A 72,089-nucleotide genomic window follows, 5' to 3' on the forward strand; every position below is an offset into this window, starting at 1 on the left:
TATGGTGAGTTGAGGCCCTGTACACCATAATCCAGGTCAAGGGTCTCAAAGCTTTTTTTCCATCCTTGGAGCTCCTGTTTGTCTGTGACTGTCCCAAAGGCTAAGAAAACCCAGAGTCAATCAGAACTCAAAGGGAAGAAGTGGAGCTCTGTCTCCAGGAAGGGAGAAAATATTAGGAAGAGCAGTGGATACATTCGTTTCATTTTTCTGGAGTGTCATCTAGGAATGAGGTAGTATCCTTGCAAAGATTTATACACATGCCTCTTCCCCTCTGCTGAACAGAGGAGTTTACAAAGAGATACATTTCTTCTTTCTTATTTTTCCTTTTGTAGTTGTCTTTTCTTGAAAATAGATCCTTTCCTTGGGGTCTTAAAACTTGCTGACTGTTACAAAATAGTCAATGCCTCAACTGTTCCTACAAGGTAATGTGTCCCAAAATTAAACAGGCTAACTGCCAAGATCTGCTTTGGTTTGAAATGCTTCGTTGCTTAGATGGCTGAGTCCCTGTGATGGACATCTGTTACGAAGTCAATCTTTGCATACACCCAGAAAGCATATGAGTTAATATGGCTCCCAAAACATTGCTTTGTGGGTTTTCCATTTTTTAAAGAATTTATTTTTATTTTATGTGTATTGGTGCACTGACTCTCCCCATGATATATGTTTGAGGCCAGAGGATCCCCTGGAACTGCAGTTGCAGACATGTGAGCTGCCATGTGGTTGCAAGGAATTGAACCTAGGTACATTGAAGACTAGACAATGCCCTTGACTGCCAAGTCATCTCTCTGTCCCAGTTTTTCTTCTTTACCTATATAATCCTTGGTCTAAGAAGAGCAGGGTCTTACCGAGAAAACTCTCTGTATGGCTCTAGCCAGTATCATTTTAATAAAAGCCTATAATTTACAAAAACTAAAACTTGAGCTACACTGGTGAATATTTGAATGACCCAAGACCTCTCAACACTTGGCGTCCCAGTGAGATCTGGTCATTCATACAGTAGTTACGAGTTTTTTTCTGACTGGCCATGGTTACCTGGAGACTCTCAGCTGGGGCGGCTGATAATTTGGAAAAGACTAGTCATTGGGGGTTTCATGGTCATGTATCCAATGGCCAAATTTCACAGAGGAGTCTTTGCTGGCTTATACATCCAGAGAGGCCCAGTGCTTGTGATGCCACTAGTGAGTTCCTAACTGGGCGCCCAGGAATCTGAGAGGCCACATTTTTGTAAGAGCCACCGGAAAGTTTTCAACTATAAAAATTGTAAAAGGAGGCATCACAAAACCTCTGGAGGTCAAGGCAATTATCCTGTCTGTGCTAGAATGCAGTCCAGATAACTCGTAGGAAAGCTGGAAGCAGCGTTATTTCCAGACTCAAATGAAGAGTCTGGGGACTCTTGGTTGGGTCTCAAAGACCAATTTTGGAAAAGGGGTTTGGTCTTTAAGTTGTATTATCTAGTCTGTCATTATTTCAGTTTTACTTTGCTTTTTTGTGTGTTACTTCTTCTTTCTGAAAAAATTGAAGTGATGGGTCAAAAGTTTTCACTCCAGAGACCTCTCTGACCCTGAAAACACCTCACTTAAGGAGTTCTAGAGAAATACTCAGGAGTCTGGAAACAGATCTGTGTTAGAAAACCAGTTGCCTTTTTGTTTCTTTGATTGGCCTTCTTTCCATGTGTCTATCCAGCTGCAGGGTTTTTCAGCCTTTCTATTATTTACAGGTCACAACATGTAGATTTTAGTTAACCAGGCATTTGTGTGAACTGCCCTAATTTCTGACCTGGAAGTTCCTGTTCCAGGATTCCCCATCCTCGATCAGGAAGTAACAGCCAAATTCTGCCCTAATGCCTACCTTTGATTTCAGAAGCAATAAGTGAAATTAAAGGGTAAGAAAGAGTTTGGCCCACATTCTTGTTAGTTCCACCAGAAGAGGAGGAAATGATGCCATGTGATACACCTGGAATACAGGCCACAAAGATAAACCAACCAACGGAGACACTCCCTGGCCCTTCTCACATCCCCCAGTTACTTATGAAGTCACCCTATTCCCCCAGGTGAGGAGATTTTCCTCTAGAGACAATACTGTGCCCTTTCACACCTGGAGCAGATTCCCCTATTATCCCTAGTGTCCTGTCACTCATATCTGTCTCTGGTTCCCAGTTTCCTTCCATATTTCTGTTAGAAACCTCATCCTCACCCACACTACCCCTGGGGAATCATGATTCACTGTCCCTACCCCTGTAGGTTGCAGCAGGATATGTTTCTTTTGCTTCTCCCCAACATGCTTTCCATTGGTCACCTGCTCCATTAATACCCTCTTGAGAGAAGCCTTCTTGTGAGGAGCAATCAGAGAGAGAGGGAAGAAATGAGATAATGTCACCAGTCATTTATGATACATGTTCCTTTTTCTACTAGAGTTCTGTAAAACTGGATATCCCCAAAATCTCCATTTCCCAGTAAAGCCCCCAAAGCTTAATTTCTCTCCAAGAAATGATTTACAGACACAACAAAACTTGGGCATACTCTATGTAGCTACTTCAGACTCTTCACAGATGAGAAGAAACAAACTCAATAGCAAGCCAAGAAATAACTCATTGGAAATTATGGGAAATCAAAAACCAACCCTGTGGTTATCAAAGAAGTTTAACCTATCAAACAGTTGGGTTGGGACCTGAGTTCCATTGAAGGTAGATAGTCTCTCAACCACTTGGGGTGGGTATGTCTCTGGGTAGCACACAGACAGCCCACAAATATATCTAAGGTAAGCCAGAAAACTCAGGGTTCAGATGAGTCTCATATGATTTTTTGGACTTTGCAGACTTACACCCCAATTGAGCTAGAGGCCACAGGAATCCAGAGGGCCATTAATATGGCTTTTGTTTCTCAGTCAGCACCATATAGAAATTAGGGAGTAAATTCAGAAAATAAAAAGTTTGAAAGAAGGAATTGTCACAGTTGAGACTGGGTACACAATAAGAAACATACTTCAGAGAACAGACATACTAGAAAACTAAGATTATGGTGGCAGCCTGCCAAGCAGGAGCATCCTGGCTTTAAGGAGTTTCAAGGGAAGGTCAAATAATGAGAAAAGCAGACATGAAAAAGGAAAAATTTTGAGGAAAAAGTAATGTGCCTATTGAAGGAGATAGGACATGGATAGACAAATGCCCAAGATGTAACTGATGTACAGCCTGCTGGGAAATGCTCCATTAGAAAAATGAATACCAGAACTGAGAACACAGGTGTGCATCTGTGTTCCAGCTATGGAGACACTGATGGGGTCTGAGTGCAGCCAATCCCAGTATTACAAAGGCAGTATAGTGCTCTGGTGAACATTCTGGATGACACGGGAACAACCTGCTCAGTTCTAAAATGGACAGGCAAGCCATTAAGTGAAGATGGACCACCAAAACTCTGGAGATTTGCAAAAAGAGCAACACACCATTTCCTGGTAATGTCTCAATGTCCACACGCTCTCTTGAAAGTTATCTACTCCACAAACTATTGGCAGAAACACACATTGAAAAGAATGAAGTTATATTAGATCTAAATAGCCTAAATTAACATAAAATTCTGCTCACCATGCTGCAAGGGGAAGAGTTTATCCTACTAAACTATCCTTTGGATTAAGGATCTGAATTATTAAAAGTCTTACAATAAAAATTTCTGAGCTGAAACAAACCCACCAGGACTAGCATTCCACCAAACCCTGACAAAGTGGATCTGAAAAGCAATGCTGCTACTCTCAAGTTAAAACAAATCCCTGACTTGGGAAACAAAACATGGAATCCAAGTCCATATTAACAGTGTTTGATGCTTGCACATGGTCCCTTGCTGCTTCCCTTGGAATACTCCATTGCTGCTTCCCTTGGAATACTCCATTGATGCCTGCCCCCAAACTAGGAACAGGCGATTATAGACCAGTCCAAGACCCTGAGGAGATGAACGATGGCCCAGAACATTCATCCAACAGATCCTAATGCACATACACTGTTGAGTTCATTCCCGTTTTAACTCCTCCCCTCTAAAGACAGGTCTACACTCCAATAGATCTGAAAGATGACATCGTCAATATTATTGTGGCTGTATCAAGCCAATTGATAGTGGCCTTGAATGGATAGATATGGAAAAAGAGACCAATAGCCAATTGAAATGAACTGGTTAGTCCCTGGTTTTAAAAATTATCAAATTTGCTTGATGAAGCCCACCACAGAGACTTCAAGCATTCAGGTCCAACACTGAAAATGTCACTCTCCTGCAATCCATGGATGACTTCCTGCTGACAGCAGAATCTGAGGAAGACTGTGCCTGCACCACAGAACAGCTATTGGAAATACTGCAACTACCCAGATATCAGGTCTGCCAAAAGTGTTCAGATCTCCACCCCTAATACAACATACCTGGGGATGAATTGCAGGAAGGGAAGAGATTGCTTTTCCATCACAGAATCCATGCAGTCACTCAGATCCCAAGCCCTGAGACACAAAGACAACTCTGAGTTCCTTAGGCGGTAGTATATTGCTGTCTCAGTATACTCAGTTTTACTGAGTTGGACAAGGCATTACATGTCCCACTTGGGGCAATGAATAAACCTTGGGCTGTTCTCCAACAAAGGAATAGGCCTTTGAGAGATAAAGCAGCCTCTATTTTGGGCTTCAACATCAGTTGTACCTGACAATGCCTAGCGATTCCACCTATTTGTAGATGAGAGGAAAGGCATGGCCAGGGTCCTAACAAAATAACCTCCTGACTATGTACTGTAATTTGCCTGGCAGTCTGATTTTTTGTGAGTTCAAGACCAGCGTGGTCCACAAGATCTATTTCCAGGACAGCTTCCAAAGCCACAGAGAAACCCTGTCTCAGAAAAGAAAAAAAAAGAAATTGAATCTAGTAGCAGCAGGATGACCAGTATGTATGAGGGCTATAGATACCGTAGTGCTCCTAAGAAAGGAAATGAACAAGCTGACTCTGGGGGAAGATCTCTTGATCATGGCCCCATATGAGGTGATGGCTCCCTTTAGGCAGACTCCAGACAGATGGATGACTGTCTCCTAAAACCCATTTTAAGAACTTGAATCAAGACCAGCCAAGAATAAAATCTCTTCACAAACCTGCTGTGAATCCATGCACACGATGGCCAGAATAGATCATTACTAATCTGATTGCTTCCAGGTCATAACCACTCTTCAGGAATAGTGGCCTGACCTAACAGATGTACCATGTAATCAATCAGTCTTGGTAACATTTTCATGTTTTCTGGTGGCAGCAGCTTCACCTAGGGAAGAACAAGGCATCTTGGGGCAGGTGAAATGACTATGGATCACACAGTTTGCACAGAGCCCTTCCCCAAAACTTCATCTCAGAAAAGAGAATATGGTGCATTCACTGAGTCTCTCAAGTTAGGAAGAAGAAAGACTATTATAAATATATGTGCTGACCGTAGGTATGCCTGTGCCACTGTACATGTGCTTGGGCCATCTACATGCAGACAGGCATCATAGGAGCAGAGGAAAATGGTATCAGAAATGAGATAGTGATACTGGACCCATTAGCTACAATTTCAATCACTAGACTGGACCCATTAGCTACAATTTCAATCACTAGACTGGTTTGTGTCATACACTGTCCTGGTTAACATGAAGGAAATTCATAGAGGCAATTGCGAATAATATGGCTGACAAGACAGAGAGACTGCATTTAAAGCAGTAAAATGACTGTTTTCCTTCCCAAACTCATCATGTCTAATAAGGCATATCACTCAGAAGACTGTGTCTTCTGTATCCAGCAAACGGATGAAAGGAAAGTTGCACAGCACTGGGAGACACTTGGCTCATCTACTCCATGAAGGGACTCACATGGGGAAAACCAGGTTAATGAACTCAATGAGGAAAAGATTATTTTTCACAAAATGGACCACATGATACAATAAATTGTTTCCAGATGTCAAGACTGTCAACAGAAACAATAACAAAATGCTTCCGGATGTATGGTGCAAGCTCCAAGGATTAAGGAACAAGGTCCAGGATCAGGTAGATTGAGGGAGGTAGATTTTACAGAAGTCAGGCCAGGACAATAAGGATACAGTGATTTGTTCTTTTTATAGACACATATTTTAGATGGGTAGAATGCTTTCCCACCAACACTTCTTAGAATATAGCTATGAATCTTTTAGGAGTGACAGTGCCTAGGTATGGACCACCATTGTCCACAGTGTCAGATTAACAACCAGCCTTTATAACTAAGGCCAGTGAAAGTATTTCTGATGTTCTGGGGATTCATTGAACATTGCATTGTGAATGTCACCCCCATAGTTCAGGACAGTAAAGAAAATAAATTGGACCCTAAAGAGACCTGAACAAAATTAACCTTAGAGGCTGGTGAAGGATGGGTGGAGCTCCTCCCATTGCCCTCCTTAGGCCTCCCTGTACTCCTTATGTAACAGGACTGACTCCATTTGAAATCCTTTTTTGGAAGGCCTCCTCCTATTCTCCCACACAGAGGAGTGGAATTTGCTATTGAAATTACTAATCATCAATTGCTTCAGTCTATGCAAGCATTGTAGCAGACTCATGTGGTTGTGACCTCCTCAGTTACCTCTACCCTCCAGAGACTAGTAACCTAATCAACCTTCCTTCTAGACAGGAGATAAGGTATAGGTCAAGAAATATGGAAGTGCTGAATTAGTAGCTTGCTGGAAGGGAGCCTATCTGGGCATGCTGATGACCCACACTGCTGTCAAAAGAGATGCTTCCATACCGAAATCCAACACTCCTGAATGAAGGTCAGCATAGGGGAATAAGAAGGCCCAGTTGCAGGGGAAGCCAATAATCCAGATCCAGGGAGATGGGCCAGTACCAGCAACAGCAAAGGTCCACTAAACGGAAGACTGACTGAGGTTTTATCCTGGTGATGTTAATATATTGTATGTGATTACGTCTGATTATACTGCCTCATTTAATGTTTTGGGATCCATGGTGTAAAAGCCTTCTACCCCTTCAGAAGCCTATACCCCATATAGTAAATTTAGGATTAAGAACATCTGGAGCCACTCTTGTTGCAACCAGCATAGCATGGCTGACTCTAACTGCGGGAATATAGGAAGAGAGATGATCCTAGATTTACTTGCATTGGAAAAGTCTATTGCAAAGTTAGAGGAACAGGTGAATTCCTTAGCTGAGGTAGTCTTACAACACGATAGGACACTTGACTTGAGGTATACAGAATATGAGGTTACTGTATGACCCTGAGAGTACTTGCTGCTTTTATACATACCGTTAAGGGATCCTTAGAGCCTATTTGCCTATGCAAGAAAAACACCTCATAGATGGGGAAAGACTCTGCATGGAGGCAGTCCAGGGTTTCTGCTATCATGCACTCATTTCTCTTGGCTGGATCTGTATTGTTTACTACTGCAGAATCTCTACCCCTACTGTTCCTTTTGATTACAGTTGGCTCTGCACCACAACTTTAATGACATAACTCAGTATATATAAATTCATGCTTAGTAGCCAGTAAGCTGAGGGTTATTTGATACTTTAAGAAAGGTGCCTGCTGCAGAGTCAAAGATTTGACAAAATATCAGAGTAAAACTGTAATTTGATTTTGGAGAAAACTGTATCATGACAAATCCATCATGATATGAAATAGTGTAAGTTTAAAATGCACTGTATCCAGCTAATCTCATGGGCATTATCTCTACACCTGGCCTGCCTAATATAACTGAAGGATACTTTCCTTAAACTAGAGTGAGGCAAAACCATCTAACACTGTAACAGGGCCCCAGACTTTAGCAGGTCCCCAGACCTTAGCACAAGTGACTCCATGATGGCAGTACCATTCAGGCTGTACTACTCAGTACACATTTACCACTCACCATCTGCTAGAACAAAACACATAGTCCTAGTCCATCAATGTCAATAGATATGGGAAAGACTCTAAATGGACTAACTTGCTATTTGGATTCTGTATCCCACATCCAGTAAAATGTTCTTGATTCTCAACCCAGGATATGCTGTTTGTACCTAAAAACTCATCCAGAGAACGACTGGTGACTTAACTGGGCTCCTGAAAACCCAGTGTGATTGCCAACCAGGTAATAAAGACTTCCTATAGGCTTGAACCTGTGTCTGAGTATTCTTCTCAGGTAGATGCCTCACAACAATACAGAGTCTTTATTAGATCAATTTTTAATATTTTAAATTATAATGGTGTGGGGAGTGTATCCATATATGTATGCATGCATGTGTCACAGCATGTGTTTGTAGAGTCAAGAGGAAAAATTTTAGGAGCTGAGTCTCTCAGTCTGCTATGGACACTGGGGGTAGAACTCAGGTTCACAGTCTTACCTGACAAGCACTTTCAACCTAGCAATCCTGATTGCCACAGGCATTTTCTCTAATGAAGCATAGAATGTTGTATTCACTGGATTAAATCCAGTACATTGACTATAAAACTAAAAAATTTGGAGAAACAAGAGACAGATAAGACAGATCTGAAATATTAACATGGTGGCACTTGTGATTCTGTCTTTCACCTTTCTCTGTAATTCCCAGGCTTGTACCATTTGTAGAAAGATTTTCTGACATAGATACTGCTATTATATTTAAATATATTCATAGTAAAATAGTTGTCAGTGCTAGAGAGATGGTTCAGTGGTTAAGAGCTCTTGCTGCTATTTTTGAAACCCCAGGTTTAATTATCAGAACTGACCTTGGGGTTCACAAATTCTAGGGCACCTGAGCCCTCTTCAGCTCTTATTTGCAGCATGCATGCTTGTGGTGCACAGAAATAATACAAACACACCTATGCATGTAGAAGAAAACTTATATGTTAAAGTAGACAGTTGACTCTGCATATTTCATTATGAATTCCATTATATAAAGAGACAAGAACAAACACAAAACATCAAGGGTCAAGCATGGGGGTGCAACTAAGGACTGTTTCTAAAGAGACAACAAACCACAATCACCATAAACTACTGTTTCTTTCAGTTTCTCCTTTTTTTTCTTTTTTTTGAGACAGGCTCGCTGTGTAGTTTCCATAGCTATTCTAGGTTGTCAAGTTGACTACATCTGGAATGGACTGAACCCATGGTTATGGGTACACCTGAAGGTGATTTTTCTTCATTAGGTGGCTTGAGGTGTGAAGTTTCCCCTAATTCTGGGCTACCAATTCTGGTGGCAGCCAATACAAAGGGCAGGAGTGAAGGAAGCTTTTGCTCTTTCCCCCTTTTGCTCTTTGCCTGCTTATTCTCATTCTCACAATTTGCTTCCTGGGCACACACAAATACAGCAAATGAAGACTAAGTTCACAGACTGTGTGTCTAGAAAAGATGGGAAACAATGCAGGCTCAAATAATTTTCTGCCAAAATAAAACAGGGAGTCAAGGTTGCTGCTGTTTTCTAAATTATGGGCAGAAGATATCCTCCTTTGCTAAGACATGCTTTTTCCCCATTATCCTCTGGGTACTCAAAAATTCCACCTCTCATTTTGACTATTGAATTGCAGATGACATTTCTGGTATGGCCTAACTTGTGCTGTTTTCCTTTGTGTGCTAATACAATGGTTTAAAATAATGGATGGGATTTAATAATTTCATCATTATGGGCTCATGGAATATCATATCCCAACCACATTTTGCAGAAGTCTCGTGGTAAGCCATAGTAGGATCCTAAGAACAGAAAACCATTGTCCTACTAAGAGACTCACAGGTGGAGGAGTCTAGAAGGTATAGATATGAGATGAAGGAAGGCAGATCTGTTTAAACTGTGAAGTGTGAAATATCAAACAGATGGTGCTGATTACATGCCTGAACCTCTGACAGAGCAGCTTCCATTATTATGAAATGAGGTTTAAAGGCTTGTATAATTTAGCTTTAATTAATTTTCTTTATTATCAGAATCAAGGTTTTGGTGGGAGAGCAGTGCTCAAACATCCACTTGAACATTTTCAAATAACATTTCTATTTCTTGAATGGTTCATTTTATTTATAATAGACAGCGGGTGCTGGGCTCCCAGATTATAAGGCTGGAGGATGTAATACAATCCTTATGTTCAGAAAAAAATCAAGCATCAGGAGTTCCATGTGGTTTAGCCTCATAACTACCCAATAAATATTGCTGATTTGAATTGAATTGATGAAGCTGAGGAGATCAGCATCTGTCTTCCTTGCACTTGGGAGGCTCAGGCAGAATGATTGCTGAAAATCTAAGGACACTGTGGATCATATAGTATTCACCTAACTAGCCTTGGATGCATAGTAACTCCCTGTCTCACACCCAACAACAAAACAACAACAAGAACAAATACCAACTCCCTAGCCCAAGGCAGTCAATAGATTTTGGGCTATAGAATAGTTGAAAATGCATACAGACAAGTCAGAAAAACCTATATAATAAACACATTAAATCAATCAGTTCTCAACAAAACCAAGAAGATCCAAGATGTAGACAGAATAGTGAAGCAGGCTCTGACATCTTCTTCCTCAACAGTGACTACTCTGTAAGTTGAGTCCTTAAACTTTTGTATGAGCATTGTCATAATGACACTGGTTACAGCAAATGTCACTGCTAGTTAGTATGTTGCAGACTCGGTGCTAAGTGCTTTGGACACATGTTGTATTTAATCCTGATCATAAATCTATGAGAATTAGTGTTTGAGTGCTGCAAATGAAAAGGTGAAAATAAAAATTTACTGAAGGAACAAATACTTGCTCAGAGACGCATAAAATGAAAAAAGTCTTGACAAGACCTTCATTGTCATCAGAGTAATGAAATCTATGAGTATAATGTCTTATTGTCCTTTACTTGCTAGATAACATTCACAGGAAGAGATCTATCTGGAGAATTTCTTCCCATTCAATAGTCAGACTTTAAGGCTGATTTGCTCCTACAACTGACTTTTATGGCATCCTTCCTGACATGACCTCCTAGAAGATTATTAGAAATTCAGATTCTCAGACTTTAATCCAAAGACATCAGCCATGCATTAGGACAATATCTCCAGGTGGCTCATGTGCACATTAGTATGAAGTAGTGTGTCTGAATTACAAACAGATTCTAAAGCAGTGGTTTTCAACCTCCCAGTGCTGTGACCCATACATACAGTTCCTCATTTTGTGGTGACCCCAACCATAAAATTAAGTTGTTGCTAACTTCATAATTGTTTTTCCTACTGCCATGTAATGTAAATATCTGCTATGTAGGATACCTTATATGTGAGCTCTTGTGAAATAGTAATTCACTGACCCACAAGTGTCGAGACTGACATATTGAGAATTGATAATCTAAACTGATTCCTATGTTGGTGACAAATAGTAAGATTAAACATTTCAAAATTTCCTAAGACTTGGTCCCAAAATGCAATTCACTAAAATCAAAAGTGCAAACACTTTGACAAGTCATGATCTTGGGGAGACCAGACAGTAGAGCATGGATGTTCAGAGCAGTCTGTGTCCTGATGCACTGCCCTGATCCATGAATATAAACTAGCATGTTGATAGGATTTTACTCACCTCATATTAGTCCTCTCTGGTGGGGATAAATTTACCCTTTCATTCAATGCTACTCACAGAATGGTCCCCATCAGATATGAAATTCATTGATGTAAATTTGTACCCCAAAATGAACTTGACATTTACTACTTTAAAAAGGTGTTTCAGAGTCTGGGGAGATGGATCAGTTGATCAAGTGCCTACTACAAAAGAATGGAGATCAGAAAATGGATTGCTAGCAAAAGAGGAAAATTCTCAGTGTGATAGTGTGTGTCTGTCATCTGACTGCTGAGGAGGCAGAGTCAGGGAAATCCCTGGAGCTTTCTGGCCAACCCATCTAGCCCAGCTAGTAAATTCCTGGATCAGAGAGAGAGAGAGAGAGAGAGAGAGAGAGAGAGAGAGAGAGAGAGAGAGCTGAGGAACCGAGGAACACAGCTTATGTCAACCTATTTTCTCCACACATAGAGGTGCATACATCCTCCAAACATACACACAAACCCAGTGCAATTATTTTCCACAGAGTCAAAGTAATTCTTCAGTAAGTGAGGCTTTGTGGCTGTCAGGCTCATGGTGAATACTCCTATTTGCTCCACAATTAAATGGTAAATATGGTACATGTAGTTCTACTTTTGGAAACGAGCAATCCAGAAAGATCAGGCACTTGTCTTATAACATACCTATGAAGAATGAAAATATGTAAATGAGATGATAGTAGACAAGAGCATAGGGCAAGAAAACAGCCAACACAAGGTGGAGAAAAATCACACAGAATTACTGTGAGAATCAAAATTCATGTGGCCAATGAAAACTGGGTCACCATTACTTTCTAGTATTTGATTCTCAGCCATTCAGAATAATGAAATTGGGGAATAAATTTGACTTACATATATGGGAAAGGTAATTACAGTGGGCAACAGGTTGAGAGACAAGATTCATTGATTTCCAACCGGCATTAGAAGCACTCTTCTTGCTGTATGTGAACCTGATTCCTAGTTAAGAGCTTACAGGTATGTAGGGAATAGGCAGTGGGAAGAGGATTGAATCTGGATGTAGGAAGATGTGCTCTGGAATTAGTCCTTGTTAGACTTTGGTATACTGAACATTATGTCTCCAGATTCTCATTTGTAACATGAAGACAGTGGGATTCACCTTGTGTGGTTCTTGTGAGAATGTGTGCAAAATGTTCACCTTAGAGAGTAATGCTCAAATGTAGTGACATTAAGTCATGAACAGTCCACATATTATATTGACTGCTGATTGGACACTGTAATAGTTAATGTTGTCCTTGCTAGAATCCAGAATAATCCAGGAGATAAGGCTCTGGGCATGCCTACAAGGAATTCTCTAGGTTAGATTAATGGCAATAAAAAAACCCACCTTAACCATGTGTGCCTCTATTCCATAGTCTTGGGTCCAGGACTGAGCAATATGGCAAACAAACCCAAACATGAGCACTCATCTCTCCCTGCTTCTCTACAGTAGATAAAATACCCTAGTCTCCTGCTGCCATGCCTTCTTTCCTGAGAGAAAGCCCCTCCATTGAAAGTTAGATTAAACGCTGAAGATAGAAGTTTCAGAACTGCCTTTACCTCTCATTCCCAAATAAATACGCAGTGACTTATATTAATTGTAAAGTGCTTCTCAGATGGCTCAGGATTATTATTGGCTAGCTCTCTCTCTCATAAGCATTAACCAATATCTATGGTCTTGGCCTTGCTGGTTATCCCCAGTCCTCTTTGTTCCTGGGCAGCCACATGGCCTCTCTTGTGACTCCTAAGCAAACCCTCTTTGACTTCCTCTTCCTTGAATTCTCCTAGTCTGGCATCCCCACCTGTGCTTTTTGTCTGGCTACATCCTTCCTGTTCCTTGGTCAAAACAGCATTATTCATCAACCAATAAGATAAACTTATATTCACAGCATACAGAAGGACATCCTCCATCAAAACACTTTATATCTTCTGTTGGTTTTGTCCTCCTATCTTAACAAAACAGCAAGATAAATTTGCAGTACAGATACCATGGTGAAATCAGAGATAGGTAAGAAATTCTCTATGAATTTTAAAATGTTTTCTGTTAATGTAGATTAAAACTGGGTGTGGTGGAGGAGTCAAAAATATTGCCATGAAATTCAGGACAGCTGGTCCACATAGCAAGCCTCTCAAAACAAGAACCATAGCAGACCAGCTATTAGAAAATACAATAGTGATGCCATGCACTTGGTGTGCTCAAAACGTTGGCATCTGGCTTTGTTAGTGATGTAGGCAGTGGCTTCCTAGGGAACCTAGGGTGGTCCCTATCTCCTGTCAGGAAGCAATTACCCTTTTTTAAAAAAATCTCTAGGAATCTTAAATCTTGGCCTGTGGTGAGTTAAAAGAGAACGGTTTCATTAGGCTCTTCCTTTTGAATGTTTGATCTTCTCTCTATCTTTGTCTATGTTTTCATCTTGTCTGGATTTTAAGCTCTCACCTACTCTTCTAGCCCCATGGCTGCCCATTGCTAGCTATCAGGATGGTAAAGATTAGAAAACTAAGGATTAGGGATGAACAATGATTCTTTCTTTCTTTCTTCTTCCCTCCTTCTTACCTTGTTTCTGTCTCTCCTTTTCTAAAGAAACAGTAGGGCTAAGACTCACCACTCAGCCCTCTGTGTCTGGGGCTCAGCTCTAGGATCAGACAATTGATTCATTTCTAGTGGTTCAGTCTCTTCTGCTACATTTCTTTGCTCAGGTACAAAAAAAGGGAATAAATTCCAACAGGTACATGGGTGATATGAATACCAGTTAAATTTGAAGCAGTCTCATTAATGTGACTCTGATTGTCAACCAGGTGGTCTCTCTGCCTCTGCTCTCACTCTACACAGACTGACCTATCCTTCTGCCTTGCCATTTTCATGAAAATGCACAAATCTAAGGACGGCACATCTCTACTTCAAAGGCTCCCTTCTGTTCAAGGACTGTGTCCAGTAGCTCAGCATTGAACAGGAGGTGTCTCCCACTTGGCTTTGACATTCCTGTCCAGCTTCTGATTGCACATTTTGGAGCTCACTGTGTACTGCTTCCTTAGTCAAATGTACCTGAAGTCAGAGCAGCACAGACCTGAGCCCCAGACCCAGAGTGCTCAGTGGTGAGTCCTACCCCACTGCCTCTTTAGAGTCAGAAAATCACAGCCTAATCTGCTGTGCAGAAAAACGGAATCAAATACTTTGGGCTAGAGCTCAGCTGGAGAGTGCTTATCTGGAAGGCGCTAAGCCCTGGGTCTAGTCTCCAGCAGTACAGGAAACTAATTGTGGGGCATCTGCCTATAATTTCAGCATTCAGGGAGTAGAACCAGGCATCAGGTGTTCAGTGTCATCCTCATCTACATAGCATATTGGAAGTCATCTTGGGCTACATTGTCCCAAATAAAATAAAATAATGAACATAATTCAAGACCAACCAGGTCGGCTTGAGATAGTGTCCAAATAGCAGAGCCTTCCTCTTACCTAGTATTTTGGTATAAAACAGAACATTGCCAACACTTAAATTGAAACTGCAATTTGAAAAACACCCATCCACTGGATAGATATGAGTTCTTTCTAACTCAGATCACCAACTGCTTACTACTCAATCCTTAATCTCAGTAATGGGGCTTAGGGTTCAGGGATTCCTTCATCTATAATGCCACTGATAAATTCTCTATCAATGTAACCTAGCCACCAATTGTTGTAGTACTATTCTATGATTTCTTACTGTCCTAGCTGACTGATGCACATAGATCAATTTCCTTCCCTCCATATCCACATAGCCCTATATTTGGATGAACAAATTTTCCCTACAGCTTAACCACACTGCCTGTAGTTACTTACATATATAATATATGGTGAGATTCTTTAGGACAGACGCCTAAAGCTGATTCCTTCCCTCTCAGCATGTATTTGGTCAGCACTAAAACTTGTTCATCTCTGAATACAGGAGTGAGTGCTCAAAGTATAAAAGTCTCTATGAACTTAGAATCTCAACATGGAGGCGTTTCACATTAGATAGGGCATCATCTTATCATTTTTATAAACCATGTCCAGATCTTTTGAGAAATATTTGAGAGGAGCCAGGGATGATCTTATTGGTTACACAGAACTGGAAGAAAGCTAGCACCATCCTAACTTTGACGGATTCCTATCATTATCCCTGCCAGATACCCAATGATAATTTTGTATGAGCTGGGTCTAGGATGGAGACAGTGATGGAGTTCAAGGAGTTTTCCTCCCTGGCACAACTATACTTCTTCATTGTCCTTGGATTTTTAACAGGGTGGTCTTTCATTATTACATGTTCAGGTTTCCTCCTTGGATACAACACCTTGGTTTCTTATTTATTTATTCATTCATCCATTCACTCATTCCCTTATCTATTTATTTGTTTGTTCTTTCACTTGTTAAAATCTGTCTATTTATTTATATTTTTTGGTTTTAGAGATTGAGTTTCTCTGTGTAGCTTTTAGAACCTATCTTGGAAATTGTGGTGTAGACCAGGGTGGTATTGAACCCACAGAGATTGACCTGCCTCTGCCTCCTTATGCACAACCACCAACACAGAGCAGCTTACAACTTGGAATCTATCAGGGTTACACTCACCTCTGGAATGCAACCACTGGGAATGAGCCCAACTAAGCCCATATGGTAGGCCACGGTGTTCAGCCCCAGGGAACAAGGAACTGGAAGTACCATTCAGGGCATCACAAGGGGCATCCATCTCCAGGACGAGCCCACATTGGTTACCAGGACAATGGTAGAGAGGGGTTCATCCCAGGAGCACTGGGACATGCACATTCATACTGTTTCTAAAAATGTTCAAGATTTTCGGTTTCTACTTGGCTGTCCTAATGGGGATGAAATCACCTTGTTTTCAGTTTTTCTGTAATAATTGATATCTTGGGAAATAAAATTATAATTCAATAAAGAGTGTGGAAAAATCAAACCATCATATCAATATAGAAGAAATATATAAGATGAAGTGTGAGTTATTCAAAGAGATAAAAAAAACAGTTTAGTCAGACACAGAAACACACCAAGCCACCATTGAAAGCCATGTGTTAACTTAGAGTAGCGTCTGGCCATCTCACACATACAGGTTAGCATCTCAAACACAGAATCAAGAGAGCACTTGGTGAGGAGGAAGCAAGAGGATGGAAAGTTGAAGGTCGGGCTTACAACATATGAGATCTTGGGTTTTTGTTTTTGTTTTGTTTTGTTTTGTTTTTAAGAAATCCTTTAAGAAGGGGCAGGGAAAGAAGGAAGAAAAGAAGGAAGGAATGAAGGAATAAAGGAAGCAAGGAATAAATGAAGTGAAAAAGAAGAAATTTGAATTTGAAAGAAGAAATGCATAAACTTTCTGGGCCATTAGAAAGTAAAAGTTTTAGATAAGCATATGAAATTCCAACAATTAATATCCACTTGTCATCATCACTATTGAATGAGCAGTGAAGAGATTGAGTTGGCTAACAGGAACTTTGCGGATTACCTGAGGATCCTACTGAGGCATATAATTAATTCTCTGAAAATGGACCTGAGAGTCACCAAAGTGAAAACCTGGTGCAAAAAGGTGTGTTTTATGTGGTGACATTAGTGAGACATGTTGATTTACATAACACACATTAACTGTTCAGAATGGACAGCTGTTCTCTGCAGCATCTCCTAGGAAGGGAACCCCAGCCTAAGCCCCACTTTTCTCTCCATGGAACATGTACAGGAAAGACCAGGAAAATCTGTTTTTCCTTGTGCAATCTGCTACCTAAAATACATAAATTACATTACAGTACCATTGGAATGTAAGGGAATACCAATTTAAATTGAGATGTCTCTATGTCATGTGATGAGATTTAAGCTGGTAGTTAAAAATTGCTCTTATTCCTAGCATCAGCTTGGGATCTGCCTTATTGTTCCCATATAACCATGAAAGGAAAAAGATAACTGCTTCAATTAGGAGATAAAATTTACAGTTGGTAGGGATTTTTTTTTAACCTACCAACCATTACATCGTGTAGGTATGCCTCATGACAGATATATGATTATATATGATATATGATTCCATAATCAACTATAATATCCTCAAGACCAGGATCAGGTTCATTTCCTGCGATGATTGATGGTGTTTTCAGGTTACTAACAATGTAGATGGAAGCAGAAAACTTACTCACTGAAAATTTATTCAACGAACAATTCACAGTTGATCCAAAAAAAAAAAAGAATAAAATCCTCAGGTTATTAAACCATTTGTAACTGGGTTTCCCCCCTCCATTCCAAGATCATTTCAACGGACTGCAGTGTGCAGAGAGCAACTTACAATGTGGGCTTTCACTAAGAGAAACAACATTGAGAATATGCACACATCCTAGCTTTCTGTTTCCCTAAAAATAATTGCATTCAATACAATGAGTCCATTTAGTGAACTAACTTTCCAGACTAAAGTACATTGAGGAAGAGGTCTGGAGATGGTTTTGAGCAAAGCATGATTTCTGAAGAACAGTGACATTAGGGAAAATTAGAGACTGGGAATCCCATGCTCCAACCATCTGTAGGTTTGCTCCCTCCTGGACTGATTAGGAGGAGCCACGCTGCTTCAACCTCATGCTTGTTTCAGAGCTGTTTTTATCAGACACTGGTGTTTTTCGCTTTCCTTTTCCTGTCGTTCTCCTCTTCCTCCTGCTTTCTTTCCCTCCCTGTTTTTCTTGTAGACAGGCTGGCCAGAACTTCCTGTATTCACATTGACTTTCAACTCCTGATCCTCTAACCTTCACCTCCCAAGTATTGAGATTACAGTGTGCAGCATTATGTTTGACTACCTACCTATCTTATGTTGTTCATGCTACTACTTGTTAAATAAAAGGACAAACTGTGTTTCTTCTCTGTTGCTTTTGACTGACGATTATGTGAAAACACTGTTATTTCTGGATCCATAGATACTTTGTAATGTATTGATAACCTACTTGTGTTACCTTGTTGACATCCTATGGAAAGGTATGTGTTACAGGGTTTAAGATCATGTGTTGGTGTTAGGTCTCTGGCCTTGTTACTAATGATTCTTGTGACATTGAATGTTCAATTTCTTCAGCTATAAGACATGGTTAATAATAACACTATCTTGTCTTTGTGAGGCTGCCATGGGATGATTTGTGGTGAACATTAGCACAAGCTTGGAACAAAATAAATGCTCTATAAATGTTAGTCATTTTCATTGAATAATTATTTCATTTGTGCCACCGACTTCTTGTTATGTTCAGATTTAGATGTGTCTTTTCAAATGCAAATATCCAATCTTGACTTCCTACCTGAGTGGATTTTATAGAGGGTGGATATTGAATCAGGCTGACACAGTACCTGGATCTTAGAATGGAATGTGTTTCCTGGTGGAGTTTGAAATATAAAATGTACGGCCATGAAGTTCAGTTTCCAAACTCCTTTTACATTTCCTTTATTTATGTATTTATTTATTTACTATTTATTCATCTATCTGTGTTTGTATGTGTGGTCTGGCATTGAGTTTATGTGTACCACAAGTGTTCAGATGCCAGAGACCAGAAGATGGAGTCAGAAAACCAGAAACTGGAGTCAAGGCCATCCAGGGTGGATTCTCAGAACTGATAATGAACTTGTGCAAGGGCAATAAACACTCTTATTTTTTAAAGAAAAGAGAGACTTTTTATTTTCTTTTGTGTTTATTGATGTTCTGTCTCATGTCTGTCTGTGCACCACATGCTTGGAGTGCCTGTTCTTACATAAATGTCACTGGATCTTTTGGAAGATAAGCTGCAGGTAGGACCATGCTGATGAAGGAAACTAAATCAGGTGCTCTACAAGAACAATGAGTGCCCTTAACCACTGAGACATCTCTCTACCCACCTATCCTGTTCATATGGTAGACTTAATTCTGAATCATAATTTCTTCATTCAAGTGCAAGGTACTAATACTGAAGGTGATTTTTCTGACACAGGGTGGCCATGTTTGCTTATAATGTTGGTTTCCATTCAATAATGTTAATAATTTCAATATAATACAATGCATAAATATAACATATAATATATAAAATGTAATGTTTACTACCTATTAAATTTGAGATGTTTGTAGTTTTGCTGTCTTGAATAACAATAACATACCAAATGCTGTGTCTGTTAATTGATGATGCTTATAATCTTACTAATGGAGAATGAGAATACCACACACATTATGAAAAATACTCATAATTGACAGTATATTATTTAAAGCACAGGCTATCCTGGTATAATAAGGGGAAGGAAAGCCTGCTATGTGTTGGTGCATAACTTTAAATCATCACTGAGGATCCACTGAGGATCCAGAAGCAGACAGATTCTATGAGTTTGAGGTCAGCCTAGTCTACAAAGTATTTTCAAGGATAGTCATGGGTACATAGAAAAACCTTGTATCAAAAACATGAACAAAAGCTCTCCTCAAAACCAAGAAAAAAAATCCCCAAACCTAAATGACAGTAGTAGTGGTGATAGTGATAATCACAAAGTGAGATCTAAAATATAAATGTTTATATTATCATTACCATTTTCAATGCCATTTACATTGTTGTTTTTAACATTCATACTGTAGTCAGGGAGGGCTTAGAACTCACTTAGTATCCAAGGCTGATCTTGGATTCCCAACAATCTTTCTCCTTCGTCCTCTGCAGGGCTGATTAGAAAAGTGCCGTGCATACCACAATAGAAGTGTGTTTATTGCTTATCTAACCATGTAGGTGTGTTGTGGGATTTTTGATTACACTGTGTGAAGATGTGTAGGTTTCCCTCACTTGTTTCCCTCATGCTTTCTGGTTGGTTTGATGCAGAGCTAAATGGCCAATGGCTAGGCAGGAGAAGATAGACATGACTTTCAGGGAGAGAGAGGAACACTGTGAAACAATATGAGAGAGTTTTTCCAGCAAGGGGTGGTAGTAGTTGGATGCACAGTATGGAGCTAAGCAGTAGAATGTAGGTTAATATAAAAGGTGTTTTTTTTTTTTCTTAAGAGATAGCTGGGAACAAGCCTAAGCTAAGCCAATCTTATACCAGTAATAAAGAGTCCCCATGTCATTATTTGGGATCTGGCCGTGCAATCAATGTCCAACTATATAGGTGTATAATTGAGTCAGCAAGAATCTCTTTGCTCCATTAAATTATTCAGGCTTCTTCCAGTTTGTAGTGCTCCCAGAGCCTAGAGGAGTGAATGTGGCTCCCTGTCTGAAACAGAGTCTTGATTACCTTTGTCTTATGGCCAGTGACAAGGGAAAATGTTTTGAAATCTAAGTGCTCACAGGACATAGAAATTATGCTGATGAGTCCTATGAAACTGATGATTCACAATTCCCACCTTGCTGCAAAAGAGCTGGGAAATATAGTCACTCCTCATAGCTAGTGTGTACTAGGTGTAGCCCAGTGAACTCTAAGGAAAGAGTCAATTGCCATGAAGACACCTTTTTAAGAAGCAATCTGCTGGATTAAATGGTAATTTGTTTTAGTTTGTATAATTCTGATTGCTAATAAGAGAATTTTTTTCAGTAATCATAGGCTATTTGTTTTGTAGCTAAAGAACTTTCTAATGTCTTTTTTAGTATTGTATGGTATTGTTGATAGAGGTGTGCAAGTGGGGGGTGGGCTTTGATAATCTAAACACACATGCCAGGCCTAGTCTCTCTCTCTCTCTCTCCCACTCTCTTACCCTGTCATGTGTGGATCCCATGTGAGTTCTCATTAACTATTCCAGTGCAATGTCTGCCTGTCTGCCTACCTGTCTGTGGGTCTGCTGTAGGGAGAGACCCCAACACCTGTACCTGTGACCATGCCATGCCTGCCTGTCTTTTTGTCTTTTTGTCTGTCTGCCTGCCTGCCTGTCTGCCTGCCAGCCACCATACTCCTCCATGATGAAACTGATCCTCTGAAGCTGTAAGCAAACCCTCAATTAAATGATTCCTTTAAAAGTTTCCTTAGTCATGGTCTTTGATCACAGTAAGAGAACAATAACTAAGACATACTTATTGATTTGATTAGGTAGGATCATGTTCAGATTATTGAACATCACTGCTCCTTGTATTTCATTGTTTTTGTCTAAATATTATCATGGCTCCCAGCTCTACTCAGACATGGTCAGAACTGGTCAGCAGGCTACTTGTCCCCAGTCTGTTGTAGGAGAACTTAAATCATGACACCGAGTCCCTTATTCAGAAAGTCTTGCCACAAATGAGCATGGGCTAAAGCAAACAGAGGTGAGGGATCTGATGCTGTAGTGTAAGCTCTCAGGATAAAGAACAGTCCCCTGGTCTTTGAGTGGTACCTGTCTGTACCATCATCTTTCTACCCTCGTCCTCCTAATGGAATGCTGATGATCTCCTTTCTTCTTGACTCTGCAAATCTCCATCATATTCCACAAACAGGTTTTCTATAACTAGGAAGCATGCTTGTCAGTGGAGATTTCGGGTAACACAGTAAATGGTTTTCAATAAGTAACACTGAGCTGCTGTGATAATACTACATCAGAGGTTGTGCTCTGAATTAATAACCAATTAACTTTCTTACTTTAGAACTCTTTCCTTGGTGACTGGAAGCCTCTGTGGAGTCACCACAACAGAGGGGAACATGGTTTTGGATGAGGAAGGATCAGAATCTTAGTTTTAAGACAAAGTATTCATAAGCATCTCAGACTGGCCCCACAGTAGTGGCACTCTTACCTCCTTCCCAGAGAGTTGGGATTAGATGTCTGCACCACTACATGTAAGCCACAGGGTGTAGATTCATGACTCAATTGCAATGGTTCATATTGTCATAGTGCTCAGAGGTATAGGATAAACAGCTATCTAAGCAACACTTGTCCCGAAGGAAACATGGCTGAGCTTTCATATTAATGGTTTTGATATTCTATGTACATCCATAGAGGATGAAAAAGGGCCTGTTCACTGTGCGTTCTGCCTTCCCTGGGTGTTTGAAACACTGATGTTTTGCATATTGTGTAGTGCTTACTTTTGCATGTCTGTGACAGGATTAATACAAAAGAAAGTTATGTTTCTTTGTCTCTCTTGCTCACTGACCAAAGGCTACTGGGGAAGGAGAGTTTTTATTTGAGTTACCAATGATAGTCCATCATCCATAGGAACCGAGGCAGTATTCTGGAGGTGGGAGCTGAGGCAAAGAGTGTGAAGGTTCTTTGTATGGTGTCTTGCTCCCCAGGGCTTGCTCATTGAGCATGCTTTCTCTTTTGTAACAGTAATTTATTTTCAATTAAAATATACTCATACCCTTGATCCCCTCTTCTCTGCAATCCTTCCAATCCATTCAAAAATTCATGTCCTCTTTTATTACTTCTGCCTTATATATATATAAGTACATATATGTATATGAAACAAGTAAATAAAGCCAGTTGTGTCCATTTACTCTTGCTTGTGTTTATATTTAGAGCTAACACTATGGGTTGGATATTGGACTTCCATTTAAGAAGTTCATTTTAGGGAAAACTAATGCTTCCTCTTTCGGTCGTCCTTAATGCCCAAGTTTTCATCTGGCCCTATTACACACCCAGGATCAAACTGCAATGGATTAGTCTTGCACAGTGGGCTGTGATTTCTCACATCAATGAAGGAAATGACCCACAGACTTGATCACCCGCTAGTATGGTGGAGAAAATTCCTCCATGGAGGTGGTTCCCTTTCACAGATAACTCTAACTTTTGTTACATTGAGAAGAAAAGCAAAGATAGAATTAATGGTGACCAAGAAAGCAAAACTCAGTGGCTTACATGTAAAGGGCAGAAAGATTTATCTGGCATAATAGGCTTCCAAGGTCTCAGGCCACTCTGGTATGTAATTTCAGTTTCTGATTCTTGACATTTTAGTGGTACCAGAAGAAGAGATTCATACAAGAAGCAGGCATGGATAATGCCCTCTTAAGAACCATCCCCTGGGTCATGCTTTTCCTACCTAGCCCCTATACTGAAATGTCTCCAGAAATTCTTAAAATAGTTCAACTGTTTGTGGACTAAGATTCAGTATCCAGAGAGAACCTATAGGAAGTATCACCTATTCAAATGACAGGCGTCTAAATATAAAAAGTCATCTATGACATTCCCATATACTTTCTATGAAAATTCAATGACTTCCAAAAGCGGTGCATTTGAATACAACACCCAGGATTAAAAGTATAAGACCTACTTTTAAAAAAGTAAAAGTTGTTCCTGTAAGCTGCCAATGATAAGAAATGAATGAGTCCGAGTATAAAGCTGAGTAGGGACAACACTCCCACCCCACATTCATGATATGATCCATTCAAAAAGTGCAGTTTGTAACATCAAGTTCATCATATTTGATTCAACTTTGTCCTTGAATAAATTACAACCTCCACATTCTGTCTCATAGTTTTCAATGTAATCTTCAGTCTCTTTCTCTGTCCTGATTTTCTGCTGGAAGGAACTCATCCAAGTTACAGAAAGGTTTATGGAACATTCATGCAACTATGAAAGTCAACAAAGACAGTAATCAACATCTTTTAGCTGTACACCAAGAAGTATGTAATGTATTTTACCATAGTAATGTTTCAAGCCCGTTGTAGGCAGCTGGCTACAGATTTTTGAATTGGTAAGACTTAGAAATTTACAGAATTATTAATGATTCTTAAAAATGACTATGTGTTGCAGTTGGAAATACTCAGATAATGATGGTATTGGATATTGAAGTAGATTGAATTCTCTCTAGGTTTTCCACTTTCCCCTGCCCCAAAGCTGGAATTGACTGGGGACAGATTGCATTAGAAACAGGGAAACTTATACAGGGAAATTCCAAGTCAAAGAAGGGAGAGAGCAACAGGGTAGGCTTCAGCAATTCTAAAGACTCTGTTGTGCAAAGGATGCCATGTTTTCTGGCATCCCTTAAGCTGTTGGGTTCATTGCCAGTTGTGAGCATTTTCTCTATGAGTGGGGTTGGGAGTGGGGGAAGCATCTGCATGACTTGCTTCCCCATGCTTGTGGAGTGCAGATATCTGTGTTCTTATTACATTGAGGTTATTCATTGGTGGAACTTTACTACAAGGTGCTGACATGTTCTGCAATATGGAACTTCCCCCATGATCCAAGACAGAGGAAGGTTCCTCACTAAAATATCCAGTCTTTACATCAGAGGATCAAAACCAAAGAACAGTCACTGACATGGAGATGTGTGAACAGTTACCAGTAACACAAACAAAATGTGCCCTGGGTGTCTGCTTTCAAGTTCTCTCAGAAAATCTTATGACTCCATGTGAGCAACATCAGGGACAAGACCTTGGTAAAGTTTGTCCAAACAACAATAAACTTTATTAAGTAAAACTTCATAAACACTGATACACAATGAACAATTAACAGAAAAATTAAATCCAAACTTTCTTATGTAAAATTGAGCATTGTTTAATTTGCATCAAAACTATAGCTACCATTAAATCCAAAGTAATTGTGGACATTAGGTTGGAGAATTAGAAGTGTTAATGATGAAAATATTTAATTTTATCTTAGAGTATACAGAGAAAATATATTTAAAGAAATATAACTTTGAATTGAATATCTCTTGGAAGAAATGCTTCATTACAGTACCCGCAATGCTGGGGCTAATATTGAAGGAGACCTGAGATATAAATATATATTTAGCATTATAAGACATTCCTTAGAATCCATGGAACCATTCCTTGGAATCAAGGTCCATTCCTTGGAACCATGAAGTGATTTGGAACATCTGTGTCACTTTCAGAAATGTTCATAGCTGGACCAAGTCCAGGGTCACATGGACAGAGACCAACAACAATAATAAGACCTATAGTGTCCCATATTAGGACAACTAGCCTCATTGGCAGAGAGATGGGCACTTGGATTGGCATTCCTTTCAGGAATAAACAGGTTAAACAAAAATTGATAAACAATAAATATCAAGGAAATTAACAAAAACTAACTAGCAAAAACTTATGAACAAAACCATGAAAATTGAAAAAAATTAAACAATTGAAAAAAGAATTCAACATTAACATCAGTCACAAAATCTTGAAAGTAGCATGCTTATCAGCATGTTAGATTGTGTGGGTTGTGTGTTTCTAGCATGTAGTAGGCATATACATGTATAGATTGCCCCAGATGCAGCTCTTCTTTGCTCCAAGTTAGCAGTACATGGAAGAGTGTTGGGGAATCACCCATTTTTTACAGTCCAGAAACTGTTTCAAGGCTCTTCAAGCCACCATGCCTGAAGCCCCTGGCAGCATCTACAAAAGAGTGCAGAGCAGCCTCAGCAGCCAGCAGGTGCTGCTGTTACAGTAAGCGCTTATGCAGGATTTCCCACACCATCTTCTTCCTAAACAGAGGCACATGCTGCTGAGAAAAGTTTATGGGTTGGCCTCTCGAAATACAGTCTGCATATTTACAGGTAAACACTCCACAATCGTTCATATTCAACTGCAGGGGAATCTCCTCTGCTGACATGCAGTATTGCTTCCACTCCGAGGGGTCCAGATCTATATTCCTTTTTGCTTTGCTTTCTTCTTGCAGGTACTGGAAAATCAATCCCAGGACATCTGTTCTTTTGAGTCCCATGGAATCCCAGTAGACAACGGTCTTCTTTCGTAGGTCTATGACCACAAGACTCCAGTGGACATGAAGATGTACCGGCACGAGGACAATGTCCTTTTCAAAGATATTCACGGCCCGGGTCCACTTTTTCACAGACCTGTATCCCCCACACTTGAGTTTCGTATAGAAGAATGTATTAAAGGTGTGAAGTGAGGCATAGCCTGGTGATTTGCTCCTGTGTGAGAGTAGGTTCATGTAAAAATTTATGATGTCATCATTGAGCCACTGGCTTTCCCGTAGAGTCTGCATGTCTCCTCTGGTGATGTTCAGTTTAAATGCACTGCTTAAGATGTCCTCTTGTGGCCCTGGACCGAGTGCATTCATGATTTCCTGCTCCATGTCAGGTGTTACATCAGGGCCATGGTCTTGGCTACTGCCCTTCTCTTGCTCCTCAAAAGGCTCCTCCTCGGCCTCAGGTGTTAACTTGTTCTTGTGGAAGATGCCACTGGTGTCACTATTTTTGGAGTTTGGGGCCTGAGCTCCTCCCAGAATGTCAGGCTGGGGGTGGTGTCTAGTTCTCTTGTTTTCAAAATTAATTCCACCTGTCTTTTTTGTTTCAAAATGTGTCTCTGGTGAATAGCTCTTTTCAATTGTGACTGGTGAATGGTGTCTTCTGACAGGATGTCTGAATTGATTTGGCTGGAACTGAGTTGTTTCACAGCCATGAATATGTTCTTCCATGCAGCCTTTGATGTTCTTCAGGTTGTCAGCAGGTCTTGTGTGAGTGCTGGGAGGGCCAGAGTGGACAGGATCGCAGGGTTGAAGATGGTCAGACAACCTTCTGCACTTTTCATTGTGCTGTTTCTCAACTCTGTCCTGTATGTTGGAGTAAGTGCGCTTGCGACTCTTGCCAGCACCCACATATTTCACCTCAATGACATCCTCCTCTTCAGGGTCTCTGACCCTGTCTTGTTTATTTGGGTGCAATGGACCCTTTGCCATGGGATTCATTGCCTGACGATTTCCAGATTCTTGATGAGCAGGCTCTTTTTCATAGAGTTCTTGTTTCACTCTCTTGGGAGACTCGTGTGGCTCTTCACACTTCTCATCTCTTCCTCCTTCCCCCTGGCTCTTTCTTTTTCGAAATTTCACTACATGTTTGGGACTCATGGTACCAATCTGTTGGTTACATTGCCTTGTCAAGGAAGGCCTTTGCCTACCTTTGGTCAGGAACTGGCTGTCTACTTGGCAAATGCCTTTTAATTTCCATGTTGAAGTGCAGGATAGTCTGACTCTTTGTGCATCCTTTGGGGATATTGAATTGATGTCTGATGGATCAGTTAGTCCACTAGGAGTCATCTTATCCTGAGACATTTTGATGTTCAGAATTCACAGTGTAAAGTGCTAGATGTCCTTTTTAGCAGTGAAGGTACACTTTTGGTGTTGGAGGCAGGAGGAAAGTGACACAAGATGGATGTGACAGGATGGAAGTGAACCTTTACCTCACTGAGGCCATCAATTCATTCTTATCTCTTGGGAGGTAGTTCTCTAGTAGTTTCCCTGTAGACAGTTCGATGGTCTTAATTCAAAAGTCTTGTCTTGAGGGAAAAGTGGGGCTTCAGAGGGCAATGGGCCTCTGTTTCCCCCGAAATTGAGGTAATTACAAAGCTTTGTAACCAGTAGCTCTAAGGCATAAGCGCTTGGCAGCACAGTCAACAAATTTGAGGCAAGACTGTTTGCTTCACTGTTGCCCTGGCTAAGAGCCTGATGTTCTATAGTTGGTTATGATGCAGTTTGATACTTCATGACAACATTCTATAGTGAGTGGAGCCATCACCCATTGTCTCCCGGGTCTAAGATCCTTTTTTGATGACTTTGTTTTTGATATAGGGTTTCTCTGTAACAACCCTTGCTATCCTAGAACTCACTTTGTCAACCAGGCTGTCCCGAAACACACAGAGATTCAGCTGCTTCTGCATCCTGATTGCAGGAAGTACTGTGTATGCCACCATTGCTGGCCAGTTTAAGGATCTTAATGCTTGTTTCCATCCTTTAAGTTCCTCTTGGACTGTGCCTGTCTAAAAGCCGGAAACAAACACAGAGTCAGTTAAAGCTCAGAGGGGAAGAGGTGTAGCTCTGTCTTCAGAAAGGGAGAGACTATTGGGAAGAACAGTAGATTTACTACACTTCATTTTTCTCTAATGTGAAGTCTAGGAGAGAGGTTAGACACTTGGAACCATTTAGATACATCTCTCTTCTCTTATGGACAGAGGATTAGGCTCAGTTCACCTACACATCCATAGAGCTTTGATTTATTTCGCGAAATATGGCTCAGGCAGTGTCTGTTCATTCATCTAGGCAGAATCTAAGAGCCAATGCAGAGTCAACCTTACTCCCTCCTCCTAGCCATGAGGGTACAGATACTGGATCAAGGTGAATCTGGATTAGCTGCACCCTGAATGATCATTAACCCCTCACAAAAATCAGTGAAAGCAAAGGGGAGAAGCTTTGATTTGTTGATCCACTGATTTGTGTCGGTTGTTTGTTGTCTCATCATAAACTAACTCATCCCATGATCCTGCTGCCTCTTAGGGAAGAATCTGCTATGTGTTACTGTTTTTAATTATAGAAAACAAAACGTAAGTGTTATTCCCTGACTTGGAGTCTTATGCTTCTAACATTAGTGGATGAAATTTACCCCAAAAGGAGATTTTCATTATATCAATGTATTTCGTCTCAATATTTCTAGTAAGTACAAGAAAGTTACAGCTGTGAGACCTGGTGGACACCAGCTACCAACAATACATTATACTTTAACAACATTAATGGGTTAATCAGCATCCTGTTGAACCCTGTAGGCTGTGTTGAGAAAGACACAAAGTATCTATCCCATAGAAAACACTGGGAAGAATTCAATTAAAGGACATTTTTAAAAAAATAAAGCAGATGTGGTTATGCCTGTAAAAAAGACCAAGGAGGAGCATATTCTCAGAATTGTCTCATGTAGACAAACCAGAGATAAAGTATAAAGTGTAATGAAATCATAAGTGACACAAAGACATTGGAAGTTTGGGGAATAATGCATTTCTTTTTTAAAAAATAAATTTTATTTCAATTAAAAACAATCTTATTTTACATATCAATCCCATTTCCCTCTTTCTCTTGCCCTCCCATGCCCCCACAAGCCCCTCTTCTCACCTCCATCCACTTTCCAGGGAGGGTGTGGCCTCACATGAGGGATCACCAATCTGTCACATCATTTAGGGCAGGACCTAGGACCTCCCCCATGTATCTAGGCTGAGAGAGTAGCCCTTCAAAGGGAATAGGCTCTGCAAACCTATCGTGCACTAGGGATAAATCTGGTTTCATTGTCAGAGGCCCCATAGACTGCCCAGGCCTCTCAACTGACAACCACATGCAGGGGCCTGTTTTAGTCCAATGCTGGTTCCCAGCTGAAAGACTTGGGTCCGTGAACTTCCACTTGCTAAGTTCAGCTGTTTCTCTGGGTTTCCCCAGGATGGTCTTGATCCCTTTGCTCATCACGCCTTCCTCTCTACACATGGATTCCAGGAGTTCAGCTCAGTGCTTGGCTGTGAATCTCTGCTTCTGCTTCCATCATCTAGTAGATGAAGGCTCTATGATAGCATTTAAGGTAGTCATTATAGGGGATTGGTATTTAAGGTATCCTCTTCATTATTGCTTAGATTCTTAGTTGCAGTTATCCTTGTGGAACTCTGCACATTTCCCTAGTGCCAGACTTCTCTTTAAACTGATAATAGCTCCCTCTACTAAGGTATCTCTTTTCTTGTTCTCCTTCACTATTCTTCCCCCAACTTGGATCTCCCTAACCCCTCATGTTCCCCTCCCCCTTCACCCCTCCTTTTCTCCTATCTCCCTCCCCACTCCCCACATGCTCCCAATTTGTTCAGGAGATCTTGACCCTTTCCCCTTCTCTGTGGGCCATGCATATCTCTCTTAGGGTCCTCCTTGTTTCCTAGCTTCTCTGGCGGTCTAATATCCTCATATGCATGAGCACACACCATGTTTTTCTTTCTGTGTCTGGGTTACCTCACTCATGGGGTTTTTGTTTTATTTTGTTTTTGTTTTTTGTTTGTTTGTTTGTTTGTTTGTTTGAGACAGGGTTTCTCTGTGTAGCTTTGGAGCCTATCCTGGCCTTGAACTCACATAGATCTGCCTGCCTCTGCCTCCCAAATGCTAGGATTAAAGGCGTGTGCCACCAATGCCCAGCTGGATGGTTTCTTCTAGTTCCATCCATTTGCCTGCGAATGTCAAGGTTTTATTGGTTTTTGTTTTTTTGGTTTTTTGTTTTTTTTTTTTCCCCCGCTGAGTAGTACTCCATTGTGTAAATGTACCACATTTTCTTTATCCATTCTTGGTTGAGGAGCATTTAGGTTGCTTACAAGTTCTGGCTATTACAAATAATGCTGCTATGAACATAGTTGAACACATGTCCTTATGGTATGAATGTGCTTCCTTTGGGTATATGCCTAAGAGTGGAATTGCTGTATCTTGAGGTATACTGATTCCCATTTTCCTGAGAAACAGCCATACTGATTTCCAAAGTGGCTGTACAAGTTTGCATTCCCACAGCAATGGAGGAGTGGAACAATGCATTTCTAAGTAATTCTTTCTTCATTTTGTAATCCAGAGACCATTGTTCATAAACTAATGAATGGTACATGGATGAATGCATATTGCAAAATGTGATATTAAGCAAGACTTCAAAATATACATAAAATAAATTCTAGAAAGGGAGGAGTTGAACTTCAGTAGTAGTATGTGTTTCAATGCAAATGTTATGTTCAATCCCCAGCATCATTAACTCTCAAGAATGTGTTCAACTTGTTACTGGGGTGTGAATTAGTGATATAATGCCTATAGTGATACAAGACATAGAATTTACACCTTAGTTGTGGAAAAGCAAAGCTACTGAAGAGAATGAACATGCAGTTGTGCACTCACACACTGTCAAATTCTCTCTCTCTCTCTCTCTCTCTCTCTCTCTCTCCCTCTCTCTCTCTCCTACACACACACACACACACACACACACACACACACACACACACACACACACGTGAGGGCACCCAGGCACAACCACAATGAAGGTATTCACCAGAAAGAAAGGGAATAGATCATCCATGAAGAGGAATTTTCAGGAGTCATTTGGCTGAAAATACTTGGAATTCACACTTGTGTGAAAATGAAAGTAAGTCAATTGAGAAATGAGTAAAATAAACAGCAATTACCAATATGAAAAAGAGCACTGGCCCCAAATCTTCTCAGTGAGTGACAGGTCTATATACTGCCTGTCCTGCTATTATTCAGGAGTGTAGAAGCAAAGATAAAGAGAGTCAAGCTCCATAGCTTTTCCTCCAGCATCACACCCATCTTCATCCTGTCAGCAAACATCAGATCAATACAGATCAATACTCATCAGTCAGTTCTTAATTGACATGAGGGGTCCAAGTTTCAAAACAGGCAAATTTGGGAGGGAAGAAAGAGGAGATTCTGAGACAGATGTTTGCTTCACATTTCAATCCCTTCTACCTCCCCTCCCCCCAAACCCTCCCCCCAACCCCCCAACTGCCCCTCACCTCATCCACCCTCCACTCCTCAGGCAGGGTAGGGCCCTCGATGGGGGCTCCCCAAAGTCCACGACATCATCCTGGCCCAGGCCTAGGCCCTCCCCTATGTGTCCAGGCCAAGAGTGCATCCCTTCATATGGGATGGGCTCTCAAAGTATCTTCTTACACCAGGGAAAAATACTGATCCAGGGACACCCTAGAGTGCAGAGGCCTCCTCATTGACATCCACGTTCAGGCATCTGATTCAGTCCTGTGCTGGCCTCCCACATAACACTCTAGGGTCAATGTGCTCCCCCTTGCTCAGGCCAGCTGATGCTATGGGTTTCACCAGCCTGGTACCGACCCCTTTGATCCTCTTTCCTCCCTCTCTGCAATTAGGTTCCAGAGTTCAGTTCAGTGTATATCTGTGGATGTTTGTCTCTGCTTCCATCAGCCACTGGATGAGGGCTCTAGGGTGGCTAAAAAGTAGTTATTAGTCTCATTATAGGTGAAGGGAATTTAGGTTATCCTCTCTACCATTGTCTGGATTGTCAGTTTGTGTCATTCTTGTAGATCTCTGGAAATATGCCTAGTGCCAGATCTCTCCTTGGATGTATAATGGCTCCCTCTGATATGGTATCTCTCATCATGCTCTGCTCTATTCTTCCCCCAACTCAACATTTCTGCTCCTCCATTTCCTCCTCTCCCCTCCTCTTCTCCTCCTCTCATTCTGGCAGCTCCCTGTCCCCTACCCTCATGCTCCCAAATAGCTCATGAGATCCTGCCCCTTCCCATTCTTTGGGATCCATGCATTTTTCTCTTAGAGTCCTTCTTGTTTCCTAGTTTCTTTGCTGAAGAGGATTGTAGACTGTTAATCCTTTGCTCTAAGTCTAAAATCATATATAAGCGAGTAAATACCATGTTTGTCTTTTTGTGACTGGATTACATCACTCAGGTGGTTTCTTCTAGTTCCATCCATTTGCCTGCGAATTTCAAGATTCTGATGTTTTGTTTTGTTTTGTTTTTTCTGCTGAGTAGTACTCCATTGTATAAATGTACCAAATTTTCTCTACCCATTCTTCAATTGAGGGGCATCTAGATTGTTTCCAGGTTCTGGCTATTAAAACAGTGCTGCTATGAACATGGTTGAATGTATGTCCTTGTTGTATGAATGTGCATCATTTGGGTATATGCCCAAGAGAGGAACTGCTGGATCTTGAGGTAGGCTGATTCCAAATATCTGAACAACCACCATACTGATTTCCAAAGTTGTCTTACAAGTTTGCACTCCTACCAGAAATGGAGGAGTGTTCCCTTTTCTATCCTCTCCAGCATAGACTTTTTTGGTGTTTTTGATTTTAGCCATTCTGGCTGGTGTAAGATGGTATCTCAGAGTTGTTTTGAGTTGTATTTCTCTGATGGCCAAGGATTTTGAGCACTTTCTTAAGTGTCTGTCAGCCATTTCAGATGCCTCTGTTGAGAATTCTCTATTTAGTTCTGCACCCCATTTTTTAATTTCATTGTTTGATGTTTTGGGGCTAGATTCTTGAGTTCATTGTATATTTTGGAAATCAGCCCTCTGTCAGATGTGGGGTTGGTGAAGATCTTTTCCCATTCTGTAGGCTGTCATTTTGTCTTACTGACTGTGTCCGTTACCTTATAGAGCATCTCAGTTTCAGGAGGTCCCATTTATTAATTGCACATTTCAATGTCTGTTCTACTGGTGTAATGTTCAGGAAACAGTCTCCTGTGCCAATTCCTTCAAGGGTAGCTCCCAGTTTCTCTTCTAGAAGATTCAGTGTGGCTGGATTTATGATGAGATCTTTGATCCATTTGCACTTAAGTTTTATGCATGGTGACAGATATGGAGCTATCTGCAATCTTCTGCATGTCCGAATCCAGTTGTGCCAGCACCATTTGTTGAAGATGCTGTCTTTTTTCCATTTTATAGATTTAGCATCTTTGTCAAAAATAAGGTGTTTGTAAGTGAGTGGGTTAATATCTGGGTTTTCAATTCAATTCCATTAGTCTATGTGTCTATTTATGTGCCAATACCAAGCTGTTTTCAGAACTATGGCTCTATAATATAGCTTGAAGTCAGGGATGGTGATGCCTACAGAAGATCCTTTATTGGACAGGGTTGTTTTGGCTATCCTGGGTATTTTTTGTTTTTCCATATAAAGTTGAGTATTGTTCTTTCAAGTTCTGTGAAGAACTGTATTGGGATTTTGATGGGGATTGCGTTGATGTAGATGGCTTTTGGCAAGATTGCCATTTTTACTATGTTGATTCTACCTATCCAAGAGCATGGGAGATCTTTCCAATTTCTGATATCTTCTTTAAATTCTTTCTTTAAAGACTCAAAGTTCATACTGTACAGATCTTTCACTTTTTTCATTAGTGTTACCCCAAGGTATTTGATGTTGCTTGTGGATATTGTGAAGGGTGAGGTTTCTATGATTTCTTTCTCATTGCATTTATCATCTGTATATACTAGGACTACTGACTTTTTTGAGTTAATTTTGTATCCTGCTACTTTACTGAAGGTCTTTATCAGATGTAGGAGTTCCCTGCTAGAATTTTTCGGATTACTTATGTAGACTATCATATCATCTGCAAATAATGAAAGTTTGACTTCTTCCTTTCCAATTTGTATCCCTTTGATCTCCTTTTCTTGTCTTATTGCTCTAGCTTGAATTTCAAGTACAATATTGAAGAGATATGGTGGGAGTGGATAGCCTTGTCTTGGTCTTGATTTTAGAAGAATCACTTTGAGTTTCTCTCCATTTAGTTTGATGTTGGCTATTGGTTTGGTGTACATTGCTTTTATCATGTTTAGATATGTTCCTCTTATTTCGTTCTCTCCAAGAAGGGAGTCTTTATCATGAAGGGATATTGGATTTTGTCAAAGGCTTTATCAGCATCTAGTGAGATGATCATGTGGTTTTTCTTTTTCAGTTTGTTTATATGGTGAATTACATTGATGGAGTCTCATATGTTGAACCATCCTTGCATCCCTGGGATGAAGTCTACTTGATCATATTGGATGATTTTTATGATGTGTTCTTGGATTCAATTCGCCAATATTTTGTTGAGTATTTTTGCATTGATGTTCATGTGGGATATTGGTCTGTAGTTCACTTTTTTAGTTGTATCTTTGTGTGGCTTGGGTATCAAAGTGATTGTACCCTCGTAAAAAGAGTCTGGCAATGTCCCTTCTGCTTCTATTATGTGGAACAATTTGAGGAGTACTGGTATTATTAGCTCTTGTTTGAATTTCTGGTAGAATTCTGCAGTTAAGCCATCTGGCCCTGGACTTTTCAGTTAGGAGGCTTTTAATGACTGCTTCTATTTCATTAGGGGTTATAGGTTGATTTAAACTGTTTATCTGTTCTTGCTTTAATTTTGGTAAGAGATATCTATCCAGAAAATTGTCCATTTCCTTTAGATTTTCAAATTTTGTGGAGTACAGGTTTTCAAAGTATGGCCTGATGATTCTCTGGATTTCATCAGTGTCTGTTGTTATATCCCCCCTTTTCATTTCTGATTTTGTTAATAGCATCCTCTCTCTCTCTGCCTTTTGGTTCCTTTGGATAGAGGTTTGTCTATCTTGTTGATCTTCTCAAAGAACCAACTCTTTGTTACATTGATTCTTTGTAATGTTTTCCTAGTTTCTACTTTATTGATTTCAGCCCTCAGATTGATTATTTCCTGGCGTGTACTCCTCTGTGTTGAGTTTGCTTCTTTTTGTTCTAAAGTTTTCAGCTGTACTTTCAATTCTCTAGTGTGACTTTTCTCCAGTTTCTTCATGTGGGCAATTAGTGCTATGAACTTTCCTCTTAGCACTGCTTTCAGAGTGTCCCATAAGTTTGGGTATGTTGTGTCTACATTCTTATTAAATTCTAGGAAGTCTTTACTTTCACTTTTTATTTCTTCCTCAACCCAGGAATGGTGCAATTGGGTGTTATTTAATTTCCTTGACTTTGTAGGTTTTCTGCGAATTGTATTGCTGTTGAATTCTAATCTTAAAGCGTGGTGGTCTGATAAGATACGGGGGGTTATTTCTATTTTTTGTACCTATTGAGGTTTGCTATATGAGTATGTGGTCAATTTTAGAGAAATTCCATGTGGTACTAAGAAGAAGGTATATTCTTTTGTGTTTGGATGGAATGTTCTATAGATATCTGTTAAACCCTGTTGGGTCATAACTTCTGTTAGATCCTGTTTCTTTGTAAAGTTTCTGTCTGCTGGTCCTGTCTATTGGTGAAAAAGGGGTGTTGAAGTCTCCTACTATAAGTGTGTATGGTTTTATGTGTGGTTTGAAATTTAGTAATGTTTCTTTTACAAATGTGTGTGACTTTGTATTTGGGGCATAGATGTTTAGGATTGAGACTTCATCTTGATGGACTTTTCCTGTGATGAGTATGAAATGCCCTTCTTCATCTCTTTTGATTGATTTTAGTTTAAAGTCTAATTTGGTAGATATTAGTATTGCTATACCAGCTTGTTTCTTGGGTTCATTTGATTGGAAAATCTTTTCCCAATCCTTTACTCTGAGGTAACTCCTGTCTGAAGTTGAGGTGTATTTCTTGTATACAGCAGAAGGATGGATTCTGTCTTCATATCCATTTTGTTAACCTGTATCTTTTTATAGGCAGGTTAAGACTGTTGACATTGTGGGATATTAATGTCCATTGATTGTTCATTCTTGTTTGTTTTGGATTTATTGTTGGTGGTGTCATTGTGTGTGGATTTCCCCCTCCTGTTTCTTTTCCTGTTTGGTAAAGTTGGATTATCTATTACTATGTTTTTGTGAGTGTAGTTATCTTCGTTGGGTTGGAGTTTTCCCATTAGGACTTTCCATAGTGCTGGATTTGTGTATATGTATTGTTTAAATCTGGTTTTGTCACGGAATATCTTGTTTTCTCCATTTATAGTAATTGAAAGCTTTGCTGAATACAGTAGTCTGAGTTGGCATCCATGTTCCCTTAGTGTTTGAAGGACATTTAACCAGGAGCTTCTGGCTTTTAAAGTTTCCATTGAGAAGTCAGGTGTGATTCTGATAGGTCTGCCTTAATATGTAACTTGACCTTTTTCCTTTGCTGCTCTTAATATTTTCTCTTTATTCTGTAAGTTTGGTATTTTGATTATTATGTGGTGAGGGGAGTTCTTTTTGTGGTCCCGTCTATTTAGTGTTCTATAAGCTTCTTGTACTTTCATAGGCATATCCTTCTGTAGGTTGGGGAAGTTTTTTTCTATGATTCTGTTGAATATGTTTTCTGTACCTTTGACCTGTATTTCTTCACCTTCTTCTTACCTATTATTCTCAGATTGGGCCTTTTCTCGGTGTCCTTTATTTCCTGGATATTTTGTGTTAGAGATTTGTTGGACTTGAGATTTTCTTTGGTCAATGACTGTATATCCTCTAGCGAGTCTTCAACAACTATGATTCTCTCTTTCTTCTCTTGTATTCTATTGGTTATACTCACATCCTTAGATCGTGATCATTTATCCAGGCTCTGTATTTCCAGTATCCCCTCATTCTGTGTTTTCTTTATTGTTTCCTTTTCAGCTTTCATGCCTTGAACTGTTTCCAGTGCTTCCTTCACATGTTTGGTTGTTTTTCTTTAGATTCTTTAAGAGAATTACTTATTTCTTGAATTTTTTTGTTTGTTTTTTCTTCTATTTCTTTAAGAGATTTTCTTGTTTCCTCTTTAAGGGTCTCTAACATCTTCATGAAGTAGATTTTTGGTCTGTCTTTTCTTCTTCCTCTGTGTTGTGCTTTTCAGAACTTGCTGGTGTGGAGTCCCTAGATTCTGGTGGTGTCATATTGGTCTTTCTGTTGAGTGTGTTCTTATTCTGCCTTCTTCCCATCTCTTCTTCCAGTGGTTGCAGGTGGTGGTTCTCTATCTCCTCTTGTCACACGGTGGTGTGTGTGGGCAATGTCTGCAGATATGGATAGTCTTGCCTCTCCTGGTAATCTTCTCACTCAGGAGAGTTTGGGTCGGCAGAGGGGCAAGGGAGAGTGAGGTCCTTCCTGTCTGGGCAGGTCCACTCTATGCAGGCAGGACCACCCTATATAGCTGCAGGCCCAGAGAAATCCTGGGTTGATGGGGACCTTGTGCCGGAGTAGGACTCAGGAGAGGTCAGGGAGGCAGAGGGGGAAGGAAGAGTGAGTTATTTCCAGACTCATGGAGGTCCTTTCTGTCTGAGTGGGTCCACTCTATGCAGGCGGGTTCACTCTCTGTAGCCTCAGGCCCAGAGAGATACTAGAGTACTGGGGACCTTGAGCAGGAGTAGGACTCAGGAGAAGATGGCAGATGAAATGATGCCAGAACAATGCCTTCAAAGAACTTGAATTTATTGTCTCAATTGTTTTCTATAAAGGAATTTACTGTGTAGGCTTGACTTTCCTGGAATTTGTTCTGTAGAACAGGTTATCCTGGAATTCATGGAGGGCCATTTGCCTCTATATTTTAGGTGCTGATATTAAAAGGGTATACCTCTCCCCCCATATAGTACCTTAATTTTTATCAATTTAAATTTTAATAGGACACACTTGGGTAAATTATGTCAAGAAGAGGGTTGTATTCTGTGAGAGAATATATATCCTTTCTGTTCCCAGATATTAAAGGCCTGAAGAATGTTATTTATAAATGTCACCTTCATACCTCCTTGGAAACATGAGGTAACATGTTCTTAGGGTGGGGAAAGACATTCTCCTCTTTCCTTTTATGTTCAGTGGTCACATGATAAAATAAAAAGAGACACCTGGTCAGGAAGAAAGTACAGGCTTTACAGTTCTTAAAAGTTTTCCATTCAGCAGTAGTCAATAGCCTGTCTCCTAGAAAATGGAAACAACACCCCAAGCACTCACAGAGGTTTGTGCATATAAGCAATTGCACCTCCCAGCAAAGGATAGTAGAGTGTGGGAGAAGCAAGAAGACACAGGAAGATGTGTGGGCATTGAGGACTGCTAAGCCATGGAAAGTCATCCAAAATCTGCAGGCAGGTTAAACAATGTTAAAAGCTAGCAGTGGATGAGGGAACATGGATTCATCCCTTGTCTCTCCTGGTACCATCTCTCTTCTGTAATTGTGACAGATGTTTAATGCTTAGAGACAGGGGATCCACAGGATATTATGTGCTATTTCCATTCAGAACCCCCATCCTTTGTTGTCCAACTGCCTTCACTCTAAATATCCTGAGGTCAGAATGGACTTTACTGACAAGACAACAAGCTAGACTCTCAGGCCAACAAAGGTGCAAAGGGTGACAGTTGCACAAAGTGACCTCAGTGGATGCAGGGGCTTAATTTTAAAATCTTTGTAGTGTGCAACTGCTTGATCTTAAGTTGTAAGATATTTAGTCTTTAAAAGAGAAAGCCAAATAGTTGCCCAGATGACTGTGTCAACTTTATTGATATTTAAAAAAACATAAATTTTTTCTTGTCACTTGAATTTTCTGATGAGAGTAGTTTCCCAAGGAATTGCAATAGTTCCTATTGGTCACTAGGGTTCATGAAGCCATGATTCTTATTGCCAAGAGAAATTGTCAATAAGACCTTCATCTTTGTCAACTCAGGAAGTGTTTCCAAGCTCCTAGCCTTTGTGTACACTATTCACTCTGAGATTGTACCCTCCACTATCCTCGCCTGGTCATCAGATCATATTGTTGCTCCAGCTCAAATGCTGTTTCTTTGCAAAGGCCTTTGGTAGCCACCCTGTCTAAAACTTCCCAACTCTCCATCCCAGAATCATACAAAGCTCATCAGGATGAGGCATTATATACTGACTTCCTTCCTTGACTATTGTGTATCTTCTTCAATATATTTCAGGGTCTGTGAAGGAAGGGACTGCATCTGTTTTCTTAACTCACTTTTCCCCAATATTTCAAACATCACCTGAGACACAGGACACACAATGATCAGTGCATAGAGATACAGAAATGAGCCTGCGATATGACCCCATTTGGAGAATGAATGCCTGGCATGTATGGAGTCCTGCATTTTCCCTAGTATCCCATAAACCATACATGGTGCAGCGCTTCTGTAATACCAGTTCATGGGAAGTAAAATATGCAGGATTAAAAATGCAGGCAATTCTTGGTGAAAGTGAGTTTGTGCACAGACTGGGACACATGATTCTGTCTAAAGTGAATGGAAGAATATTTTTTTCATCGTCTTATCATTCTAACCATTAACACAGTTCATGTTGCCCTTGTAAAGGTGAGGTGTTTTGTGAATAAAGTTACTAACCTTTAGGACATTGTTTCCATCAGAACCACATTCTAGATACCCTTCAAATTTCCCCATGGTTTTCATTTCTCAATTCTGTTAAAAAAAAAGGGGGGGAGAGAAAGTAGTTAAGAAAGAGAGGAAACAACTTACTTTGTTATTTTTTCTCTCTCTTTTTATAACAATCCATTTTGAGATAAGGGATTGTGTTGACACGGAAGCAAATGAACACTGTGAATCCCTCTTTGTTTCTCTCTCCTCAGAACCAGTTTCTAAACTACTGGACGGTCCATACTGCATGGCAATCAATAGCTAAGATAATTGTCATCAAACATCTCCTGGAAGACAGCAAGACAGGCATTAAGCCAGGACATCAAGAAAACAAAGGGTAACATATTCCTCTTGTGCTTATATTTTCCACAATCTTGTGGGGCCAGCACCTCTTTGTCCTGTTGTATGTAAGGTGAGGCCCTCTTTGTCCTGAGAATTTGTATTTCTCAAGTGCACAGTGTACTCGCAACCTCACTGTCTAGCACCACTCATGTGAGAGACACAAAATGAAACTTTACTTGACCAAACCCAATTTCCACACGTGTACATGCACATGTGACAGATCTCTTCTTGTAAATGGCTTTAGCTCTGTGCTTCCTGAGTCTATGTTCATCATACCCAAAAGTTAGACTTGCCAAGGGTTTCATGCAAGCCATTTCAGATCGCAATCTTATGTTAGGGAAACTGATTGTAGGGAGCACCACTCCAGCCATAGGAGGAGGAAGCTGAGAGCTGAACTTTTTGGTTCCAGTTCAATATTCAACCCTTGTGCTCAGCTGACTAAGTCTTTCAATTGCTGTCTCCCAGGCTAAGTGCCCTAGTCAGGCCTAACTTGACAGTGAGTGATTAAATCAGAGCTCATCTCTGCCTGTCTGAATAGCAATGAGGGTTAGAGTATTGCTCCTATGGAAAACACTGATTCTCACACTGACATTTCATCCAAGAATTTCAGATCTACCAAACTTGACTTTGATTTTCTAAATTTCAATCAGAGAGTAATGCAAAGCCCCTAAAGGCAGTCTAGACAAAACATTTCAGCTTTCTTGTGTCCTATAGTCATTGTTCCAAGAACCGAGTCTACCATGTGCTCAGCTCTTGCCCTCTGCCTGTCTAGAATGGTTCACAGCTGACAACTAACCCAACTCGGGGAGTCTTTGGGAGCAGATGGAAGCTGGGCTGTCCTATAACTGGCCCTGGACTATGGTCACCACAGGGGTCATTCATTTGAAAAGAGAAAACTGTTGAGGTTTGTGGGGGGAGATGTTATGATTCATGCTATGTTCTCTTCAGTGAAGAAATCACAACAACGTTCTCTCAGTCTCCATTCTCTTTACTCTCTTTTTCTCCCCCGTGTTAGTCTACCCTCCCTAATTCCCTGATTTGATAGCATTGAAGGGAAGGAACTCTTCACTTCAACTTTTCCATAGAAACACTAAACTCAAATATGATTTCTTTAAAACTGTTTTACATGTTCTTGCACACATGTGTGTATGTTCCACAGCATCCATCGGAAGTTGTGGTGTTCAGATGGTAGTTTGGAGAAGAGTGTTCTCTTATTCCACATGTGGGCCCTGGACATGGAAGGTCTCTAACCCTGGTGGGGGGTGGCCAGCACCTTTATCTATGAACTATCTCACCAGCCCCAAATATAATTTATTAAAACAAAAGGGGACTGAATCTAACTTCTCAAAACACTAGTACAATGCTGTATATTCTGTTCCATACCCAGAAACACATAGTCACCCACACAGTAGTTACTGACTAGATTTGGGCTCTGCAACTAAATCCAGCTTTACTCCTTAGTAACCTTGAGTCTGGGGGAAAGACTGGTTATTCTCTTTACCTCCATATCTGCATTTCATATGGGTATCAGGGTGGCACTGAGCTCTGCAGACTATGGTAAGGATTCAGAAAATGATAGGAAAGGGGATTTATGAAGTGGTTTAGAAGCTGGGGCATGACTAATAAACAATGTCTGTTTCCCAATGGAAAGTTAAGAATCCAGTAATTGTCCAGCCCATGGGTTTGGATGCCTGAGGTGGTCTTCGAGATATTTTGGTATTCCAAAGTCATTGCCTGTAATAGCAGTGAAGGAATACCTCCCTGGCAGTTCAGATGAACTTGCCAGGGAGAGGGAGGGTAATCAGACAAAAGGCAAGGGCTTCCTTCTTCCAGGATCTTTTGCACAGCCTTCCACCAGGAGGTGTGACTCTCATATAGTGGGTCTTTTGATCTCTTCTGATCCATTTTCATGTCAAGCTTCCTGAATAATTGATCCAATAAAGAAATACCCTCCGGGAGGAGGTCAGCTCCATGAGGAGTATACCAATTCTTTCTCCAATACCAAATGATCTGCTCTGAAAACATACTTACAATTAATATTACAAGTATTGTGCATTTTACATTTAGGAATGTGTATATGTATGTTTTTACATGCTATAATAATTAGTTTAATTGGAAGTCATGAGAGTGTGAAGGGGAAAAGTGCAGGTTTTAGGAAGGAAATAGAAGGGAGAAAACATGTAATTAGATATTAATCTCAAAACTCTTTTTAAGAATTAACAAATAAATACAAATAAAGTTCTGTACACACACACACACACACACACACACACACACACACACACACACACACACACACCCTGACACACACATACATACACAAACTCATGAGCTTAGCTGCTCAAGTTTTAGTTGATTCCAGAGGAGATCAATTTGATAACCAAGATTAGCTATATTATATGATATGTGCACACAATGATAGATTTTTTTCATGCAAAACTGTGGCAAAACATGGAGACAGTTTGCCAAATGACATAAACTTGATAAGTGTTGCATGATCTCACTTACAGAGATCTTCTAATCCCTGGTTCCTGGATATGGAGAATATCATGATGGCTACCCAGGTTTGCAGCACAAACAAAATGAAATGATGGTCATGTTGGCAAAGTATCCAGATGAAAATCTACTAGGAAGGTATTCTACTACCTTGTAACTCTAGTGAATAATGCTGTATTGTATGCTTGAAATTTCCTAGGAGAATGATTTTACATGCTCTCTGGGAGGTGCTTTGAATTTGATTAGATCTTTAACATTGATTGTACAAAATCTTTGGGGAGTCAACAAATCTGGTGGTACCTAGTTTGGGCAGGACCAATCCCCTCCCCCCTGTATCAAGACTGATCAAAGTATTCCACCATAAGGAATGGGCTCCAAAAAGTCAGTTCATGCCCCTGGGATAGTTCCTGGTGCCACTTCCAGGGACTCCTCCAACAGATCAAGCCACAAAACTGTCACCCACATTAATTGGCTGAAGTTTAGTACCATACAGTTTCCCCAGATGTCAGTCCATAGTCTGTGAACTCCTATTAGCTCAAGTCATCTGTCCCTGGGGTTTCCCCATCATGGTCTTGAACCCCCTTGTTCATATGATCCCTCCTCCCTTTCTTCAACTGAAATCCAGGAGCTCAGTGCAGTAATTGACTGTGGGTCACTACATCTGCTTCCGTCAGTTACTGGATGTAGGTACTATGGTGACAATTAGGGTTGACACTAATCGGATTAAAGGGGAATGACAATTAGACACCCTCCCCACTATTGCTAGATGTCTTAGCTGGGACCATCCTTGTGGGTTCCTGAGAATTTCTCTGGTACCAGGTTTTTCCCTAACCCCCATAATGGCTGCCTTTCTCGAGATATTTCTTTCATTTCTGTCTCCCCAGGACCTCCACAAATTTCTTGATCCCTCACTCATAAGCCCATAATAGATGTAAAGCAAAGGATAAACAGACTATAATCCACAACCCCATTGAATCTAGGAACAAAGGGGGACCCTAAGAGAGACACCCATGGAGGACTAAAGGTAGGCAAAATAGTTAAGACCACCTGGGTAAACTGGGAGTGGGGTAAAAAGGAGGTGATGGGGGAGGGGAGCATGAAGCGTTTATATTTTAATTTATCCTTTAGTGTGTTTGTGTGTGTGTATGTTTGTGTACTTATGTAAGTATGTATGTATGTATGCATGCATGCATGCATGCATGCATGCATGCATGTATGTATGTATGTATGTATGTATGTGTCACAGCATGTGTTTGTGGGAGCCAGAGGATGAGTATCTCCATCCACTATGGGCACCAGGGGTGGAACTCAGGTTCCTAGGCTTACCTGGCAAGCACTTTCACCCTAGCAATCCTGTTCCCCACATGACTTTTCTCTAACACAGTGTAGAATGGTTCATTCAGTGAATAGAGTACTGAACGCGAAAAATAAAACAGAGTTCTGAAGAAACAAGGGAGGGATAACACACTTCTGTATAATAGGCATGGTTGAACTTGTAATTTCAGCTTTCTCCTTTCACCATCTTTCACTATCTTGTACCATTTGTGTGAAAGGTCTTCCTGCCCAAATACTTCCCTTCCATATAAATAGATTCATTATAATAGTAGCCAATGAGTCTAGAGAGATGGCTCAGTGGTTACAAGCACTTCCTGCTTTTTCTGAAGACACAGGTTCAATTCTCAGAATCCACTTTGTAGTTCAAATATTCCATGGGAACTGATGCTCTCTTCTGGCTTCTATGGGCAGCAGGAATGCATGTGGTGTACTGTGGGGGACTGAATATCCCTGTTATGGAATATTCTGGGTTCCGGGCCCTGGCTGACATAAACAGTGGTGGCGCCTGGAACCCCGAGTAACCATTGTATTGTTAATTAACACCAGGCTGTGACTGTTTACTGTGGCCAAAAGGTGATATGCCTCCTAATTTGCATCTCTGTAGCTTAAGCCTTGAGTAGGCCCATACCTGGGCTCAAGACTCTGCCTGCTTGACCAAGAGTTGTTTAGGCAACAGAATCACTTGGTGTTAGCCATATGCATTGAGAAAAATGCTTCCTGATGTTATCCCTGCCCTTAGAGGACTATTTAAATGGGCCTCTCAATAAACTGGGGATGCTCAGAGTCAGCTGGGAGCCCTCCTGAGATGACATGGTGTTTCCTGTCTCATCATTAGCGTCGTTGGGTAACTAAGCTTCCCTAGTCCACACACCTCCACTCAGAAATGGACCCGGGACTGTACGGCTGGTTCCGTCCACAGTCCTGAAGACACCAGTCTGAAACAGTGTACAGACATGCATACAGGCAAACACCCATCCACATAAAAGACAGCATTAAAGATATGTTAAAGCAGACAACAGTCCCTGCCCATTTCAATATTACTTCCATTATTTTAGAGACAAGAACAAAACACAAAACATCAAAGTTCAAGCATAGGGTTTGCAGCTAAGGACTGTCTCTAACGGTCCAAAGTCTGAAAACCACAGTCACCATAAACTACTATTTCTTCCACAGTTTCTGTCTTATGAGACAGTTTCACTGTGTAGCTTTCACAGCTATTCTTGGTTGTCAAGTTGACTATATCTGGAATGGACTGAACCAAAGGCCATATGGGTAACTATGAAAGCAATTTTTCAAGATTGGGTGGACTGAAATGTGAAGACTTCCCCAAACCTGGACCATCCCTCTGTTGGCAGCCTATAAAGGGCTGGAAAGAAGGATATTTTTGCTCTTTGCCTGCTTACTCTCATTCTAATTGGCAGGTTCGTTCATTCACTGGTATTAGATATTTTCAGAATTCTAGAATATACTGAAGAGCAGCAAGGTTATTCAGCCTTGCAAATCAAACAACTATTAGATTCTTGGAATTTATTGGAGACAGCCATTGTTGGAATAGTCAGACCACAGCCTGTAAGACACTCCAATCAATCCCTTGTATACTTGTATGTGTCTATTCATTCTTTCAGCTCTGTGTCTTTAGAGAACCGTGAATTACACAGCAGCCCAGTTTGGTCTCTAATCCAGGCCATTTCTAACCTCATGCCCCGTTATGAGATTACGTGTGTGAGGAACAGGCATCTCCACCTTCTTATTTGTTATGATTGTAAGACCCCCCGAAGGGAGACCCTCACTCAAATCTCGGGAATAGTGCGCACCCAGTGAGGCACCGAGACCGGACTTGCTGCAATCACACGAGGAAGTTTATTGAAAAAGGAATTGAATGAGATCTCAAACCAGCATGCTGGGGTCGAGGCTCAGAGGAGTTCCACCCCGACCCAAACTTGTGACAAGCTTATAAAGGCAAAAACCATAAAGGAGGGGGGGGGACTAGGGAGGAAATAGGGGAAGCCCAAAGTTACACATTTACTCATCAGTTAAACTATGTGGACACACCTGGGGCGTTTGAACTTTTCACAGAGGTCGTTGGGACATCCTGTGGTTATTCCAGGAGCTGTTTTTTTTTTTTTTTTCCATGAGAGTTCCGGGAGCGGCCACCCCCAAGGTGACGAGCCCATGTTCTTATAGACAGCTAGTAATTTTTACTCTTCATTCCCCACTTCTTCTTGTAAATAGCTCTAATCTTAGAGCGATCCCTCAGTTTCTTGTAGTATCTGGTACTGCTGTCTTAAGACCATTACCTGGACAGCACTTATTCTTTCTTTTATAAATGTCACCAGCCTATTGAGAATACACGGCCCGAAGGCTAGGATCAGCATCAAAATGATTAAAGGCCCGGCCAAGGTGGAGACCAGAGTAGAGTACCAAGGTGACCGATTAAACCAATTTTCATACCATCCTTGGTATGCTTCTCTTTCTTTTTTCCTGTTTTCTAGCCTTTCTCTAAGCTTTGCCATGGAGTCCCTGATGACACCCGAATGATCTACATAAAAGCAACATTCTTCCTTTAAGGCAGCACAGAGCCCTCCCTCTTTAAGAAAAAGCAGGTCTAATCCCCTTCTGTTTTGCAGCACTACCTCTAACAGTGAAGTTAATGACTCTTCTCGTTTAGTTATGGACTGCTCCAACGCTCCCAGGTCTGCATCCATAGCCGCTCTAAGCTCATTATAGTAGTACAGTTGTTGGACGAGGGCAGCTACTCCAGTTCCAACCCCTGCTGCTACTCCTAGTCCTAACAAGACAGCTAAGGTCAGGGTAACAGGTTCCCTCTTGTAACGAGTACAGTCATCAAATTCATCTATAAATGAACTATCATCATGATAAATGACCATAGGCACCAGCTGGACCAAAATACAAAAGTCCCTAGTACTGTTAAAAAGTGAAGTATGCAAGCAGGGGGTCAGGCCGGTGCCACAGGCCCACCAAGTATCTGGGGCGGGTACTAGATAATGATTTTGGCCATCTGTCAGGGTGTCAATAGTTATGTTACAGAGGGGCTGGTGTCTGGTAGGCACTTTGCCTATGCATAGTCCAGTGCCTGATACCGGTGAAAGGGTCAGCTTCTGTTGGCTCCCCCAGGGGCAATGTGAATGGTCAGAAGTAACATTATAGCTCTGCATTTGAGCTATTCCTTCATAATAAGGGGGATTAGAAGCAAAGCACAGCCAGCAAGATTGGGTAGCAGTGGGGTTTGTGTGGTTTAAAACAGCGAACACACTATTGAGCCGATTGAACAGGCGATCCTAGGTTCTCATAGGGGGGAGGGAGGATGTGATTGGAGTAGAGCTGGAAGAGGCCTTTGGTGATGGGGTGAGACTAGGAAGTCTCTCAGGCCTGGGTAGGGGGTTATCAAGCGCCGGACTGGGGCCTACGGGTCGTGCGGGCGGACTTTCTATTTTTATCCTGATAGCGAAAATGAACCCAGGGTCTCCCGTTCCAGTATAGACTCTCCACCCCCAGCAGTTGCCTTTTACCCATTGGCGATCTTGTTTTCCCCGTGCTGTGAAACTAATATTCAGAGGGTTGCAATAGCTGCCTTTGCATGGCCCCTGAGGGCCACCCGAGGCCCCAGGAGCACATCTAGTCTTTTAAGTCCGATATTTAGATGTGTCTCTCTCTCCTTTTTCTGGCTCTTCCGGCTTACGACCCTTTTTTACTATAATCAGATCCCAGGAGGAGGAGGGATTCTAGTAGGCTTCTCCTGTGGTCTCACATCCCCATTTACCACAGAAATAACCTGATGCCCCCCCCACATTGTCTCTTCATTTCTCTGTTATGTCCCTGCCCGGGGCAGACGTAGAAGTCTGCTGCCTGGAGGTTGGCTCGAAAAAATTGTCCGGAACATCCCAATGTGCTCCCTATACCATGAGGGACACATTGTTCCTCCGGGGGTGGTTTATCTAAATTGTGATAATTAGAAAGATCCCAGGCCAGGGAACCGGCAGCTAACTTACAGATATCAGGTGCAAGATCAGGCCACCAAGTCCAAGGGGGGGTGCACTGCAGTTTTTGACCACACAATGTCGCCTTCTTCATTAAGCACTTCCCATGTCAATTTTTGGGGAACATGAGGGTTATTCCCCAAGGTTGGGGCTACGGTGAAGGCGCAGCTTAAGAGGATTGTCACTGGCTGCCACTGTCCAATTATTTTCGCGGTTGTTTTCATTTTGACTGGGTACCTTTTTTATGTGGGAAGCGTGGATCCAGGCAGCAATCCTGTCTACCTTTACTGCTGTGGGAGTAGTCAACAGCACTAGATAGGGTCCTTTCCACCGAGGATCAAGCGTGCCAGCGCGATGTCGTCTGACCAAGACTGAGTCTCCGACCTGGAATCGGTGGGGCACCTCGGTGGTCCCTGGAGTGTAGGCTTCTTTGATCTGATCCCAGATCTGTGTTTTGACAACTTCTAAGGACTTTAAGTGGGTAAATAGAGCAGAGGAGGAGGGAGAGTCAGTGCAAGGATCCAATATCCCGCCTGACTCAGTCAAGGGGGGCAGTCCCCCATGTAGAATTTCGTAAGGGGTAAGGCCGAAACGTCCAGGTGTGTTTCGGACCCTAAGGAGCGCAAAGGGGAGGAGGGTCACCCAGTCTTTGCCGCCGGTCTCAATAGCCAATTTAGTAAGGGTCTCTTTTAGGGTTCTATTCATTCTTTCTGCCTGTCCTGAGCTCTGGGGTCTGTAAGCACAATGTAATTTCCAATTAGTCCCCAGTTGGGTGGCCAACTCCTGACTTACCTGGGCAACAAAAGCCGGCCCGTTGTCTGAGCCAATTACCTTGGGGATCCCAAACCGGGGCAGGATTTCTTCCAGTATCTTCTTGGTTACCATTTGAGCAGTTTCAGACTTCGTGGGAAAGGCTTCCACCCATCCTGAAAAAGTGTCTATAAAAACTAGAAGGTACTTATTACCATATTTTCCTGGCTTAATTTCAGTGAAGTCTACCTCCCAATAAATTCCTGGCCGATCTCCCCTCATTCTTTTTCCGGGTTCTTTGAACGATCGGGCAGCATTGGTCAAGGTGCAGGCTTGACATGACTCTATTACCTCTTTTATTATTGTATTTAATCCTAGAACATAATATTTAGAACCTTTGATTAATTGCTTAAGTTTTTTGTTTCCAAGATGAGTCAGCTGGTGTATTCGCCTCACACAGTCTTGTCCTTCTTTAGAGGGCAGAATGATTCGTCCATCCTTGGTTTTTGCCAATCCACCGAAACTGAACATCTGAGCTTTTCCTGCACGGGTCATATCTTCGATTAAATCATAATCTTTATAGGGATAGATGAAGCTGGGATGGATGAAGCTGGCTTGTGGGGGTTCTGGTGGGGTTCCAGTTTCTTCCCCCAGCACTACCGCTCCCTGGGCAGCTTGCTTTGCTGTTAGATCAGCCATCTGGTTCCCCTTTGTGACTTGGTCAGTCCCCTTCTGGTGTCCCAGGCAGTGGACGATGGCTAATTTTTGTGGAAGATGTATGGCTTCTAGGAGGGCCAGGATTTCTTCTTTGTTTTTAACATCTCTTCCTGCTGAGGTGAGTAAGCCCCTCTGTCTGTAGATGGCTCCATGAATGTGAGCCGTGGCGAAGGCATAACGGCTGTCGGTGTAAATGTTGATAGCCTTACCTTCTGCCAGACGCAGAGCTTGAGTCAATGCCAGGAGCTCAGCTTTTTGAGCGGAGGTTCCTTCTGGGAGACTGCTAGCCCAAATTACCTGCTTTCCGTCCACCACCTCTGCTCCAGCCCTTCTTTTACCTTCTACCACAAAACTGCTGCTGTCCGTATACCAGTTAGGCACACTCGGCCAAGGTTGGTCGGTCAGGTCTTTCCTGGTCCCAGTTTCTTCATCCAGGACATCAATGCATCGGAGCACTGGGGTAGAGTCCTCTGCTTCGGGGAGCAGGGTGGCTGGGTTGAGAATAGCAGGAGGAGCGAAGGTTATCTGATCATTTAACAACAAGCTCTGGTAATGTGTCATCCGGGCATTTGTCATCCAGCGGTCGGGAGGCTGCCGCACAATACTTTCTAAAGCATGGGGAGTGATTACAGTCACATGCTGACCCAGGGTAAGCTTATCAGCGTCTTTTACAAGTAAGGCTACTTAGCAATGGCTTTCAAGCAAGAGGGTCACCTGCTGGCGACGGGGTCTAGCTTTTTAGATAGGTAGGCCACCGGCCGATTCCAGGGCCCCAGGGTCTGAGTCAGAACTCCACGGGCCACTACAGCCCGCTCATCAACATATAGAGTGAAAGTCTTAGTCAGATCTGGCAGGGTCAACTAGGGAGCTGTGAGCAGGGAAGTCTTTATTTTATCGAAGGCCCTTTGGTGCTCCTCCGTCCAGGTGAATGGGACTTTTTCTTTAGTGAGTGGGTACAGAGGGGCCGCCAGCGTGGCGAACCCTGGTATCCAGAGTCTACAAAAACCTCAGTTCCCAAAAACTCACGTACTTGTCTCAGAGTGGTGGGGGTCGGGATCTGCATCACAGTCTTTTTCCGTGCTTCAGTGAGCCACCTCTTCCCTTCTCGGAGGGTGTATCCTAGGTAGGTCACCTCCGAGCGGCATAACTGGGCTTTCTTGGCAGACACCCAGTACCCCAACTCACCCAATTCCTTTAGGAGCTTTCTGGTCCCATCCAGGCACAGTTCCTGGGTTGAGGCTACGAGCAGTAAATCATCTACGTACTGCAAGAGAGAAATCTGGGGGTTCCGTGCCCTGAAGGGCGCAAGGTCATGGTGGAGCCTTCATCGAAAAGAGTCGGTGAATTTTTGAACCCCTGTGGCAACCTAGTCCAGGTCAGTTGACCCGTATGTCCTCCTTCGGGATCTCGCCACTCAAAAGTGAACAGGGGTTGGCTATTCAGATGTAACCGGAGACAGAAAAAGGCATCTTTCAAATCCAGAATGGTGTACCAGGATCGTTCAGGCGGTAAGGAACTCAGTAAGTTGTAAGGGTTGGGCACGGTTGGGTGAATGTCCTGTACTCGTTTATTGACTTCTCTCAAGTCCTGGACAGGTCTATAATCATTGGTTCCAGGCTTACGTACCGGCAGGAGGGGAGTATTCCAAGGGGACCAGCAGGGAATCAGTATACCTTGTTGTAACAGTCTCTGGATATGTGGTCGAATGCCTTCTTTAGCCCCTTGCGTCATGGGGTACTGTCTGACTGAGACAGGGGTGGCAGCCGCTTTTAACTCTACTACCATGGGTGGCACTTGTTTAGCCAGTCCCATTTCAGTCTGCTCTGCCCAAACCTCTGGAAAAGCTGTCAGCCATTCTTTAGGGAGCAAAACCCCCGTTTTGGGTTCAAGGAGGTGATATTCTTCTTCTAGACTTAGAACTAAGCATGTTATAGGGGCTTCCCCCCAGGTGACTTGTGGTCCCTTCGGGGTGAACTGGACCTGAGCCTTTAATTTGGTCAACAAGTCCCTTCCCAGAAGGGGCGCAGGACACTCAGGAATCACAAGGAAAGAGTGAGTTACTTGGCTTTTTCCAATTTCTAAACTTCTTTCGGTTGTCCAAGGGTAAAGTTTGCTCCCTGTTGCTCCTATGACCAGAGTTTTTTTCGATCCTAATTGTCCTAATGGTTTAGTCAAAACTGAGTGTTCCGCCCCCATATCTACTAAGAAATTAACGGGGTTCCCCTCCACAGAGAGAGCTACCCGAGGCTCGGGGAGGGGGAACTGAACCCCGACTCCCCTAATCTTCCTTGAGGGCCAACATCTTGGGGCCCTTTTGTTTCTTTCGGGGGCAATCTCTAGCCCAGTGTCCTTTTTCTTTACAGTATGCACATTGGTCTTTTTCAAGTTGTAGTCTCTATCCTCCCGGGAGTCTTCTTGCCCTGTTGCCCAGGTACCCTGACTGTCCTCTCTCTGACCTTTCTCCGCCTACTACTGCGGCCAAAATCTTAGTCAAATTCCTCTCCTGGCAGCGATCCCGCCGATTCTCCCTCTCTTCTGCCTCCTTTTTTTTTTCTTTCTTGTTTTTCTTCCTCGGTCTCTCTCTTGTGATACACTTTCTCTGCCTCTTTTACTAAATCCTGCAATGTATAATCCTGGAGCCCCTCTAATCTCTGCAACTTTTTCTTGATATCAGAGGCCAACTGTGCTATAAAAGCCATGGCTACAGCCGCCTGCTGTCCCTCCGAGGAGGGATCAAATGGAGTATATCTTCTATATGCCTCCATCAGTCGTTCTAAGAAGACAGAGGGTGGCTCTACTGGACCCTGTAAGATTTCTCTTACCTTTGCCAAAATGGTGGGTCGCCGCGCGGCCCCCTTGAGACCTGCCACTAGAGCCTGGCGGTAGACCGTGAGACGCCCCCTACCTTCACCAGAGTTGTAATCCCAGTCAGGGCGGACCAAGGGGAAAGCGGCATCTATAAGATTAGGGAGATTGGTGGGGGTCCCATCTGGTCCTGGAACATTCTTTCTGGCCTCTAGAAGGATCCTCTCTCTTTCTTCAGTCGTAAAGAGAACCTGCAAGAGTTGTTGACAGTCGTCCCAAGTGGGCTGATGAGAATACATCAGGGACTCGAGGAGTCCTGTCAAGCCTGAGGGGTTCTCTGAAAAAGAGGGGTGGTTAGTTTCCAGTTGTACATATCGGCTGACGAAAACGGCCAATACTGCAGTGGGATTAATTCCCCTGGAGCTGGGGCAGGTCCATAAGCCCGTAATGGTAAGTCAGGTCCTGCACCAGATCCCTCTGGGCTGCGTCCCCGGCGGCTTCGAGTCCGGGCCGCTGGCCCTATTTCGGAGGCCGTCCGGGAATCCGTTGGGGCCTGTGGGGCTGCATGAGGAACGGGTTGAGGATATGGGGGAGGAGGGTGGTCAAGGAGGGAGACATCATCAATTTCAGGATAGATCCGCGGGGGAGCTGTTGGAGCGGGCTCCGGAAAATCTGAAGGAGGCACTTTCCGTGCGGCCATGGCCACCGTAGCCGTCCCTATTCCCAATGTCCAAGGTTTCATCCAGGGTGGCGGGTTTTGGACTAGGTCCTGCCACACGATAATGTATAGAACCTGATCAGGGTGTCCCCCTTTGGCCTGAAAAATAATTCGCTTGACAGCGGAAATAATAGATAGATTAAAAGTTCCCCCCGAAGGCCATCCTACACAGAAACTTGGCCATTCGGAAGAACAAAAAGTCCACCAAGGTCCTTTTCTGACCTCGACAGAAAGATTATGAGCCCGAGTCTTAACGTCCGTCCAATGGTCCAGGGTCAGTGTTAGTGGGGTTGTCACAGTCTGTCCCATGTCTACCTCTACTACACACACAATAAAAACAATCACCACGACAGAAAGACAAGAAAGCAAAGCGAGCTGTCGACCTCGAGTCGACCAGTAATTCTGAGAGGAATCAGACGGCCGGGAAATGGCCCTTTGACACAGATCGTCAAGGAGAAAACTTATCTCCCGACCTTTTCCGTGGAGGTCTACCAGGCGTCCCTGGTCTTCCTCCTGTCCTCCCGGGATGTCTCCCAGGGCGAACAAATGGTGGACACCTGGACACGTCTATCCCCGTCCACTCTGCTCCTCCTCCTGGAGAGCGGCCTCTAAAGAGCGTCTGCGAAAACAAAACTGCGATGGCACCAGATTTTTGAACAGGCCACAAACAAAGAGTCACAACAGAAGAAAAATTCTTACCTCCAAGTGGGTCTAGGACCCCTGGGTGGTCACGCAAATCCCGGACGAGCCCCCAAATGTAAGACACCCCCCCCCAAGGGAGACCCTCACTCAAATCTCGGGAATAGCGCGCACCCAGTGAGGCACCGAGACCGGACTTGCTGCAATCACACGAGGAAGTTTATTGAAAAAGGAATTGAATGAGATCTCAAGCCAGCATGGGTCGAGGCTCAGAGGAGTTCCACCCCGACCCAAACTTGTGACAAGCTTATAAAGGCAAAAACCATAAAGGGGGGGGACTAGGGAGGAAATAGGGGAAGCCCAAAGTTACACATTTACTCATAAAGACAAAAACCACAAAGGAGGGGGGAGGACTAGGGAGGAAATAGGGGAAGCCCAAAGTTACACATTTACTCATCAGTTAAACTATGTGGACACACCTGGGGCGTTTGAACTTTTCACAGAGGTCGTTGGGACATCCTGTGGTTATTCCAGGAGCTGTTATTTTTTTTTCCATGAGAGTTCCGGGAGCGGCCACCTGCAGGGGACGGGAGCCCCCAAGGTGACGAGCCCATGTTCTCATAGACAGCTAGTAATTTTTACTCTTCATGATCACCCTGCATTTTCCCTTTAGGACCATTGTACATCCATTTCCAAAGCACAGAAAGCAAGTCTATTATATATTCCCTAAGTTCTTTTATCATGAAATTGAGATTACTCAGAATCTGATGAAAAGGAGGAACAAGACCATTGAAAACATTCTGTTAGAATGCCATTAAACACTTTGAAAACCTGTGGAATAAATGATACAAGGTGCAATCTAATGTATACCATTAACCTCAGTCAATATTTCTGCTACATGTGGTGAGCAATGTGGCCCAATTAATTCACATTTGCAAAAATGATTCAAAAGCACACAGAGATTGCAAAGTAGCACAGATACTGGACTCAAAGCCAAGTGATAGTATGGATACTAAGGACACATGCTATCAAGAGTGACACTGGTGTATAGAAATGAGGGTACTCCAGCACCAAAGATATTGTTTGGGTTTCCTTTTATGGGGTTCAGCAAGTAGAGTTCATGCTCTATTTACCAACCTCACACTTAACACACTGGGCACATACTTTACAGAAAATGAAGACTTAGGTTATAAACTTTATCTCTAGAAAAGCTGTGAAAAGAAGGCAGCCTCTAATAATCTTCTACCAAAATAGAAGGCAAAAGAGATCCAAGGCTGTCCTCTGCTTCCTAAATAAGGGCAGAAATCATCCACCTTTGCTAAGACATCTTTTTGTGCCACTTTGCTCTGGGTACTCACTACTCTACCTCTCATTCTGACCATTGAATTGCAGCTGACATTTCTGGTCTGGACTAACTTTTACTGTTTTATTTGTGTGCTAATACAATGGTTTAAAATAAGTGATGAGATTTAATAATTTCATTATTATGGGCACATGGAATATCATGTCCCAACCATACTGTGCAGAAGTCACATGGTTAGCTGTAGTAGGAGTCTAAGAACATAAAACCATTGTCCTACTCAGAGACTCAGAGGAGGAGTCCTGAAGGTACAGGTATGAGATGACAGAAGGCAGATCTGTTTTAACTGTGAAGTGTGAAAAATGAAACAGATGATGCTGATCACATGCCTGGAGCTCTGACAGAGCAGCTTCCATTCATATGAAATGAGGTTTAAAGTCCTGGATATTTAAGCTTTAAATATTTTTCTCTAATATCAGATTCAAGGTTTTGGCAGGAGAGCAGTGTTCAAACATCCAGTTGAACATTGTAGAATAACTATTCCATTTCTTTTGCCTTTCTCCTTTTCCCTCATATGGTCCCTTTCTTTTCTTTCTGTCCTTTCCTCCTGTCTGGCATCCAGTCTCCCGCTCCACCAATGCAGCACTTCATGTGAAGTCCCTTTATCTTTCCATCCTATGCTCCTGTGTGCCCTGGCCTGCGGGGCTCCAGTAATTCGTGGGTCTGAGGTGGATCACGCCTGCAAATAATGGGCGAGAAAGTAGGAGCGGGACCAAGCAGATTCCATTGTCAAGGCCAATTTTATTGAAACCAAGGAGCTTTTTAAAGAGAAAGGAGGAGCAGAGAAAAAGGAGGTGGGGGGAGGGATGAGTTAATTGTTCTCAGGCAGGTATCCTGAATCTCCTGTGTTTATCTCAAGCACTAACTAAGGAAATGGGGGCGGGGATAGGTGTTAGTTGCTTCTCAGGCAGGTATCCAGAATCTCCTGTGATAAGGGAGTGGAATGCCAGACTTTCTGGCGTCTATCCAGGCATGGGGTCGCCAAGGCTGGCTTCTGACACCTGTGATGGGGGAAGTCCTTCTGTGTATATGTTTGTCTGATTGGTTGATGAATAAAACACTGTTGGCCAATAGGGAAGCAAGACAGGCTGAACTAGGAGAGAGAAAGAGGATTCTGGAAAATGTCGTAGAGACGGAGTTGCCTACAAGAGAGGATGCATGTTGCAAGCATCCTCAATAAGGTAAGTCTTTATAAAATATATAGATTAGTAGTTATGGTTAATAATTAAGACTGAGCTAGCATATAAGAAATCCTAGTCATTGGCCAGCAGCATTGTAAATAATTTAAGTCTCTGTGTGTTAATTGGGGCCCTAACGTGGTGGCAGGCAGAACTCAGGTGGCAGACAGAAAGAATAATCCATTACACTCCTGTCTGCCTAGGAGAGGGCATAAGAATGCTGCTGGAAAGACATTCTTAGAGCATGTCTTCCCATCTTCTCATTTTCCCAAAGCCAATGTATATATGGTTTCCTCATCAAGTTTCTGTTACTATGACCTAAATGTATTAAAACAGAGACTTGCATTTCTTTGTTGACCACCAACCTATCAAATGGTTGGATAAGCACACTGGACTAATCCAACCCAAGATAGTTGGTTTGCTCTAAATCTGGACAGATGTCAAGAAAGTTTTTATCTGTCAACTCTAAAAATGGTCTTGAAAATATCCTTTTGTGTAAACAGACAATGGGTGCTGGATTCATAATCATAAATGTGGACTTCATGATACTACCATTTCTATCTTCATAAATAATCAAGCAAAAGGAGTGCCATGTGGTTTAATCCCATAACTACCCAATAAATATTGTTATATTGTTGATTTGAATTGAAGAAGCTGGGCATAGTGAGCAGCATCGTTCATCATAACCCTTGGGATGCTCAGACAGGAGGATTACTGTAAATTCAAAGACACTCTGGGCCACATAGGAAGCACCTGACCAGCCAGGGCTGTATAGTGATACCTTGTCTCATTCAATACCAAGGAAACAATAATAAGAACAAAAACCAACTCTCTAGTACAAGGCATTCAATAAATTTAGTTCTGTAGAATACATGAAAATGAATAAGGATAAGGTAGAATAATACCTGTAAAACAACCACATTATATCAATCAGTTCTCAAGCAACACCAGAAGTTCTAAAATGAAGACAAATAGAATAGTGAAGGAGGCTCTGAAATCTTCTAAATCGTCAGTGTCTGTTCTATAAGTTCAGGACTTCTTTATGAGCATAGTCATAATGACATGATTACAGCAAGTGATTACTGGCATTTAGTATGTAGCAGACTCAGTGCTAAGTGCTTTGAACACACATTGCATTTAGTCCTGGTATTAAATCTATGAGAATTAGTGTTACAAATGAAAAGGTGAAAATGAAATTTTACTGAAGGAACAATTATTTTCACAGAGACACATAAATTAATAAATCTTGACAACATCTTCATTGTCACTAAAGTAATGAAATTCATAAGCAGAATGTTAATGTCCTTTGGTTGTAAGATAAGATTCATAGGAAGAGATCCATCTGGAGAATTTCTTCCCACTTAATAATCAGACCTTAAGGTTTCTTTGCTCCTCAATATGGCCTTTATACCAGCCTTCCTGATATGACTTCCTAGGGGCTGGTTAGAAATTTAGATTCTCAGGCTTCCATCCAGAGACATCAGCCATGCATTAGGACAAGATCTCCACGTGGTTCATGTACTCATTAGTGTTTAGAAGTGCCATCTTCAGTGTAAAGTAGTGTGTCTGAATTGTAAACAGATTCTAAAGCATCAGTTTTCAATCTCCTAATGCTGTGACCCATTCATACAGTTCCTCACGTTGTTGTGCCCCAACCATAAAATTATGTCACTGCTAATTCATAATTGTAATTTTCCCATTGTCATGAATTGTAAAGTGAATATCTGCTATGTAGTATACCTGATATGCGACCCCCTATGAACATGTCTTTCATTGACCCTCAAGTGTCAATACTGACAGTTTGAGAACTGATAACCTAAATTAATTCTGTTGTTTGTGACCAATAGTTAGGCCACACATTTTAAAATGTTAAGGACTTGATCCCAAAATGCAATCCAATGAAATCAAAAGTGAAAACAGTTTGAGATGTTAAGGGTCTTGGGGAGTCCAGAGACTACAATATTCATGTTAAGAGCAGTCTGTGTCTTGATCATCAGGCCTGATCCATGAATATAACCTAGCATACTGCCTGGTTTCACCTATTTCATTTTAATAACCCCTGTTGGGAAGAAAAATATACTTTTAGTTAATGGGACTCCCAGAACAGTTCCCATCAGATATGAAATTCATTGAATCCAGAAATATATCCAAAATGTGACATTTACTACTTTGAATAAGGTGTTTCAGAGTCTGTAGAGATTGATCCCTTAGTCAAATGCCTACTGTGAAAGCAGGAAGAACGCCAGCAAATGAGGAAAATTCTCAGTGTGATGTTGTGTGTCTGTCAGAACACTGCTGTGATGGCAGAATCATGGGAGTTCTTGTGACTTACTGGCCAATCAGTCTAGCCCAGTGAGTGTTCTCCATGTTCAGAGAGAGAGACCCTGTGCAAAGGACTGTGGGATACAGCTGATGTCAACCTATTTCCTCCACACATATAGGTGCAGACAAACACATACAGACACAGGGCAATTTTTTATTGCAGGCTGAAATAATATTTCAGTAAGTAAGGCTTTTTTCGCTGCCAGGTCCCTGGTGAGTTCTTCACAAGTAAATAGATTGTACATGAAGTCCTCTCCTTGAAACTTGGACCATCCAGAAAAGGCAGGAATCTCTCCATCAGACACATGTCTTAAACCATACCAATGAAGAGTGAAAATATGGAAATTAGGAGGCAGCTGGAAAAAACATAGAGCTAAGAAACCAGTTACCAAAAAGAGAAGCAAAGTTATAGGGCATGAATGTGAGAATCTAAGTTTAGGTGGCCTATGGAAACTGGGTCACCATTACTTTCTAGTCTTTAAGTCATAGCCTTACAGAATAATCAAGAAGCAATAAATTGAGCTCATAAATTGGAGAAAGATAATTACAGTGGACAACAGGGTGAAGAATAAGATCCAATGATTTACAACTAAGATTAGAACCACTCTTCTTGCTGTATGTGAACTTAACTCTTCTCAAGATATTCCAGGCACACAGGAAATAGTTGAAAGAGGAGTGGATCCAGATGCAGGAAGATGTGCTCTGAAATTATGTTCATGTTAGATCTTAGATACTGAACATTGTGTGTCCAGATTCTCATTTGTAACATTAACACTGTGGAATCCACATTGTGTGGTTCACGTGAGAATGTGTGCAAGATGTTCATCTAGAAAGTAATGCTCAAATGTATTGATATTAAGGCATGAACACTCCACATATTATATTGACTGTTGTTTGGATACTTGATAGTTAATGTTGTCCTTACTAGAATTCAGAATCATCCAGGAGATAAGACTCTGAGCATGCCTACAAGGAATTTTCTAAATTGGGTTAATAGGAATGGAAAAGCCCAACTTAACCATTTGTGGCTCTATTCCAGTCTTGGGTCCTGGACTGAACAATATGGTAAACAAACCTAAACATGAGCATTAACCTATCCCTGCCTCTCTACAGTGGATAAAATACCTCAGTCTCCTGCTGCCATGCCTTCCCTCAGGAAGGCCTGCTGCCCATCATATCTTTGGTTACATTTGCTGGAATATCTTATCATAACCTCAAGATAAGTTTGTAATACAGATATCAATTAGAAATCAAATATGGGTAATACATTGTCTCTGATTTTAAAAATGATTTCTGTTAAAGGTGGTTAAAACTGGCTGTGGTGGAAAATGCAGAAGTATTGCCATGAGATTCAGGACACCTGGGTCACAGAGCAAGACTTTCAAAACTAGAATCATAATGGATCAGCTAGTTAGAAAGAGTTATAATGATGAAACCATGCTCTTAGTGTGTTCAAATTGTTAGCATCTGGCTGCTGTTGGTCATGTAGGCAGGGGCTTCCTAGGGTATACAAGGTGGTCTTGAACTCCTGTCAGGAAGCAAATATCCTTTTATTAACCTCTACAATGCTTGATCTGTTGGCCTGTGGTGATTTGAGTGAAAATGGTCCCACTAGGCTCTTCCTTTTGAATGCTTGGGTTTTTTTTTCTCATCTTTCTGTCTTGGATTTTTGTCTCAAGATTTAAGATCTCAGATGCTCTTCCAGCCCCAGGCATGCCTGAACGATGCTAGCTATCTGGATGGTCATGGACTCACCCTCTGAAAAAGCAAGCAAATTTCCAGTTAAATGTTTTCTTTTATACATTGCCTTGGTCCTGTTCACCTTTCTAGCAATAGAAGAGTAACTTGAGAAAAATCTAAACCAGAGTCCCTACTGTTAAGTAATTTTAAAAAAATTATCTCAGTAAGACTCAGTTCTATTTCAGGGATCTAGGGATCAAAATATTTTGACGATGAGAAAAGTGAAGACTAGCATTGTATGATGGGTTACATTTTTGATATTTTTTTATACTAAATAAGCAGTGTGGCTAGAACTCAACACCTCACCCTCTGTCTGGGGCTCAGCTCTAGGAATAGACAATTTATTCAATTTCTTCTACCACGTTGCTTTTCTCATATGCAAGTATGCAATAAACAGCTCCATGGGTGATATGAATCTCAGTTAGACTTGAAGCAATCTCATTAAAGGTGACTTTGATTGTCAATCACACAGTCTCCCTGCCTCTGCTCTCACTCTACACAGACTGACCTATCCTTCTGCCTTGACAGTTATCATGGTTATGCATAAATCTAAGCATGGCAGTTCTGTACTTCAAAGGCTCCCTGTTGTTCAAGGACAGTGTCCAGTAGCTCAGCATTGAACAGGAAGTCTCTTTCCCACTTGGCTCTGACCTTTCTGTCCAGATTCTACACTGGGCACTCTGGAGCTCACTGTGTACTACTTCCTTAGTCAGATGCACCTGCAGTCAGGGCAGCACAGAATTGAGCCCCAGACCCAGAGGGCTCAATGGTGAGTCCTACCCCACTGCTTCCTTAGAGTCAGAGAATCACAGACCAGTCTCCTGTGCAGAAAAACAGAATCAAATCCTTTGGGTGGAGCTGAGCTGGAGAGTGGTTAGCTGGAATACACTAAACCCTGTGTCTAGTCTCCAGCAGTACACAAATGCAGTTGTGGGGCATCTGCCTATAATCTCAGAATTCAGGGTATAGAAACAGGCATCAAGAGTTTAAGGCCACCCTCATCTGTATAGCAGATTTGAGGCCAGCTAGGTCAACATTGCCTCAAATAGAGTAAAATAATGGACAGAAGTTCAAGGCCAATCTGTTCTATATGAGACCAAGGGTCCAAAATAATAGAACCTTCCTCTAATGTTTAATTCTGTTATATAACAGAGTATTGGTAAAAATTAAAATGATCCAATGAGCAATTTAAAAAGAGGCCCATCCATTGCATACATATGACAGCTTGTGTTTAAAAATTTTTGAAATACTTTCACCTTCAAGTACACCTAATGTTTGAGTGGATCTCTGGAAACCCTATTTACATTTACCCAGACTAAAATATTTTTCTCTGGAATTCATCTTTTCCTTCTAAGGAAGATCCCCAAGTACTTACTATTCAATACTTAAACACAGGCAATGGGCGTGTGGCTCAGGCATAGTCTTTCACTTATAATGTCATATGCTAATTCTTCATCACTCCAAACTAACAATCAATTGTTGAAGAGCTATTCTTAGTACTCATGCACATAGTCCCATTTTCCTTCCCTCCTCTCAAACCCTCTACTTGCATGAGCTTATTTCCCATACAGAATTATCACACTATCTGTAACTACTTAAGTATGCAGTTTATGTGAGATCCTTTAGAATACGTTTCTAATGCCAATTCCCTCACTCATAGCTTGTGTTTGCTCAGCACCAAGAACTAATATTTATTACTGATGATGGGAATGAATGCTAGAGTTAAATGTCTCTAGCGACTTCAAATTTTGAAGTGTAAGTTCTTTGACATTAGATAGAGCTTTGTAATGTCTCATTGATAAGTAAGTACCACAGCACTGGAGAAATGATTTGAGAACAGCCAGGAAAGGTCCCTAACATTTCAACAAACTTGGAGAAAGCTAACGACTTCCTAAAGTGACTGACTCCTTATATACCATGCTTTTCGTGTTATACTAGTACCTAGCTGGGGTCTAGCACAGAGAGCTTGATGATATTCTGGAGTTTTCTTTCCAGTCTCAATTGTAGAGCTTCTTCCTCCTTCGAGTTTTAACAGGCAGGCCCTTCCCAATCTAATGTTCACTTTTCAATCTGGGGACCAACATCTTGGAGTAGACCAGAGTGGCCCTGGACTGTGGACCGGAAAAGACCCTGACCACAACCCACACAGAAGGTGGCAAAGGAGGTCTGTCAGAAAATTCAGACAGTCTCCTGATGTAGACCTCCTTATGGAGCTCAAGCAAAGCATTGAGCAGGGGGTGCAGCCCAAGGCCCTACTGCTGGGGGTACATGTTCCCTCTCCTGTTGGCCCCAAAGTACATCCATAATCCCGGAAGAGCCAAGATTTGGGACCTGGGATTGGGCAGAGAATGGTTTAGCCCAAGAGCTCCATCTGCTCCACCTGCAGGGCTCTCCTTCCTCCCTGAGTACATATGTAGCAGTCCTCCACTAACCAAGAGGGGCTCTGTACAAGCCCATCACTGAGCTCCTAAGGGGTGGAACAAAGCTACTGATGTGCTTGTCCTCAGGGCCGCCAGGGGGTAGCAGCGGCCAGTGGGTGGCTAGAAAAGAACTTAGGTGTCCAGAGTCATGAGAGCAGACAGCCTTCCCAGAGTCATCTCTTGAAGAGAACTCTGACTGGCCTAACCAGGCACGTCAGAGGGCAGCCGATGACGCACTTCAAATCTCTCCAAGGGGACTCCTGGGATAACTGTCACCCCTCCGGACTAACGGACATTGGCAGCGGCTGCAGATCCCAGCCAGGGCACAGGCAGGATGGGAGGCAATGGACGCTGCCTGGGCGCGATCCCTGAGTGGGTCTCAACAGTAATGTGCAGCCCTGGCACGATCCTGTGTCCATCCCAAGGCTGTAGAGGAAGCTGCCTGCAGATTCCCAAGGTAGTTCAAGCCAGATCTTGCGGCCAGGGCTTGACTCATTTTTGCTCCTCTCTCTTCCTTTGTCTCCTCCCTCCCCAATATTCCCTCCAGTTCCTCCAGTTCCTCCGGTCCCTCCAGAGACTAATGCTTCTGCCTTCTGGTCCAGACAGAGTACAGTCTCAGGCTCTCCATGGAGACTTGCTGCTGACTGCAGACAGAATTTGCCGTTTGAAAGCAAGCACAGAAGAGCCAGAGAATGCCCAACAGGAGCAGATTAAAAAACTACAAGAGATCAAAGCCAAGCATCAAAATGAATGCAAAGGTAAGGATGGGAGCAGTGGCCTTGCTCCTTTGTGTGCCTGCTTGTTTTGTGCTCCTAGAGTTCAGTGTGGAACTTGGTGTCTGCATTGGCTGGAGGTGTCCAGGGGAAAGCTGATCTCCTGAATGACAGGGCAGAGGCAGGGCAGGAAGTGACTTTTCTCTTAGTCTCTCTCTTCACTGTCCACACACAGTAGAGTTATCTGAAAAGAGCGACCTCAGTGGAGAAAAGTCCTCAATAAGATCCACATGTAAGGCATTTTCTTAATTAGTGATGGATGGGGGAAGACCCAGACCATTATGGGTGGCTCCATCTCTGGGCTGGTTCCTGGCTTCTGTAAGTGTGCAAACTGAGCAAGCCATGGGAGACAGCCAGTAAGCAGTACCCCTCCATGGCCTCTGTATCAGCTCTTGCCTCCAGTTTCCTGTCCTATTTGTGATCCTGTCCTGACTGTCTTCCTTGATGAACAGCCTATCAGTCTGGGAACAGTGTTCTTTCTTGCTGCATCTCATTTCCCTGATAACAACTGCGTTTACCTCAGAATTTCTGTGACAGTAATTTTCTGTGACAAAATAACTCAAGACCTCAGATTTTTACCTCTGCCTGCCTGATGTGTTAAGTGCAATAGGTTTGAAACACATTAAAAGGTAATTTGATAATGCAAATTAGAATAGAAAGTAAATTAGGTATACTACTTTGAACTTATCAAGAAAAGATAAAGGAGTATTGTCTCTGAATTTGCCAAATGCTAATGGACTAAACATTGTAGATATACTTATGCCTGCAGATATTGTATATAGTTATTATATTTATTATATATAGTTTTTCCAAGTTAAAAACTTTTTAAATGTTAGACAAAAAAGGAGATGGTGATGTCTTGCTTGTACAAATAAAACCTGTCTGAAGGTCAGAGAATGGAACTTGCCGCTAGCAAACCATAGAGGGCTGGAGGTCTGTACCGACAGACAGAAAGTGAGGTAGCTGGGCAGAAGAGGCCCTTGGTTGGATCTTCTGAAACCTGATTTACAGATGGGGCCAGGTAGGTGCAGGGAAACTAATCCAGGTCCTTTGTAAGATGCAGTAGTTCTCTTAACCAATGGGCCATCTCTCTACCACCACTAAGGTCTTCATATGGTGGACTTTATTCTGGTCATTGTTTTTTAATTCACATGCAAGGTATTAACTTAAAAAGTGATCTTTCTGAGACCAGGTGGTAATGCTTGCTTGTCACTTTAAGATTTCCTTTATTTCCATTTAATGATGCAACATGGACATCAAAAACAAAAGACTCCTCCCTAAGTTCACCTGGGGTTAAAGCTTTGTCACAGTTTTAGTTCCATTGTGTTTGAGAAAGACCCTCACTCTGCAGCCTAGGCTGGCCTTGACCTTTCTTTCTACCATATATGGCTTGGAACTTGAATATTCATGTCTTTGCCTTAGAATTTGGGTTATACCATGTACAATCACACCCACCTCCTTTCACAGTCTATATTTTTTCATTTTAAGAATTAGTTTAGAAATGAGCATTTTACTTACCGCCAATTTGCTTCTGATTGACTTGAAGGCAATTTCATTTGAGACATCATTGCTCATTCATCTTCCCATCCACAAGTATGGAGCTTTATGAAATATTTATTGAGTGAAGAGAGTAGAGAATAAGATTAAAATTTATTTATAGTTCAAATTCACATGGTGGTCATTCAGCATTAGCTAGGGTCACCCACCAACTATGACCACAACATTAAGTAGAAGTAAAATTGTTTGTTAGTTTCTTAGAGGGTCTGGGCTAGGAATAGTGAGTACCGTCTGACTAAATTTCAGTGCAATAAGAGTTGTGGACTCACTTCTATATGTGAAGTGTTATATAGTCATTATTCTTGGTATTTGAATAGTATTTATTGCATGGCGAATTTTAATAATTGAAAGGGGAAATTCTGTAAAATATCGGTAACTTTAATTAAAGATAATCGTAGCCAGAGCTAACATTATTGCTTGCTCAGTCAGTGTGTGGTGAAGTATTTTTCTGACACTGCCAAGAACATAGGTTACACCTCAAGCACTGGAAAAAAGTGAGCATATATTCTTCTCTCTTTTATTCTTTACTTAATCCTATGATGTCAATACTAAAAGATTATCAGTAGCTATGACTTAATTGCTACACCTAATATTCTCTAATGTATAGTATCCCAGTGCATGAAACTACCAGAAACTACTTTCTCTTTTCCTATTAAATTTGAGCTGCTTTTAGTTTTGCTGTCCCAAATAACAATAGCATACCAAATGCTGTGAGTGTCTATTAAATTATGATACTTATATTCTTACAAGTGCATAATGAAACTTAAATTCTTACCAGTGCATAATCAAACAGATTATGAAAAACACATGGATTTGACTAGTATACTAGTAAAGATACAGGGTATACTGTTATAAGAAGGAGAAAGAAAACTTAATGAGATGGTGCATACCTTAAATCTCAGCACTGAAGAGGCAGAGGAGATAGAATTCTGTGAGTTTGAGGCCAGCCTGATCTACAAGGAAAGTTCTAGGACAGCCAGACTTGCATGAGAGACACTCTATCAAAGACTTAACAAAACAAAAAACACAAATATTCACAAACCTAAATAACAATAATATGAATAATATTAGTAGTAGTAATAGTGATAACAATCATAAAAATTGAGGTAAATACATGTATTTCTATTATCATTATTACCACTGTTATTTTGAGATACTCCCACTGTAGCTAAGGAGAGTCTAGAAGTCACATTGTATCCTCTGCTGGTCTAGAACTAACAACAGTCTTCCTCACTTGGCCACTGAAGTTTTGAGATAAGAAATGTGCTATCTCCGTTTCTCCCTAGAACTTTCTTCCTTTCTCTTCTAACTGTGTGGTTGTGTAGTCCAGGCCCCTAGGATCTGTTTGCTCCATTAAATTATTCTCTTTCTTCCTCTTTGTTGTGTGAACAGAGCCTAGAGGAGTCAACATGGCTGCCTGTCTGAAACAGAGTCTTAATTTTTTCTTCTTTTGGCCTGTGACAAGGGAAAATCAGTTACAAGATATTGAAATCCAAGTGTTCACAGAACATATAAATCCCAGTGATGTAAGAAACTGATGAGTCACATGGCCATGCCCTGCTGACAAGGAGGCTGGGAAACATAGTCACCCCTCATATCTAGACATCCTCATAGGTAGGCATAGCCCAGTGATGTCTAAGGAGAGATCCAAGTGTGTAACTGGTACTTACCATGTAGAAATGTTTCTGGAGAGGCAATCTACTGAGTGAAATATTTTGTCTTAACTTGTATGACTCATATTGCCGATGAGAGAAAATATTTTCACATGTATACAAGAATTTGTTTTTGTAGTTAAAGTACCTATTGATGATTTCACCTCTCACTGGCATGTGAGTTTTCACTTTAGGGCAATCTTCACATTAGTCTGTTGTCTGTTACATAACAGACATAATTCTCTGTTTATAGCTTGTGTTTTGACATTTGAAAATAGCATTGCTTGCTAAAATGAACTTATTTTAACTTATTCAAGTGTATAATTTTTTGTTGCTGAGGCTATGCTTTACGATTTAACACTTGCTACTCTGGAACTTGTTCTGCAGACCAATGTGACCTCAAAATGGCAGCAGTCTTCCTGCCTTTGCTTCTCCAGTAGTTCCACAAAACACAGGCCTGTACCAAAATGCCTAATTCAGTTACTTAATGTTGGTATGTGTATTTGAAATACTCTAGAGTCACATTATGCATGTGATTTTATATATATATATATATATATATATATATATATATATATAATTATATAATTAGTATTGATTGGAATGACTTACAGGCTGCTGACCAACAATGATTACCTAGGAATGAAAAGTCTTTGGATCCAGTAGGCGCTCAATTCCACGAGGGTGGGTGTCTTAGCTGAAATGGATATGCTGACAAAGTGAAGACAGGCAGGTAAAGAAGGAACCTGCTGTGGAACAATATTTTTTCTACACTATGACCATGTATTACTGTCACTGGTTAATAAACAGCCCAGTAGCTGATCAGGAAGTTTATGTGGGACAGCCTGACAGAGAGGACTCTGGGAAGAAGGAGGACAGAGTCAGAGAAGTGCGAGCCAGCCACCCAACAATCAAGATGTTACTGGTGGTTGTGAGCTGCCTGGCATTGGGTACTGGGATCTGAACTAAGGTCACTGTGCATTCTTAACCATTGGGCAGTCTCTGTAGCCACTCCCCACTCCCTGCTCACTTTTAAAGCTTGATGCACTAGTTTGTTTTTATCTTATTCAGTTTCATGATATGTATATGATTATTTCTGGCCACTCTTTTGTTTCATTTGTTAATAAATTTTGCACCACTACAACACTGACTTAATTCTTATACTTCCATTATTCTTTTGAAGTAATTTCTCTTGTAACCCAGGCTATCCTGAAACTCTGACCAGGTAGCCTGGGATAACTGCACTCCTGATCCTTTTGACACCCACCTCCTAGGTTCTGGGATCCCATGCATACACCACTGTGCCTTACTTGTAATAACCTTCATTCAGTAGGTAAATTTTCCTTCATTGCCTCTTTCCAAAGTCTCTTGGGGATCTTAGATCTTCCTATTCCTAATGCATTTAATTACTGTTTTCTCATGACACTGCACATAAAACTGGTATCCGTGTTCATGCTAGGTAAGACCACTACCAATGAGTCAAAGTTCCTAGACCAGAATACCTATCAGAGTCTAGTCCTTCTCATTAAAAGTCATTGGCATTTTGGCTGAGATAGAAGGCTGCCCCTTAGTGTAAGTCAACTAAGGGCAGTTGGCATCTCTGAGGTATGAATGTCCCCATGATGGAAATTATTTAAAACATCTCACTATAAAGTTTAAAATTTTGAGCCTCCTTAGGCCTGGGAACTTCACACTGGGGAATCCATCCCAGAAAACCAGCCCATCCAGAGATTGCCAGCTTCCTAGTCCCATCATTTCCACCCATGGGAAGAGTCCCACCTCCACCCACAGCAAGAGGAGAGCCATCGGAATATTGGACCTGCCTGCATACACCAGAAGAGAACCTGGGTCCCATACCTACCAGGAGAGGTAGAGACCCCACCGGTACTCACTGAAAGAAGGGATGGGAAGACAAGAGTATAAGAACACAGTCAACAGCAATATGATCAATATGATGCCACCAGAGTCTAGGGACTCCACACCAGCAAGATGAAGCAGAAGATAATGACCCTAAAAACAACTTTATGAAGATAATAGAGACCTTCCAAGAGGTAATGAGAAAATTCCTTAAAGAAGTGGAAGAAAAAACAAGCAAAAAATTCATGAAATGGAGGAAAAGACAAATAAAAAATTGCAAGAAAAATTCAAACAATGCAAGGGTTGAAACCTGAAATAGAGACAATAAAAAAACACAGAGTGAGGGAATGCTGGAGATAGAAAACTTGAAAACTTGGATAAATGATCAGGAACTATGACAAAACTAGATTTAAACAATAAATATTCACTAATCCAGACCTACAGAAAGTTCTGTCAGGAAACCTCCAACCCAAGGAAGACAACTACACTAAAAAAAAAACATAGGCAATAGATAATCCCACTTTACCAACAGTCAAAAGAAAAAAAGGGGTGGAAATCCACACACAGTACTACCAACAACAACAAATCCAAAACAAACAAGAATGAACAATGGTCATTAATATCCCTCAAAATTAATGGTCTTAACTCTCCTATAAAAAGACACAGGCTGTCAGAGTGGATAAGAAGATAAAATTCATCCTTCTGATGTGTATAAGAAACACACCTCAACTCCAAAGACAGAGGGTACCTAAGCATTAAGGGTTGGGAAAGGATTCTCCAATCAAATGAACCCAAGAAACAAGTTGGTGTAGCAATCCTAATATCTAATAAATTAGACTTTAAACTAAAATCAATCAAAAGAGATCAAGGAGGTCATTTCATATTCACCACAGGAGAAATCCATCAAGATAAAGTCTCAATTCTGAAAATCTATGCCCCAAATACAAAGGAATACACATTTGTAAAAGAAACATTACTTAAATTCAAATAACACATATAACCTCACACACTTATAGTGGGAGACTTCAACACCCCACTCTCACCACTAGACAGGATCACCAGATAGAAACATAATGAAGAAACAAAGGAACAAATAGAAGTTATGACCCAATATGGTTCAGCAGACATCTATAGAACATTCCATCCAAACACAAAAGAATATACCTTCTTCCCAGCACCACATGGGACCTTCTCTAAAATTGACCACATACTCATATAGTAAACCTCAATAGGTACAAAAAAAATGGAATAACCAAAGTCTATCTTATCTGACCACCATGCCTTAGAGTTAGAATTCAACAACACCAATTGCAAAACCCTACAAACTCATGGAAATTGAACAATGTGCAACTGCACCATTCCTGGGTCAAGGAAGAAATAAAAAAAAGAAATTAAAGACTTCCTAGAATTTAATGAAAATGAAGACACAACATACCCAAACTTATGGGACACTTTAAAAGCAGTACTGAAAGGAAAATTCATAGCACTATGTGCCTACATGAAGAAACTGGAGAATAGTCACACTAGAGAATTAAAGGCACAGTGGAAAGCACTAGAATAAAAAGAAGCAAAATCACCTCCAGAGGACTAGATGCCAGGAAATAATCAAATTGATGGCTAAATTCAATAAAGTAGTATCTGGGGAAACAATACAAAGAAAGTAAAAAAGAGTTGGTCTTCAAGAAAATCAACTAGATAGACAAACCTTTATCCAAATTTACAAAAATGCAGAGTGAATATGCAAATTAACAAAATCAAAAATGAAAAGGGGAACATAACAATGGACAGTGAGGAAATCCAGAGAATCATCAGATCACACTTTGAAAACCTGTACTCCACAAAATTCGAAAATCTAAAGGAAATGGACAATTTTCTGGATAGATATCACTTACCAAAATTAAATCAAGAACAGAGAAGCAATTCAAACAGTCCTATAACCACTAATGAAATAGTCTCCCAACCAAAAGAAGTCCAGGGACTGATGCTTTCAGAGCAGAATTCTAGCAGAAATTCAAAGAACAGCTAATACCATATCTCATCAAAGTATTCCATACGATGGAAGCAGAAGGGTCATTGCCAAACTCTTTTTGTGAGGCTTCAATAAGATTGGTACCCAAGCCACACAAAGACACAACTAAGAAAGAGAACAACAGGCCGCTGGACTGATGCCTACCAAGGTGAGTGTACCCTCTGCTCCTGCCCTACTCCTACCCAACTTCCGAATTGCCCCAGATCTCTCTGGGCCTGTGCCTGCTTAGAGTGGACCCGCCCAGACAGGGAGGAGCTCCCTGAGTCTGGAAACACCTCACTCTTCCGTCCCCCTCCGCTGCCGGCCTGACCCCTACCAAGACTACCAGACGAGGCAAGACCATCCAGAGCTGTAGACATTGAAGTCTTGGCACACACACACACCACCAGGTGACAAGAGGAAATAGCATGCACCTACTGGAAGAATAGACTGGAAGAAGACAGAATAAGAACACACTCAACAACAGAAAAGCCAATATGACACCACCAGAATCTAGGGACTCCAAACCAGCAAGATCTGAAAAGCCCAACACAGAGGATAAAGAAGAGACAGACCTCAAAAATTATCTTAGGAAGATGATAGAGACTTTTAAAGAGGAAACAAAATCCCTTAAAGAAATAGAAGAAAAAAACAAGCAAAAATTACATGAAATGGAGGAAAAGACAAACCAAAAAATTCATGAAATAAGCAAATCACTTAAAGAATCTAAAGAAAGCCAAGAAAAAACAACCAAACAAGTGAAAGAAGCACTCGAAACAGTTCAAGGCATGAAAGCTGAAATAGAAACAATAAAGAAAACACAGAATGAGGGGAAGCTGAAAATAGAAAGACTGGATAAATGATCAGGAACTAAAGATGTGAGTATAACCAATAGAATTCAAGAGATGAAAGAGAGAAACTCAGTTGTTGAAGACACTCTAGAGGATATACAGTCATCGACCAAAAAATTTCTAGTCCAACAAATCCCTAACATAAAATATCCAGGAAATATGGGACACCGTGAAAAGGCCAAACCCAAGAATAATAGGTATAGAAGAAGGTGAAGAAATACAGCTCAAAGTACAGAAAACATATTCAACAAAATCCTAGAAGAAAACTTCCCCAACCTACAGAAGGATATGCCTATGAAAGTACAAGAAGCTTACAGAACACCAAACAGACTGGACCATAAAAAGAAGTCCCTTGGACACATAATAATCAAAACACCAAAACTACAGAATAAAGAGAAAAATTAAGAGCAGCCAAGGAAAAGGGCCAAGTAACAGACCTATCAGAATCACACCTGACTTCTCAATGGAAACTTTGAAAGCCAGAAGATCCAAGAGATATCCTACAATCACTAAGGGAGCATGGATGCCAACCCAGACTACTGTACCCAGCAAAACTTTCAATCACTATAGATGGAGAAAACAAGATATTCCATGACAAAACCAGACTTAAACAATACATATCCACAAATCCTGCCCTACAGAAAGTTCTCGAAGGAAAACTCCAACCCAA

At 41.5% G+C, this 72,089-nt stretch overlaps 2 protein-coding genes across 2 annotated transcripts; both read right to left on the reverse strand.

The window, feature by feature from the left end:
- Positions 1-25,771: 25,771 nt before the first annotated feature.
- On the reverse strand, positions 25,772-27,199 carry LOC113834682 (sentrin-specific protease 2-like). The gene has a single exon (XM_035441681.1). The coding sequence runs from the start codon at positions 27,197-27,199 to the stop codon at positions 25,772-25,774; it is 1,428 nt and encodes a 475-aa protein (XP_035297572.1).
- Positions 27,200-48,204: 21,005 nt separating this feature from the next.
- Positions 48,205-53,371, reverse strand: LOC113834687. The gene is given in 7 exon segments (XM_027406108.2): positions 48,205-50,225; positions 50,228-50,548; positions 50,551-50,862; positions 50,865-51,801; positions 51,803-52,090; positions 52,092-52,705; positions 52,708-53,371. Coding segments are annotated over 7 exon segments (5,157 nt in total).
- Positions 53,372-72,089: the final 18,718 nt, after the last annotated feature.

The sequence above is a fragment of the Cricetulus griseus genome, chromosome 3 (assembly GCF_003668045.3).
Source record: "Cricetulus griseus strain 17A/GY chromosome 3, alternate assembly CriGri-PICRH-1.0, whole genome shotgun sequence".
NCBI lineage: Eukaryota > Metazoa > Chordata > Mammalia > Rodentia > Cricetidae > Cricetulus > Cricetulus griseus.

Excerpts from the sequence above, each read along its gene's own strand:
- LOC113834682 (XM_035441681.1), bottom strand. The coding sequence starts at position 27,199 with ATGAGTCCCAAACATGTAGTGAAATTTCGAAAAAGAAAGAGCCAGGGG.